The sequence below is a fragment of the Lissotriton vulgaris genome, chromosome 12, assembly GCF_964263255.1.
Source record: "Lissotriton vulgaris chromosome 12, aLisVul1.2, whole genome shotgun sequence".
In the NCBI taxonomy this organism is placed as follows: Eukaryota; Metazoa; Chordata; class Amphibia; order Caudata; family Salamandridae; genus Lissotriton; species Lissotriton vulgaris.
Genome location: NC_141700.1, coordinates 5,245,565 through 5,317,653, shown reverse-complemented (window position 1 = coordinate 5,317,653; position 72,089 = coordinate 5,245,565). Strand labels below are relative to the sequence as shown.

General features: G+C 47.5%; 2 protein-coding genes across 5 annotated transcripts; both read left to right on the top strand.

The window, feature by feature from the left end:
* The first annotated feature begins 24,273 nt into the window (after nucleotides 1-24,273).
* On the top strand, nucleotides 24,274-71,208 carry LOC147673016 (cold-inducible RNA-binding protein-like). Of its 4 annotated transcripts, none has more exons than XM_086946682.1 (7): nucleotides 24,274-24,408; nucleotides 27,999-28,109; nucleotides 28,388-28,494; nucleotides 29,108-29,222; nucleotides 30,009-30,111; nucleotides 67,906-67,965; nucleotides 70,695-71,208. In XM_086946682.1, the coding sequence occupies exons 2-6, from the start codon at nucleotides 28,007-28,009 to the stop codon at nucleotides 67,961-67,963; spliced, it is 486 nt and encodes a 161-aa protein (XP_086802808.1). In that variant the 5' UTR covers nucleotides 24,274-24,408; nucleotides 27,999-28,006; the 3' UTR covers nucleotides 67,964-67,965; nucleotides 70,695-71,208. The 4 variants fall into 4 exon arrangements, with proteins under 4 accessions (XP_086802808.1, XP_086802811.1, XP_086802809.1 ...); XM_086946685.1 differs by having other exon boundaries at nucleotides 24,283-24,354; XM_086946683.1 differs by having other exon boundaries at nucleotides 24,322-24,870.
* LOC147673017 (uncharacterized) lies at nucleotides 55,963-60,857 on the top strand. The gene is made up of 2 exons (XM_086946681.1): nucleotides 55,963-57,843; nucleotides 57,988-60,857. Exon 2 carries the CDS (start codon nucleotides 58,677-58,679, stop codon nucleotides 59,628-59,630), a length of 954 nt encoding a protein of 317 aa, XP_086802807.1. The 5' UTR covers nucleotides 55,963-57,843; nucleotides 57,988-58,676; the 3' UTR covers nucleotides 59,631-60,857.
* Nucleotides 71,209-72,089: the final 881 nt, after the last annotated feature.

The window sequence follows — 72,089 nt, the reverse complement described above, 5'->3', positions numbered from 1 at the left end:
GCTTCTTTCTGAATCTCTTTCACACTTTCCATAGTATCCTCACACATTCCAGACTCAGCAATCCATCTTGCAGACGTAGCAACATACATTCTACTCATCGTGTCTCTAGCTGTCTGTTTAGCAATTTCATCAGCAAAAGCATTCCCACGACCAACATCATCCGTGATTGCTTTATGAGCACTGCACTTCACAATCGCAACTTCAGTCGGCAAGGTTAGAGATTCCAACAAGTCGTTAACTAGCTGACCATGCTGGATCTTAGTCCCATGGGACGTAATGAAACCTCTTTCTCTCCACAACCGGCCAAAACTATGGGCCACGCCAAATGCGTACTGACTGTCTGTAAACTCTCTTTCCCTCAGCTAAAACACACGCTCTCGTTAGAGCTATTAATTCTGCAGCTTGGGCAGAATTCTGACTCACTCTTGCAGTCTCCACAATCGTCTTCAAAGTCGTTACTGCGTAGGCAGCAGTCACATCACCATTCTCCAATTTAAAACATGACCCGTCCACATACAGCGTACCATCCGGATCTGATAACGGAGTATCTTTCAAGTCGATACGTCCTTTTGTCTCTTCCTCCGTTTTGAAATAGCAGTCATGTGGCTCGGAATCACTCGACTCTTGATCAGTCGGCAACAGCGTTGCTGGATTCAATACATTACATCTTTTGATCTGAATATGACTCGCTAGTAATGTCAGCTCGTAACCAGATAATCTCGCACTAGTAAGGTGTTGTGTCTTCGTTCGGTTCATGAGTGTATCCACTGCATAAGGAACCATGACCACTAGCATATTGTTCATCACCAAACCAGCAGATTGTCGAATGGAAGCTGCAGCTGCCGCTGTAGCTCTCAAACAACTAGGCAACGCTCTGGCTACCGGATCTAATGTTGATGAGAAATACGCACAAGGGCGTTGTTTATCACCAAACTTCTGTGTCAGAACACTCAACGCAAACCTTCTCTTTCGTGAACGTAGAGCGTGAATGGCTTACTGTAATCAGGTGTACCCAATACAGGAGCTGAACACAATGCTTTTCGTAATTCAGTAAAACTCTCTTGACATTCATCAGACCATGGCACCGGACTCGGAACATTTTTCCCAGTCAAAGCTACCAATGGTTTCGCTAAAAGAGAAAAATTTGGAATCCACTGCCTACAGTAAGAGGTAATACCTAGAAAGGCACGTACTTCTCTCTGTGTGCGTGGAACACTCATCTGCGTAATTGCTTTTATTCTTTCTGGGGTCAACTTCCTTCCCTCCTTTGACAAGAGATGACCTAGGTAGGTCACTTCTTGGCAGCAGTATTGCATCTTGGAAGGAGACACCTTGTGATTCAGATTAGACAAATGATGCAATAAGGAAATTGTAGCTGCTTTGCAAGTTTCCTTGTCATCGGCAGCCACTAAAAGATCGTCTACGTACTGTACTAGGGCAGAACCTGGAGGAAGGACAAAAGAATCTAACTGGCTTTTTAATGCTTGACTGTAAATGGATGGACTTTCACAATAGCCTTGTGGAGCGCGTTTAAATCTAAAACTGCGACCTCCTAGACAGAAGCCGAAAATATCCCTACTTTCTTCAGCTATCGGAATGCTGAAAAAGGCATTCTTTAGGTCAATAACTGAGAACCATGTGGCTGTGGCAGGAATCAATGTTAACAAGGCAGTAATGTCTGGTACTACAGGAAACTGCGGGACTACAATCTTATTAACTTCTCTAAGGTCTATGACAAACCTATAAACTGGAGGTTTTGTAGGATCAGTTCGCTTCAGAATCGGTAATACAGGACTGTTACAGACATTTCCTCTAGTTTCTTCAACCACACCTTTCTTAATCAAATCTTGCACAATCAATAAAAGTGCACGCTCACCTTCACTCGATATTTTATATTGGGGAATTCTTGGAAATTTCACATTCGCTTTCAAAGTTACCACATACGGTGGAATTTCTAGGAGACCTACATCGTTAGGACCAGTCGCCCAAAGAGAATCAGGGAGTGAATGTAGCTCCGGCGGGAGTGCATCCATTGACAAGTACATCGGAGAGGTGATATTTTTACCCAATGTAAGCTGTACTCCTTCCGGAGAACAGTACAATGTTGCATATAGTCGTTTTAACAAATCTAAACCAAGCAGATTTTCATTACAACCTGTCGTCAAAATCAGGGGTGCTTTCAATTGGCACGGTCCAACAGAAATAGACAAAGGACCAGATATCGGGTTGTAAACAGGGGCGCCTGAAAAACCTACGGAAACATTTGTTGAGCCGGACAAAGGTGCGCCAGGGAGTTTCGCATGAATGATAGAACTTTTTGCGGCACCAGTATCCAACAGAAACGGTTCGACTACACCTGATGTTGCTACTGCGACATAAGGCCCACTCTGATCTACTGGAACTGATACTACTCCCTCTCTCTGTCCATGGCTGTCCTAGTACCCATTTTGCTGAAAACCCTCATCTATTTCATTATAGTCCTCAACAAGATACTGTTGAGATCTATTTTGCTGAGCAGATTGTCCATTTCGTTGATCAAAGTGATTGGAGGGACGATCATTCGTTTGTGGAGGCATAGCACCTCGTCCTCGTCCTCTAGAATTCTGCACAAAACCACCACGACCTCTCTGAGCTGCTGCTGCATTATTTTGCGCTAAGATCGGACATTCATTTTTATAGTGACCTTCTTTCTTACAGTACGCACACTGATTCCACTGGTATTGAGGTCTTGATGAACCATAATCTGTCCTTTGGTATGAACCTTGCTGCGTATTAGTCTGATTCGTGCGAGGCGGATACGCCTGCTGTAAAAGAACTTTAGTTTTTAAATCTTTCGTTTTCTTCTCTGATTTTTCCTTTTCCTCTTTATCCCTATTTTCGTAGTACTGTGCAGTCGCAAGTATTTGCGCTGTCGTGGATACAGCCCACGCACTTTCTGAATCCTTTAATTTATTGCATAATTCAGGTAACAAATTATGCACAAATTTATCGACAAACAGTCTCTGTCCTCCTTCTGTACTCATGTCCTGACCACTATGATCCACAAAAGTCTCTTCAAACCTCGTGAAGAAGTCGGAGACACTTTCGTCTTTCTTCTGCCTGCATGCTGACAGCTTGTCCCAATTAACACGCAATGCTGGCATCAGAGTCTTCATTAGATCAATTATTCTACCTGGCAGATTAGCAATTAGAGGTTCGGGTTTCGCACCACCTATTTGCTGACCATCTGCTGCAGTGATAGCTGCCCAATCACCACCTAAAGCAGCTTGATGATCCTCTCTACGAATTTTAGCCCACACTGGTTGCGGAACTACGTTACCAAACAACATATCGATGTCGGCTAAGTTCATTATACAAGCCTCAACTGTCTGTGTTAATTCCTTGTAATATCCGGCTGGATTCTTACGTGGATCTGGCAAGGCCTGTTTCACCGCTAACACTTCTGCTCGCTTCCATGGAATGTGTATCCACACTCGTTGGAACTGTGCTGGAGCAGCTGCAATTCCTGCATTATCATCACGTTGTATTGCTTCGCGCCAGATTGGAGGAACCTCCCTCATAGGATATTGGCGACTTAGCTTCATTTTACCTTTTTCTAAGTCTCTCGGTGAACGAAGAGATGGATCATTCCTAAAACTTAAAATAAGTTCCATCGCTTCCTTTATATTCTCACCCACTATCATTCCAGCAGCAAACTCTTTTTGAACCCTAATTAAATCTTCCAAATCTGATTCGACATCATCTTCTTCTATCTCCTCACGTAACAACGAGCACATCTCATCAAAGACGTACCGTTGCGTTGGTTCCCCCCACTGCATAAATGTGTCTAGCACATCTCTCGTACTATATCTTCTACCCTTCGAAATCCATCTGAGAGCCGTGGAATCTAAAACTCCCCGTTCCTCAGTACTTGGAAGCTGACTCCGTCTCTGAACAGAGTCAGGAGTAGGAGTCTTAATCAAAGTTTTATATATAGGAGACAGCATATTAGTAACAGAATCAGTGATTCTTCGACGAACAGAAAGTGGAGTTAGCACACTCGCAGACGTAGAGAATGCAGTAGAGGTAGGGATAGATAACGGAACAGTAGGAGTATCGAGAAAAATAGTTTGAGGAACAGTAGGTACAGAAGTAGGTATAGAGGCTGGCAGTGTAGGAAGAGGAGGAGCTGTAGGAACATTCACATTCATCACAGGAGGTACAGGAGCTTGATTCTGGGGGACAGGAGCAGGAACACCAGGTTGTCCAGCAACCAGCAATTGAACATTCGGGACAAGCGGAGCCGCAGCACCTTGTGCATACGGTGGAGGTGACCTTAACAGATAAGATAGCAGAGGATCGTTTTCGGAATCCTCCAGTATCTTAGCCATTTTCGATGGCAAGGCAGGATAGCACTTGTCAATCGCTAGATTATGCTCTCTAATGGCTACATCTATGGCCTTCTCACACTCGTTAGCCTGCAACTGTTTAGCCGCTTGCTCTAGAGTTAACTCTTCTTGTTCTTTCTGTTCTTTCTTCAACCTTTTCATTTCTCTCTGTTTGGATTCTTTTCGCCAATAACGGAAAGAATCAAACATTGCCGGCCGGGCTTTCTTCTTAAACAATTTCGCTTCTAAGTTGTCGAGAATCTCTGGTTCAAAACTACCATGCAGTGGCCAACTAAGGACACCATCCTTCTTACAATAACGGACCCATACCTCATTATAAGATATAGGACCCACACCATGTTTACAATATAAATCATATAGGGGAGTCCCAATCGGAGGAACCAGACATGAGTCCTCCAATCGTGAGTCACTGTTGCAACTAAAACAAGACAACATTTTCTGACTTACCATTTTCAGTCCGGAACACAAAACAAACAAAACACGGAACAAATATGTGCACTCGAACCAAGAACTTAGGCCTACCAAAACGAACTGATGTATCGATACCCAAACTAAACCAAATAGATTATCGTAACTAGAACAACCAGTGATAATCTGACAAAACCAAACCAAACCAAGAACCGATCAAGGATTTTTAACAATCCTCACAAAAGTAACCAGCTAGCTATCACTAAATACTTAACTGAGTCACTGAAGACGTCACCAAGGAGAAACCCGTCACGTTTCGCCGTACTAAGGACTGCACCACTTCGGGTCCAAGACAGGGCGACGGTCAAGGCAACGGCCCACTGCAGCCGTCCTGAACGGGAAACCCTCGTGGAAGAGAACTTCGGGCCACTTTTGCGATATGCCGGGATCGATGAAGTGGGGCGCCTCCCTCAGGAATCTTCACACGAAGCTTCTCGAACTCTTCAGGCTTTTGGACCGGTACCGAATGACGTCGCCCCACGTTGGGCGCCAATTGGAGTTCTGGACTTTTTGGTTCCGTCCAGAGGTGTCAGGGGACAACACCCAAAGACCCCGGAGTTCCCACCTGCCTTGGTGCACAAATGAACAGAAACACGGGCTTCTCGATGGTGGCGTCAAAGACCAAAGGTTTATTACTGCAGGGACACAGAAGTCACAGATACTACACACGGGCAGAATCTAGGAGCCTGTTCGATTTGTACAAAAAGGGCTGCTCCTTATATACTGTTTTTTATGCTAGGGGCAAATTCTTTACATGTAATACATTCCCAAAACCTTTGTGTCTAAAACAATAAATATTTGGCGTTACACAGGAACCGTCGATAATATCTGAGGCCAAACATTGCGAAGAGAGGGGTTCCCACTAGTTTGTCACAATTCCCTGTCAATATTGCATTCAGGACCCGGACCGCCTCATCGTAAAGTTCGTTACCTCCCCCTAATAAAGATTCAGAAAGAAAGAAACAGAGCCAGGTGTGGAAGATAGAAAAGTGGGATAAGGGATGTTTGTGGGTTGTAAATGGGCAAGGCTACCGGCTTCGGCCGCCTAATCATGATCAGGTACAATGGACACGAAGACCAGTTTGGCAGGACTGACCTCGGGCAGAGGAGGTAGCCTTTGTCGAGTCATGCAGCTACAGCGTGATCTGGTTTAAGGTGCACGTGTCATGAAAGAGGTGAATCTCCGGCTAAGGTTACGTGTCCTTAATCGAAATGAAGTGATCAGAGGCTATTGCATATGTGAGGGCAAGAATCACAAAATGGCGGCCATGATCTAAGATGGATGCCGTGGGTAGATCAGAAATATGTCAATAGAAGGAGTGCTCTTGCTTGTAGCATAGCGAAAACACCAGGATATACTAAATGGATCATTTGCGGTTCGCTGATACCAATATTATGTATTTCCGACAAACTTGAAAACACGGGTTCAAATTGTCACGGAACCGTCACGGAACCTCACTGTCAACCTCTAATGGTTTGAGTTCTTTTTCCAAATTAGTAATGTTTCTTATATACTTCTTAATTTCAACACTTTTATCAGGAATGTAAGTGCAACAATGTTGTGCCCTCAGCATCCTGCAGACTCCGCCCTCTTTTGCCAATAAGGTATCAAGAGCAAGGCGATTCTGTAAAACCATTGATCTGATTGCAACCATTTCGGTATTGATCATCAGAAATCCAGCAGCAGTGTCAGTGGATAACCGATCCACTACTGTAGATAATTTGCAGATTCTATGAGTATTCAGAGCTACCCCCATTCCAGGTATCAGTGCGCTAAAAATATCACCTATAATTTCTCCTACACTTTCACGTTTTCTACGCACTAAGCCATTAGTAATCTCATTGCTTCCAGCTGCATTGTTCACATGGTATATTTTCAGAAAGACAATGCCAAAGTAGCAGCTTCCATACCAGTGATCCGGCAATTTGAAATAAGCCTTGTTTCCACATATATAATAAATTCCTGGAAACACAGGTTCTGACCCATTTTTGAAACCCCAACCTCCAATTACCTTGTAATTATGTTCACACTCGCTGGAACCAATGAATACATTGTTATAATAACTAGTCTTTTCTCTATGAAGACAGAGTTTCCCTTTCCGTTCAAAATCCAGCAACAGAGCAGGAGTAACTTAGCTTTGTGAGGTGTTATCCATGTTTTCTGCCCATCTAGGGGTTCTGTTCTGTTCGTCATTTGCCTTTTTCTGAAACTTTTCCCTTCTCTTCTCTGCCATTTTCAAGAACATTTTCTCTTGAGCCTGTAAGGAACACGTCAAGTTGTCTCTACGAGCTTCATTCAGATCTATGTCACCTATAGTCAGGAAATATTCCCCCATGTAGCGAGTCACTCCACCAAGGGTATGTACAAGGTTCAGATTCCCTCTAATAGGAAGTTCTGAAAAGATAACGTCAGTGTTTGAGTAATAATACTGTAAAGTGCTTCTATAGAACAAACTAGCTAAAATACTACAGGAAATTCCATAGGTCAGGGGTAAATGGTGGTATGTCACACCTTCAGCTACTGAAGTAGGTAGCATCATGCAGACATAGCAATCTTCTATTTCCATAGCTTCTACATAGTGCACTAAAAGGTTTGCGAAAACATTTAAGTGTGTCCTGTTCTTCATTTGGGGATAATGTAGTTCTCCCTCATCTGATGCTTCTAAGTCAGGTCGTGTATGTCTCAGACTTATTGCATTGTCATGTCTTTCTACACTTCGTGGTGTTTCTTCAGTATGTACAACTTCTGCGTCTTGTGTCGTCAAGTCTGTAGGATACATGTTAGGGTCTTTGCTTATCATAAAAGGGATAAACACTGTTAATCCTATCCATATTATTACTAGTACCACTACACTACAGATGCATATTTTACAGCATGTCTTGCAACAGCTAAATCTGGACCTTCCAGTGACATTTGAATCAGACATTTTATCTTTCAGGTGGCTTTCTCAACCCCTCTTCGTTTCTTCTCAGCTGAGGTTTTTACTTCGCTTCACCTCAAGGAGGGTCTTCGTCAGAACTCCGATCAGCAATGGACCCTTCGTCGCTCTTGCCACAAGCTTCGGGCTCATCAATTTCTTCCAACACCAGATAGGTCCACTCAGGGCTCCGATACAGTTTGTTCTGTTTCTTTACTCTGCCGCCATTTCGGATGGACTTTCCTCGGGCTTCTTTCCTTTCACTTTCAGCCCATTGTTGGTCCTTTAGTTTTTCTTCGACTGTTTTTATTCTTATTCTTAGTCTTTTTACATATCGGGGTTCATCCTTCTTTTCGATCCTGTTTGTAGTTGAGGAAACTTGCTCTTCCTCGTGAACTCTTTTGCTTTTTCTTCTTTGTGGTGCTATTGCTTCAGCAGTGTCTTTTTCCCTTCCTGTCTGACTAGTTCCAGGTCTTTTATCTATTTCTTCTGCCTGGTCCTTAAGCTGACCTAGTTCAGGTTTAGACTGTATTTGATCTTCGTTGGTCAGTGATTCACTGGACTCTTCTTCCTGAACACGTTCATCTATTACTAACTGGCCTGGTTCATGCTCTTCGATCTCCTGATTTTCTTCCGCATGAACTTCTGCTTTGACTACTATCTGTCCCTTTCCAGTCTCCTCTGGCTCAGGAGGAGGAGTGTCGAGGACTTGTTCTGTCCCTACTTGGCCTATTCCCTGATCAGATGTTATGATGGTTTTGATGATCTGACCTTCTTCTTCTTGTTCTGACTCACCTGCACTGTCCCACTCACTACCTAGGTAAGAGTATTTTCTGGTTCTTATTGGATCAAGAACCTGATCATCCGCAGGAAACCATTCGACTTCTTGACTTGTGCCGGGTAGTTCGATGTCAGCGGGATCCGGACCCTCTTCTGGAGTCTCCTCAGCTGGACCACCCTCGGCTTCAGTCGCGTTTTCTCCAGTCACCTTCTTCGTGTGACTTGCATGGATCCACTTTGGTACACCAGCACACTTCACAGCAGTTGTGGTGACAAGGATCACTTGTCGAGGCTTGCCCCACTTCGGTTTAAGGCAACTCTTCCGGGTATGTTTCTTCAACACTACCCAATCACCTGGTCTCAGATTGTGTGCTGGAGTTGTAGGCCATTCGACAGCAGTCTCTCCAATCTGGTGAGAGATAGAACGCACTTGGTCACCCAACTGCCTGCAGTATTCTAGCACCATATCATCAGAAATACTTAGCAGTTTGTGTCCAGGTACCCATGCCTGTCGCATCATTCTTCCCATCAGCACTTCATGGGGGCTCAAGCCTGTCTTTCTGTTTGGAATACTTCTCAAGCTCATCAGCACCATGGGCAAAGCTTCTATCCAGTTCATTTTTGTGGTGTCACACAGTTTTGCCAACCTGGACTTGAGAGTGCCGTTTATCTGCTCGACTATTCCAGAAGCCTCTGGATGATAGGCACAGTGCAGCCTTTGCTCCATTTTGAATGCTTTGCAGAGTTCTTTTAGGACTTCGTTTGAAAAATGCCCACCTTGGTCTGTTTCAATTGTCTCAGGAATTCCAAAGCGGGGGATCAGTTCCCTAAGTAACAATTTAGCTACCGTCAGGGCATCATTCTTCTTTGTTGGATAAGCCTCCACCCACCGGGAAAACAAGCAAACTATGACCAGGACATATTGATATCCCTTGCACAGGGGCAGTTTTATGAAGTCTGCCTGCATCCTTATGAAGGGACCTTCTGCTCTCCCAATGGTACTTTGTTCCACTACTGTCTTCTTTCCTGCATTGAACTGTTGACACACTAAACACCTCTGACAAAGTTTGTCTGCTGTGCTCCTGAATTTTGGACTGTAGAACACCTTTTCAAACATTCGGCACATGGCATCCCTCCCAATATGTGTTGGTTCATGTATTATCCGTGCCATTGCGGTAACCAGTCGTTCCGGTAGTACAGGCTTACCAGTCACGTGGACCACAACACCATCTCCTTTCCTGGGTTGACATTCATCCTGCCTCCACATGTCCCTTTCTTTCTTGTCTGTTGTCTGTTGTAATTCTCTCAATTCATCCCATGTTCCCAATCTTTCAAACAACATCAGTTGGCAGCTGCTTTCACCTCCCCATAATTTAATTAGGAGGGACATTTTGTGTCGGGCGCAGTACTGGGCAATTTGGTCAGCATATCTGTTTCCGGCTGTCACCTCATCATTTCCAGATCGGTGAGCCGCACACTTGACCACAGCCAATTCTTTGGGCAATTGGATGGCTTCTAGTAAGTTTTGTACTGGTTTTCCATTTCGGATAGGAGAACCTGAGGAAGTCATGAATTCTCTTTGCAACCAGAGCTGGCCGAAGTCATGAACAACCCCGTAACAGTACTGGCTGTCAGTATAAACAGTTACTCTTTTGTTTTTCCCAATTTTACAAGCTCTTGTTAGAGCAATGAGCTCCGCTACTTGAGCAGATTTCCCTGCGTAAAGATAGGAAGCTTCCAGGGTCTTTTCCAAAGTGACTACAGCATAGGCAGCACTCAAACCTCCATTCTCATGTCTCAAGCATGAACCATCCACAAACATTTTTAGGTCTTCATCAACCAAGGCCACTTCTCTGATATCAGGTCGGGGTTTTGTGCTAAATTCAGTCAAGTCTATGCAGCTATGGTCAATTTCACCTCCTGCCTCTACATCAATGGGAAGGGGCAATAGAGTGGCAGGGTTCAGAACGTTACATCGGGAAATTATTACATTTTCTGCACCAATGAGAATCCTCTCATACTTAGTCAGCCGACTAGGGGTGAGATACTGTGTCTTGGTTCGGGTGAGCAAGATCACAACTGAATGTGGAACAAATACAGTGACAGGATGTCCCATCACAATGTTTTCACTCTGCTCTAGACTTGTACAGGTAGCAGCTACTGCTTTCAGGCACCCAGGTAATCCAGCAGCCACTGGATCTAGGGCGGCCGAAAAGTAGGCCACGGGACGTCTAATCAGACCATGTTCCTGGGTTAGGACCGAGAGCGCACAATTGTCTCTCGTGTCACAGAACAATTCAAAGTTCTTGGAATAGTCAGGCATTCCTAAGGCTGGAGCTGTGCACAGACAGTTCCGCAGTGTTACCCAAGCAGTCATGCATTCATCATTCCAACAAACTGGGTCTTCCGCTCCTTTCTTTGTCATGTTAATCAAGGGTTTAGCTATAGCCGCGAAACCTATGATCCACTGTCTGCAATACCAACAACTCCTAGGAACATTCTTACTTCCTTCTGGGTTACTGGTAGTGACATTTCTCGAATTATTTTAATTCTTTCTGTAGTGACTTTCCGGATCCCTTTCTCTATCTGGTGCCCCAGATATTTTACTGAGGTTTTGCAGAACTGTAGTTTGTCTGGTGAGACCTTATGTCCTCCTTTTCCTAGGTGATTCAGCAAGGCAATAGTATCAGTGACACAGTCGTCTTGACTTCTAGATGCCACCAACAGGTCATCTATGTACTGTACCAGGACAGACTCTTTAGGCAGTACTAAAGATTCAAGACATTTCTTTAGAATCTGGTTGAAAATCGATGGACTTTCGGTGTACCCCTGGGGGACACGATTCCAGACATAGACCTGGCTGTTGAATTCAAAACTGAAAAGGAATTTGCTTTCGGGATGCAATGGGATGGAAAAGAACGCATGGCACAAGTCTATGACAGTGAACCATTCCGCCTCCCAAGGAATTTGATACAGTATTACTGCGGGGTTTGGCACTATGGGACAGCAAGGTACTACAATCTGGTTTACCTTGCGCAGGTCCTGCACTACCCTATACCTTCCGCTAGGCTTCTTAATTCCAAGTATGGGTGAAATACAGGGACTACTCATCACTTCCTGAATGATGTTTGCTTTGAGTAATCTGTTTAATTCCTTTGCGACTCCTTCTTTCACTTCTGCACTCATTTTATACTGTTTGGTATTAGGGTATACAGCATTTGCTTTTATAGTTATTTTAACTGGGTCTACATTTGCCATTAAGCCTACATCTTTCCCAGTGAAATCCCAAACTTCAGGTATTACGCTTGACTGCAGTTCTTCAGGTAGACTTTCAATGGACATGGGCTTAATGTCGGTGTCGGGCCTTAATAACATCAATTTATATAGGCCATCTTCATCTGGGGTCTGAATTTCAACACCATTTGGTGAGCAAAAGATGGTGCAACGCATTTTGCACAGCAAATCTTGTCCTAGTAGATTTACGGGACTGGAATCACAGACCACAAATCTGTGCATTTCCTTGAAATTTCCTATGGAAATTTCCATAGGTTCTGTTACCGGAGTACTGATTATCTGATTTGAAACTCCCACTACTTGGATAGCTTCTCCCGAGAGGGGTAGGTTAGGAACATCTGCTGTTCTCACAGTGGAACGGGTAGCACCAGTGTCCAACAGAAAGGTGACATCTGTCCCTTCAACCTTTCCTTCAATGTATGGTCCAGTCTGGTCTACCGGTAAGGAGGCGCCAAGCACGCACTCCTTGTCCTCCCCTCTCAGGCCCCGTCAGTATTGATCATCACAGAGAAAAGTATCATTTAACAGGTACTGTGGAATGGGTGCATTTCTTTCATTCTCTCCTTCCCACACTTCGACCCTTTCATTCTGTTGACCCTGATTCCTATAATTCTGTCTAGGTGCGCGTGGCACCGGGGGTTGATTTACCTGTTGTTGGGTCTTTCGGATCCCCTCTTTCTGCACCTGTGGATTTAAACCATTTACGGGGGCATTACCAGCCTGCAATTGCGGACATTTATCTCTCCAATGTCCCATGTGACCACATCCGTGACAGGGGAATTTTTCCATAGCCTCTTCCCTACTCATTTTTACCCGGGGCCTGCCTCCACCCCCAGCATTCGGATTTGGAGCATTATTACTGTTAGTCATTTTACTTAACTGTTTTTCTTGTTGTTCAGCTAGTTTCACCTGAGCCCACATAACTTTCTCCTTTAGGGCTTTCTTTTTGTTCTCGATCTCATCTTCGCAGTATTTGGCATATTTGAGAACATCATCAATGGGTTTCCCTTGCCAACTGATTTTGTTATCCCTAATCCACTGGGATATTTCAGGTCTCAATCCTAACACGAATCGATAACAGAAATGTGTCATATCCTTCAGGTCCACATTATCGATTCCACTGTACGTTTTGAAGACCTGCAGTAACCTTTCATAATAGGAGTGGACTGATTCATCACGCTCTTGGGTAGTTCTATCTATACGGGTCCAATCAGTTTCTTTTGCAGGTACCTTTTTCTTCAGGTACTGTATGACTTGTTCATACTTTCTCATTACTTCAGGTGCGGGAGCTCCAGTTATCTCGTCTCTCGCATATTCTTCGCTAGGCCAATCAATTTCAATTTTGCAGTCGGTCCACAAATCTACAGGGACCACAATGTCGAAAAAACCATCCAGGTCTTTCAGAAGACATTTCTGAACTTTTATGAAGCGTTCGACCTGTCGGTACCAATCGACTGGTTTCTCCCGTAATTTTGGAAAGTCATTGGTAAATGATACTATATCTTGTCTGGACCAAGGGACATGGACATATTTTCCCCCTGGGACTTCTCTCATGGGACACAATTTTTCTGGTTTGTCAGCCTCTTGTAGGACGTACTCAGCAGTCCGTGGTCTCTCCTTGCTATCCTCCTTTTTCTTTGCCCATCTGGCTTTCCACTTGTCTAGATCTCCCCATTTCTGTGCTAAGTTTATCAGTTCTTTAATCTGCGTCTTCTTCCCTGCGGTATTCAGGTTTTCTAGATCTTTGTCTGAAAATTCTACTCTGTAGGATTTTTGTAGTACTTTGGATCTGCTGATATCTATTCCCATACATACTGCCGTGTCCATTAATTTGTCATAGTATATTTTTGCGTTCCGAGTAAGGTGTTTGCACATGAACAACAACTCATCTTCCTCCCGGACATTCAACCGTTCTAAACCCACATTCCCTGCGCTCAGTTCCTCTAGCTCTATTCTTAGCTTATAAATATCTAGTGGTTTCGGATGAGGGGTTCCTTTTTCTAATTCTCGGGTCCATCTTTCTATTTCCTCGGGAGTTACCACTGTTGCCCTCTGAATTCCTGATGAAGACTCTATTAGTACGTCTTTGTTCCCAGTCTGAGTTCCCATTCGAGACATACTAGGTCCCTGCTCCCTATTAGGCAGATCCATCAAGGAAGCCATGGACTCACATTCACTTGCTTGGTCATCAATAATGAGTGGTTCCTTTCTGGGCGGGGGCATCATCGGGGTTATGACTGGAGTTTTAGGAGTATTCATTCTGTCCCCATATAGAGGAAAAACTGGACCAATGGTTACTGGAATCGTCAGGGCTTCAGGATTTGGATTTATCTGAGCTATGGCATGTATGAGATCATTCCGCTGTCCTCTCAGGGCATCCCTCTCCTGCTCGTGTAATACTCGATTCATGGGGGGATCCTGTATCATTTGGGGTACTAGAGAAGGATATAGATTCGGAGCTGATGGAGTGGACAAAACTAGTCCTTCTCCAAAAGGGTTGTAATTCGGGACCACGGGGTCGGGTCTACCAAATCCCTCTCCTCCCGCTCTTCTCTGTTCTATCCCTGTGGAATCGGCTTCACTAGTACTTCTTCTTCCTGAAGGTCTCAATGGAGTAGTTGAGCTCTGAGATCTGGCTTCTTCATTATAAGGCGGGGGACCTTTCATAAATAAGTCCTCTAAAAACTCATCTTCCGATTCACCCAGGGGCATCATGTGCCGGGTTTTCTCAGTACATTTCTTCCCTCCCGCCATCTCATTAGCTCCGAACATGGGGAATAACCCTTCTACCATCATATTTTGTCTCCACTGTTTTAATTTCTGCTCCTTGGTTTCCTTTACCATTTTTGGATACCATCGGGTCACCCCTTTGTCCATCCGGGGTCTGTCTCGTTCTAGAGCCTCAATTTCCCATTCCTCTAAAGCTTCATACTGAGTTAATCTAGGTCTGGGATGTAATTCATTCATTCGGGTCCTCAGGTTAAATAGGATTCTCCCGTTAAAAGTACCATCAATGAGAAAGGCTAAAACTCCATCCTCCGCAGTGTACTTTACCCAGTTCTCTAACCATACACAGGTATGATACCCTTTCTCTAACATCATGAAAGAGGCTGGAGTATTTGGCGGAGGAATGATCACACCTTCCCTAGTCCGTACGGGTTTGTCAGTTTTGAAGAAATTCTTTATTTTGCTGACAAATGACATTTTTCTCTTTCCTCCGTACATGTTGTGAGGTCTGCCTTTTCTCATCAACTCTTTATGACACCCTAGATTTCGTGGATCAGGCAGAAAATCAGGGTACCACATACACCGCTCGTAACAACCTATAAGCTCGGTGCGGAAAATGTTTACTTCGTTTGTGCTTCCAATGCTAGCGCGACTCCAATTTCTCAACAACCAATCAGTGTAGAGGTTGCAAAAGTTCTCGACCAATGGGTGTGCGGCCTTTTCGCGAGACGCGTTCTCACGCTCAGGCACTCACCCCTCCCTTACAATTTCGGCTTCACTACACACCCGCTGGTTTAACCAATACCAGCGCGGCACGAAGTGACGTCAGAGCAGCCCTTCGACTGTCTCCCTCCTTTACAAGGTAACGGAAACTTTGTATTTTCTCTAAGGTGCTATGATTAATTTTAGTCAACAACGTATAACATTCGCCATTGTGTAGGAGTGTTCTAAAGAGATAGAAAATTCTTCTTTTACTACAAGTAAACCACTTCTGTCTACTTTTCAAACACTTCGGATAGACTTCTCTTGCCCACCCTCACGCAAGCATTAGAAAACCTGCTATTACCCAGTCTCATCCACTTCTTCCCGGGATATATACTAAGCCTGGGGTTCGTCAGCGTTTCCCTTTGCTATCATACAAGCTCCGATGACTCTATTACTCCCTTAGTGTGACCCTTACTAGGTGATATCAGACCAAGGTTTCTATCAGCAGTCCCGTCACTGTCATTCATACAGTTTTCCGAAAAGACCTAATTAGTGCTTCCAGTTCCACTTGAACCATGCACTAATCTTTCCTCCCTACAAATGACCTCTGAACGCGATGGATTCTACTCACCATCCGTTATACAATTCCCCGGGGATTTCAGACAACATTCAACAATCACACACAATTGGTTAACAAAACATATAATATTTACCAGCAATACATATATAAATCATTTAAAAACAATTAGAACATTTTTAGGAAAAAGAAAACAGTTGCGCAATAAAATTTTAAGTAACACAGTCAATATAAAACATTTTAGCAGCACATTTATTTTTCACGGTTTATTTTTCTAACTATCTTATCTACCTATCTTACTAGTCCTAACCATTCCTCTGCTAACCAGAAATTACTGATAGAGCGCGCGGGTCACCCGGCTCACCAAACTTTTCCACGCACTGAGCCCTTTGCGTGATTATTTCCAATGTTAACGTTTTACTGGGGTGAACCAGGTGATTTCACGCACGCTCTTATGAGTAATCGGTTGGGTGACTCTTACACCACATACTATTCATGTACCTGACTTACCACAGGCACATTACTCCTGACAGATCAGGAGCTAGCAGTGGACAGGTGATAAGGGTTTTCCTAAAAGGGAGAAGATTCTATTTTACACATTTGATACCTTTAATATTACTTTAATGTATAATGACCACAGACACCTTGTTGGTTTTAAGGGTTTTATATAGTATAAGTTTAGGACGAAAATGCCATTACAAGCAGGCAAATGCACAGTAATACATCAATGATAAGTATTAGAACCAGAATATAACTTTGGAGTAGAGTGAGTATCATGGAATAAAAGGGAACACTATAGGGCATGAATCATAATGAATATTTATCTAATATAGTTTAATCTAGGGCAAGGACGTGAGGAAAACCTAAATGTGTGACCTAATAAATTTATACTACTTCCTAAACCTGATGCTATCTTTCTAACTTCACGGCGACCATACTAAGGGAAAGGGAATAAGTGGGACAATCTAGATAAACAGTCGGGTTTAGCAATTTCCTATAGGAAGGGTAAAAGTGGAACATTTACTAATAATTAATTGCATGAAATTACATTCAAAGGAGATATGGAGAATATCACAGGCAAGAAGAATGCTTTAATCAGAGGAGGAAAAGTTGAGAGTAAGTACAGACAGACACCTATGTCAATAGTTACCTAGGTGAGAATGAGGACTAACCCTGGCCACGGGTCAGTTGGGAAAGAACGGGACAAGGACCCTCAAGGATTCAGGGAAATACCAGAAGACGAGCAGGTACAGCTCATGGACATGTCAGGACAGGATACCCCTCAGGTCTGGGTCAGGACTGGGTTCACCAAGGCACGACCAACCCCTCACAGCATCGGATGCAACGCCAGCGTTACCCCCTCTTCTGCACGGAATCCGCCAATAACCCCGATTGGGTTTTCGAATCTCCCAGCAAAGTGCTTCGCTTAGCACTTAGGACTAGTTTCCACCCCTTGGAGTTTGTGGAAAGTTTCAGGCAGAATGCTCCGCAGCACTCTGTATCAGGCACCTATAGAGTTCGTAGGGTCAGTGACAGGTCTGCTAGTCGGACAAGTCGGACAATTTCTCTAAGCTAAGCTAGGCTATATATACAGTTTTAAGTCCCTAAGACCACCCATAAATGTTGCAAAATGACAAAGTCCCATCTTCTGATTGGTCAAGGGAGGTGGTTTGGTCATAGGTACCACCTATACTGCACGTGACATTACCCCTCCCCCTAACACCTGGTTCCCAGGCCTACGTGTGGGAAAGTACAATAGTGAAGAAAAGGTTTGCAACATTGTTGCGCATTTCAGAATAGAAATAGCATCATCTTCAAGGGCAAAGGTGCGCCTGGAAAGGACAGTGCCCTTTTCAATGGCCAATCTGGTCAGGTTCCATTGCTGCACGTCCCAGATCTTTGATCACGTGATGAGGGATACGTCAGCTGCAAAATGGATTCCTATCCCCGTTTCAAGGCCCTCATTTACGCGGTACATGAAAAGTAAGCGAAAACAAATTAATAACACAGAATAAAATGAATACACTGTACACCATGACCAACTACTCTTAATCCCTTATTTTATAATACTTATAGCATTAAGAGTTAGCGCAGAAAAGATGCATAGACAAAAGCGGCTTAAGATAGCATGAAGCATGATTAGTGACAAGCGGCCATTTTAACACCACTGCGCATGAGCGAACTTTTTCCCTCCAGATTGCGAGTGCGTCACGTCACATGGGTATGACCGACGCATGCGCAGACTGGATTTCTGCAAAGCGGCCATTTTATTAATGTGCAAGCTTGATTACGATGAAAAACACATAGGCAAGCCTCCTAGGGACACCCGTGTGTTGGGGAAATACAAATAGATGACAAACAATCGGAGTTAGTACAGTTATGATTTAAGGCGAGGTTCATGAAAGAGAGCAAGTCGCGTTACGTGCGAATCCTTGCTCCATCACACACACCACCAGCCGTCAGTGCACGCTTCCACCAGGCGCACACACCACCAGCCGCACACACCACCAGCCGTCAGTGCACGCTTCCACCAGGCGCACACACCACCAGCCGCACACACCACCAGCCGGCAGTGCACGCTTCCACCAGGCACACTGTAATGACCTGCTTTTCTGTATATTTTGGTGCTTCTGTCAGTCACCAGGCCATTACTTACCACAACCTTTCTCAGGATCCAGAAAGGCACCACATTTCACAATACTTACCCAAGAAAGGAATAAACACTAACAACATATAAGACCAATGCAGAGGAGCTTGCAAATAATAACAAGTCACAACACCTCCCCATCTGAGAGGGTACGCAGCAAATCACAACACCTCCCCATCCGAGAAGGTACACAGCGGATGCTCCTCCTAGCAATGTATTGGATAGAATAATTAGAATTTAGACATCCCTGCTGGGAGCCGATTTCCCTCCCGTATCAACAACTACCCATTAGAGGGGAATCACCCATCCCTCCGTAAGTACTTGGTAAAAAAGGGTCCCGACCTTCCCTCACAAGGAATACAAACAAATGATATGCTCTGGGGTTTCTTTATTACATGATAATAGGATGACAAGAAAGAAGAAATAACTAAATATCACAGTAAACATGTATAGCAATCACCAACACATACATATATATAAAACCTGAAAATAAAAGGCATAGTTAGATAAAGTTAGATATACATGGAACACCTCACCATAATCTTAGGCATCTTTGCATCTGAAGAAGGGTCTGTCTCTCTTTCCCTCTCTGGTTAGGTCAGGACTCTCTGTTCCACAGTCACGACTGCATGTCTGCACCGTGATGTATCACCAGACCGCCAAACCACCAGACCAACATCTCATCTCTCTCTCGGACCGCCTTTCTCTAATATAGAATGCAGCTCTCCATCGAAGTTTCTAGCAAACTCCGCCTACCGTTCTCACTGGATTCCTGTACCACCTCATACCAAGAGAGCACAACAAGCAGCTGGCCAAGCGTTTTGCTATGACTCCGGCATCAAGTGAGCACATTCCTCTGATAAGAACCGGTCATCTCTAGTTTAGCAAGAGCGAATAACAACTAGGAATTAAAACATAACCTCTCACCTATAGAGGATCAGAAGATGGCTGCAGTTTAGAATATGGAGTTGCTCAAGCATATGCCTCTACTCCTGCAAAGAGCCAAAATTAGTATGCAAGAAGGCATAAGATCATGCCAAAGCCAATAGGCAAGCCCTGCCATTGAGCAAGATTAAGTCAGAAACATAAAGAGACATACTCAAACCCTTCTTTGCAGCTTCAGGTCTACACATCTCTATGTCTATGTGATGATATGAATTGCAAAGCAAGATAACATGAAAGCATGTCAAAGGCAATAGTCAGCCATGCCAAACAACAAGGTAAAGTCAGAAAAAGGCCTAAATATCACTATATTAGGCTAAAATATGCTGAGATGGTAGTGGGCAATGATCATAACCGACCCAATCATTTGAAAATACCTTGGTCACTACACACACATATCACCAGCCGTCAGTGCACGCTTTTCCTCCAGGCACACACACCACCAGCCGTCAGTACACGCTGCCACCAGGCACACACACCAACAGCCGTCAGAGCACGTTTTTCCCCCAGGCACGCCTCCACCAGGCACACACACCACCAGCCGTCAGTGCACGTTTTTCCACCAGGCACACACACCACCAGCCGTCAGTGCACGCTTTCCCACCAGGCACACACACCACCAGCCGTCAGTGCACGCTTTTCCTCCAGGCACACACACCACCAGCCGCCAGTGCACGCTGCCACCAGGCACACACACCACAAGCCGTCAGTGCACTCTTCCACCAGGCACACGCACCACCAGCCGTCAGTGCATGTTTTTCCACCAGGCACGCCTCCACCAGGCGCACACACCACCAGCCGTCAGTGCACGTTTTTCCACCAGGCACACACACCACCAGCCGTCAGTGCACACTTTCCCACCAGGCACACACACCACCAGCTGTCTATGCACGCTTTTCCACTAGGCACACACACCACCAGCCGTCGGTGCACGCTTTTCCACCAGACACACACACCACCAGCCGACAGTGCATGCTTCCACCAGGTGCACACACCACCGGCCGCCAGTGCACGCTTCCACCAGACGCACACACCACCAGCCGCCAGTGCACGCTTCCACCAGGTGCACACACCACCAGTCGTCAGTGCATGCTTTTCCACCAGACACACACACCACCAGCCGTCAGTGCACGCTTTCCCACTAGGCACACACACCACGAGCTGTCAGTGCACGCTTTCAGCAGGCACACACACCACCAGCCGTCAGTGCAGGTTTTTCCACCAGGCACACACACCACCAGCCGTAAGTGCACACTTTTCCAACAGGCACACACACCACCAGCCGTCAGTGCACACTTTTCCCTCAGGCACACACACCACCAGTCGTCAGTGCACTCTTCCACCAGGCACACACACCACCAGTCGTCAGTGCATGTTTTTCCACCAGGCACGCTTCCACCAGGCTCACACACCACCAGCCATCAGTGCACGCTTTACCACCAGGCACACATACCACCAGCTGTCAGTGCACGCTTTTCCACCAGGCACCCACACCACCAGCTGTCAGTGCACGCTTCCACCAGGGACACACACCACCAGCCGTCAGAGCACGTTTTTCCCCCAGGCACGCCTCCACCAGGCACACACACCACCAGCCGTCAGTGCACGTTTTTCCACCAGGCACACACACCACCAGCCGTCAGTGCACGCTTTCCCACCAGGCACACACACCACCAGCTGTCAGTGCACGCTTTTCCTCCAGGCACACACACCACCAGCCGCCAGTGCACGCTGCCACCAGGCACACACACCACAAGCCGTCAGTGCACTCTTCCACCAGGCACACACACCACCAGCCGTCAGTGCATGTTTTTCCACCAGGCACGCCTCCACCAGGCGCACACACCACCAGCCGTCAGTGCACGTTTTTCCACCAGGCACACACACCACCAGCCGTCAGTGCACACTTTCCCACCAGGCACACACACCACCAGCTGTCTATGCACGCTTTTCCACTAGGCACACACACCACCAGCCGTCGGTGCACGCTTTTCCACCAGACACACACACCACCAGCCGACAGTGCATGCTTCCACCAGGTGCACACACCACCGGCCGCCAGTGCACGCTTCCACCAGACGCACACACCACCAGCCGCCAGTGCACGCTTCCACCAGGTGCACACACCACCAGTCGTCAGTGCATGCTTTTCCACCAGACACACACACCACCAGCCGTCAGTGCACGCTTTCCCACTAGGCACACACACCACGAGCTGTCAGTGCACGCTTTCAGCAGGCACACACACCACCAGCCGTCAGTGCAGGTTTTTCCACCAGGCACACACACCACCAGCCGTAAGTGCACACTTTTCCAACAGGCACACACACCACCAGCCGTCAGTGCACACTTTTCCCTCAGGCACACACACCACCAGTCGTCAGTGCACTCTTCCACCAGGCACACACACCACCAGTCGTCAGTGCACGTTTTTCCACCAGGCACGCTTCCACCAGGCTCACACACCACCAGCCATCAGTGCACGCTTTACCACCAGGCACACATACCACCAGCTGTCAGTGCACGCTTTTCCACCAGGCACCCACACCACCAGCTGTCAGTGCACGCTTCCACCAGGGACACACACCACCAGCCGTCAGTGCACGCTTCCACCATGCACACACACCACCAGCCCTCAGTGCACGCTTTCACCAGGAACACACACCACCAGCTGTCTGTGCACGCTTGTCCACTAGGCACACACACCACCAGCCGTCGGTGCACACTTTTCCACCAGGCACACACACCACCAACCGCCAGTGCACGCTTCCACCAGACGCACACACCACCAGCCGCCAGTGCACACTTTCACCAGGTGCACACACCACCAGTCGTCAGTGCACGCTTTTCCACCAGGCACACACACCACCAGCCGTCAGTGCACGCTTTCCCACTAGGCACACACACCACCAGCTGTCAGTGCACGCTTTCAGCAAGCACACACACCACCTGCCGTCAGTGCCCGTTTTTCCACCAGGCACGCTTCCACCAGGCACACACACCACCAGCCGTCAGTGCACACTTTTCAAACAGGCACACACACCACCAGCCGTCAGTACACACTTTTCCCTCAGGCACACACACCACCAGCCGTCAGTGTACTCTTCCACCAGGCACACACACCACCAGCCGTCAGTGCACGTTTTTTCCACCAGGCACGCTTCCACCAGGCTCACACACCACCAGCCATCAGTGCACGCTTTACCACCAGGCACACACACCACCAGCCGTCAGTGCACGCTTTTCCACCAGGCACACACACCACCAGCTGTCAGTGCATGCTTCCACCAGGGACACACGCCACCAGCCGTCGGTGCACGCTTCCACCATGCACACACACCACCAGCCATCAGTGCACGCTTTCACCAGGCACACACACCACCAGCCCTCAGTGCACGCTTTCACCAGGCACACACACCACCAGATGTCAGTGCACACTTTTCAAACAGGCACACACACCACCAGCCGTCAGTGCACACTTTTCCCTCAGGCACACACACCACCAGCCTTCAGTGTACTCTTCCACCAGGCACACACACCACCAGCCGTCAGTGCACGTTTTTCCACCAGGCACGCTTCCACCAGGCTCACACACCACCAGCCATCAGTGCACGCTTTACCACCAGGCACACACACCACCAGCTGTCAGTGCACGCTTTTCCACCAGGCACACACACCACCAGCTGTCAGTGCACGCTTCCACCAGGGACACACGCCACCAGCCGTCGGTGCACGCTTCCACCACGCACACACACCACCAGCCATCAGTGCACGCTTTCACCAGGCACACACACCACCAGCCCTCAGTGCACGCTTTTACCAGGCACACACACTACCAGATGTCAGTGCAGCAGGCAGGCTCTTCTCAGAGTTTCTTGGTAAATATGTGTTTGATGCCTGGGAGGGAGTGGGTTGAGTCTCCTTAAACCATGCTGCGTATGCAGGTGCAGTGCATGAACTCCTGTGTGAGTGAGTCATGCTGCCTGGGGCTCACTCACTCCACACTTGTAAATTGCACCTGCACCAGGCAGCCCCCACGCCCCCGGAAATGACTGCTTCCTACAACCTGAATGGAAACAACATTCAGAGCAATGAAAACAAGTTCATTTGATGCAAAGAACTGTAAACAAAAACCGTGTCCAGTTATTGTATATCTGGCAACCTAACAAAACAGCAACAAAAAATAAACAAGGATTGGCATAGCCAATAGGTCTCGCTTTGCTGACCCTATAAGTATTTAGTTATGCAGCAAAATATCCTTGGTGCAACAACACCAACTGTTGCATGGATAAACACTTATAAGGTCCCAAATGCGAGACCTATTGGCTATGCCAATGCTTGTTCTATATTGCATACAAAAACTGGGTTTAGAACTCTGTTTTTGCTTGCAATATGTTATAAACAGCAAAAAATACAAACCTGGTTGTCACCGTACATGCTTATAGATACAGCTCAGGCAGATTGCCTCTGCTTCTATCTAAGTGAAAGGGGAAAATATATTCACCTATTTATTTTTATTAAATCTTCCACTTGCCTCCTCTAAAATGTTGGCATGTATTTTTATTACACTTCTGGGTTACTTCGGGCCCCCTGCTGATACCACACAAGAACCCAGTGAGTTGCATATGTCGTGGCCTCCTATAATGCTGGGGAGCAGCGCCCCCTCCTGCTACATCCTAGGAGCTCACTTGCTCACGTGCAGCCATCTTAGGATCAGGCATCGTCACCACGCCTGCACGGACTTTGGGAGCATAGCTGCTTGCCTGACTCTGACACGGACGTCGTGAACACGTGCGTACTGTCTCATTGTGAGGTCACGCTATTAATATTTATGAGAGGAGGCGAGGTATAAACTAGAGCGCGCGCTGGGTGTCCGGGAGTCGCCGAGGCTGTGCCGTCTGTTGCCAGGTGAGGGACGTCGAGACAGAGGAAGCAGCGTCGTCGTCGCCGCCGCTCTTGAAGATTAGGCGAGTGGGCCGCTGTCCGCGGTGGGCGAGCTTTTATGACATCAGAGGGAGCGCGGTGGGCTCGCAGGCCTAGTGACGTCATATTGCTGTTACCCCCTCCGAGACGGGGGTCTTCCTTGCGGCGCGCGCTGCTCCTAAAATGGCTGCGGCCGGCGGCCATTTTAGGGGCGCTGGAGCGGGGAAGCGCTGCGTTTAGCGTGACCTCGCCCCCTCTCACCCCTGCCCGAGACCCTCCATGCGTGACAGGTGTTTTAGAGCGCGGGAGCGGCGCCGCGGGAAGCGTGACGTCGCCCCCTCTCACCCCTGCTTCCAGGCCCGCCATGCGTGAGGATTCCAGAGGCGTCCAGGCCGAAACGTTCGGTGACTGGCGCGAGGCACGATTTAAACCGTTTAATAACGACGAATACGACTCCTGGTTGTAACACCCCCTGCTCCAGTGGAAACGTGACATTCCCAGGTTCGTCTCCTAAGGCACCTCGGGCTGTAAGTACATGGGTGAGGGAGGGGTGTTACTGCACCGGTGGGTCCATTATTATGTAGGGCAACCCTTACCCAAAGGTGCTGTAGCACTTTGCTTTCAGGATGGGTACATAAGCATACATGCCAACATTTCAGAATAGCAAAGTGGGAGATAAAACATAAAAAAATCGGGAGAATGGGGCCTTGAATCGGGTTACTGACATGTATGGGCGTTGGAAGTGTGCTGCTGCAGGATCGGACATTTGAAACGCGAATGCACGTTTGTTTCTTACCTTTCAGAAGCATGAAGTGCAATGGCAGGCAGAGAGGGTGATGCAAGGGTTGTGCACTGGCCTGGCCGGTTGCTGGCATTGCATGCACCCCCCGCCCCCTGTGTGGCAGCCCGGGCTGAAACAAATTCCTGGGCACACACACAGCCGCCCCCCCCCCCCCCCCCCCCCTAGTACTTCACAGGTCTTTAAGAGACAATTCCCTTGTTAATGGCGCTTTGTTGGTTTTTCACCCCTTCTAGAGCTCCTGCACGTTACGCAATAAATACCAAGCCCTGTCAGCTGAAACCAATCGGGTTTTTGCTTGCAGGAATCGGGAGGCGGGAGAATAGCCTTGAAATCGGTAGTCTCACGCCTGAATCAGGAGGGTTGGCATGTCTGCATAAGGTCTGATACACATGTTAGCTTCACAGCTGTTCGGTTAAGAGTAAACAGATCACAAGGGCCAGAGTTAGAACACAACAGATACAAACATGCCAACATACTAGGCCAGTGAAGTGGGATATTTTAAAATAGAAATAGGGAGAATGTCATTTCCCCATTGACTTCTACTGCAGAAAAGTCTATTTCAGGCGGGAGATAGCTAAAAAGAAAGCCATTTTTTAATTTGTGTGATTCTCCCGCCTGAATCGGGTCTATTGACGTATGTAATTCCACGAAACAGAATCACAACAGTGTGTTGAAGGGGTAGCAAAGGACACAAAGGTGAGCAGGTTGTCACCTGGTACCAAGTCCGAGAGGCGGGCGCGCAACACCCATTGGAATCAAAGGGCTTCAGTCCCCCCCCCCCCCCCCCCCCCCCCCCACCGTCGTGAGTGGCATTCAGGCTCAGACAGCTTCCGGGCACGCACACAGCTGCTCCTGTGCACTTCACAGGTCTTTAAAAGACCATGTGAATGAGGCTTTGTTGTTTTACCCCTTTCAAGAGCCCCTGCCGCTCCACTCAGCCTATTGCTTAACCCCTTCCCTGTTCATGACGAGCTCAGCTCGTCATGAGGCAAAGTGGAGCTGTGCTTATCAAGAGCTGAACTCGTCATGAACAATGGTAAATCTTGGTTTGCAGCACAGGAGGGGAAAAGTCAAAGCAGCCAAGGTGTTAAAGTTTCAGCCCCCCCACAAAATGTTGTTCTACTTGCGCCTCTGCCCAGAGGCGGTATAGGTGAGAGGAGAGCATGGTCCCCGCGAAAGACCTGAGGGATGCCAGACTTTAATTTTTTGGATCATCTGCTATTTAGCCATTTGTTTGCCCCCTTTGTTTCTTGGCCCTTTGTTGTAAATCTCTTGTTCTTCCTACCATCTCTGTGCTTCTCACGCTTCTTAATCCGCTTTCCATTCTGCTTATTGATCCACATATTTTGCCACTTGTTTCGTCCTTTTCTAGCCCGCTGCTTTAACCCCCTCTTTGGTTGTTGCCTAATTTAAATTACTTTCTGTAAACATATCTTCCCTATTTAACAACAGTTCTTTGTAAATTGCTCAAATACTTTATGGTGCTATAGAAGAATATGCAACTAAATAAATAAGTGAGATGTTTCAAAAGCTCTCCCCCCCCCAGAAATTTGGCTCTAGTTGCGTGTCTGGCATTATGAACCCCTACTTAAGACCAAGACTGTACTGTTCGCCAGAAGAGGCGAACAGCAGCTCAAGAAAGGCTCTTGTGAGATGAACGTTATCCCATTACTGACTAATGGCAGCAATTGGGCTTCTAGATTGACAGCTCTAGCTCAAGGACGAAGATCGCAGAAAACAGACTGTGAGTGACACTCGCTGACTGTGGAGTGAATTCCTTACTGCCAAAAATGGATTGCGGGATAGCCATCCAGGCTCTGGCCCCGCCTCCTCTTGATGGTGGTAAAGGTCTGCTGGCTGACAACAGAAGGCCTGCTTGACACATATGAAGTGTGCCCTACATGTGACAGGCCATTTCATCATTAAACCATTACGTTTGACAACTTGGTCTCCTGATGAACAATATAAAGAACAGGTTGAGGAGGATCCAGTCACTATCCCGGGTGATCTTAGAAAGCAACCATTTGTCACAGAACCCTGGGGGAGATAGGCCTACTACTAATTTATTGGGTGAAGGAAGGCATTTATGAAACTTATTTGTGTAGAGCGGACGTAGCCAAATGTATAATAGAGAGTTTCACAAAGAGCAGAAATCGAACATTAGCACAGTAACAGCATAGACCAGATTTTAGAGAGGAATACCAGTTTTTTTCTTTTCTTTTTATGGAGTGGTCTTATTGGGTTGCCGGTGAGCGGAATCCAAAGTCATGTTTGGTTATTCACGGCTTGGGGTTTGTCCGTTGACTGATGGCAGATGTGAGGTTAAGGACCGAAAATTAACTGCCATCGCACCCGTGTTCCTTTTCTGGCTGACGTGTGAGTTTTGCCAGCAGCAGATTCAGAAATATATATGGTGCCCTGTGGTTTTTGCATGTGTTGCCAGGAGCACCCAAAGCCTTCTGATTCCCCCACTAATAGGAGTCTGTCATTTCCTTTGTGGCACCTCAACGAGTAGGCGCTATAATGGTATTTAGACCTTAATTCAGGTCCCGACGGTGCTAGGACTTAGTGGTTTTTAGTGGGGGTCATCATTTTAAGTGCCTGCTATATCTGTTCTTATTTTATGTAATACATTTTAGAGCCCACCTCATATATAGCTGTGTAACTTAATTGATCCAAGACTCGTAGAAAAAGCTTTGAATGGGTTCACCGTGCTCTGCAACCATGGCTGATCGCTGTGGCTGCGAGTTGTTTGTTGCCGTTTTGTGGTTGTCTCTGCATGGACATGATGGATCCTGAGCTAACTGAGATTTGGCCTTTTTTTCAGTGTTCACCATGGCTTCCGATGAAGGGAAACTTTTTATTGGCGGCCTCAGTTTCAACACAGATGAGCAGTGCTTGGAAGAGGAATTTGGCCCGTTTGGGCCGATGAGCTCAGGTGAGTGTTACAGGCATGCATAATGTTCTGCCTAATGTCATACATGACTAGAACAAAGTATGTGTGCAAGAGGTGTGTAGGACTCAGTGTAGGACTTTGATGCTGGAACAAAATGGGTGCTGTATGTAAAAGTGTCACAAGTATGAATCCTGAAGGGTGGGTGATTCATCCTTTTTATCCTCCTTGAAAATGAACACCATTTCTTTAGACAATGGAGGTTCTGTCAGTGACTGAGAGTAGCAAGAGTTCCATTAACGCCCTTGTTTTCCACCATGTAGTTGTGATCGTGAAGGATCGAGAAACCGATAGGTCCAGAGGGTTTGGTTTTGTCACCTTTGAGAGTGAAGAAGATGCCAAGGATGCCTTAAAGGCCATGAATGGGAAGGTGAGTGCTTCTTTTACTCTTTTGAATAAAGCGAAAGGTTGTAATGTTCTGATAGTGCTTGCAAATAATAAGCTGCCAGCAGTGGAACTGGCTGCCACTCACTGGTGTTTAGAAACAGTGGATCAGCCAAGTCTAGTTGTATAATGAAAGTCCTAAAGGTTTGAGGAACAGATGAGCTGAAACCTAGCAGCTGACAGCTAAGACGGTCTTGTGTCTTGAGACCAGGTATAGTTTAGACTAGATTACCATAGCTGCGCACCTACTCTCTTTCATGTAAATTGGGGTATATTGTGCCTCGCACAGTTGTGTAGATTAACACTAAGGAATCTCTCAGAGTAAGATTTTTACTTCAAGGATGCTGATTTACCTTTTTTTTTTTTTTACAAATCTGCCCAGTTGAATCTGCATGAGTATTCCTTTGCGCTTCATGGGTGTGGGGTGTTTAAGAACAGCTTCACTCTCAGTGAAGCTTGACCAAATTATGGACCAAGCTAAGGCTTCTTTGTAATGTTTCTTCTACATACTGCTTAATCTTTGCTTTGTGCAGAGGCCTTGTTGGATGGTAATGAAGTCTGCTGCTTTTCTCATGTGCACTGCGTTTGATCTTCCACAGACTATTGATGGGCGCCAGGTCCGAGTTGACCACGCAGGCAAATCTTCAGACAGAAGCCGAGGAGGAGGATCTGGCGGCGGCAGAGGGTACTCACGTGGGGGCAGAGGAGGACGAGGCAAGTTTTTTACATTTGGGATACCCGTGTACTGCGACAGGAAGATGTGTGGATGGCCTTCTACAGCGGCTGAATAGTGTTTCTTATTGGTTGGAAGCAGGGCCAGCGCTAGGCATGTGCAGTAGGGACAGCTGCCCGTGGCCTCGCACTCAGCCCACCAGCATGGTGCCCGCAGCAGTTCGACACACCACTAGCCCTCTTGTACTCCTGCCAGTCAATTGAAAGAAAGCTGTCTGTTTGCAATTGGGCCCATGAGAGGGAAGGGAGGGGAGCGCCCCCTCCTTGGGCCTCTTAGGGATGGTGTCCCAGTTGCAAGGAGACGCGATTTGTTGGTTTGCCCTGTAGTGAGGCCTCCTGCCTGTCTCCCCATTCAGAGACACTGCGTTACGGCCATTGTCAGCAGTTTAGCTCCCCACACGTTTAACTTTCAGCCCCCAAGCATTTTTCACACCTTCAGCCCGATAGGAGCTGTAAAAGAGGTGCTTGTAGGTGGCTGAGAGGAGGAGCTGCGGCCCAGGAGGAGCCTGAAAAAAGCAGCTTCTGTAGCTGTGAATATATAATGTAGGCAAATTAGAGGAGCCTCGCACATTCCCTTTTGGCTGAGGGCCCCATAAATCCTAGAACCGGCCCTTGTTGGAAGCATGAGTGCAGGACTTGTGGTAACTGCTGTTAGCATCTTAGGTTTTAACATGCATGGATTACTTCTAAGTGTGGAAATTGTACTAGTTGAGTCTCTGCACATGCTTGCTCAATCACTGACCTGCATGTGCTATACTTTTCTTTCAGGTGGTGATAGCTATGGCAGCAATCGATTTGAGTCCAGGACTGGAGGATATGGTGGCGGTGGATATGGTGGCGGTGGATATGGATCCAGGGACTCTTACGGCAGGTAAGCAGGGTGGGAAATTAATTGGTAGTGGAATTGCAGCCAAATTAGGTTACATTTTTGTGAGGATTTGGGTATATTATATGGAATATCTCTAAGGCGTTGCAGTGGAATGCAGTCGCACAAACTGTCTTGTGTTAAGTCAGGCTCATTTGAACAACGTTAAGCTGAACTCTGGGTAGCTATGACTTTTGAGCTGCAAGGCCTGAACAAATATCCCTTAACTCAATGCTCCAAAAGACACAGATTTGGCTGGCAAACAACCATCTAAAACTTAACACACTAAAAACAGAATTCCTCCTCATCGCTCCCCCCAAACAAACAGACACGATCTGCGATTGGATGCAGCACCTAACTGCACTCGATGGTCAACCTCGTATTATTGACTCCGCAAAGTCCCTAGGAATATTTCTGGACAATAATATAAACATGCAGAAACACATCAGCGCTGCAACTAAAAGAGCCAATTTTCAGATGAACACCCTGAGAAAACTAAAACCATTCATACCCGCGAATAAATTTAAACAGGCAGTCCAAGCCCAAGTAATTCCCAGAGTGGATTATGGAAGTGTCGCTCTCTGCGGCCTTCCTAGATCAACAACCGCTCCGCTAAGAGCAGTAATCAATACAGCCGCTAGACTCATCACAGGCACTAGAAGAAACTGCCACATTTCCCCCGACCTTCGTGCCCTCAACTGGTTACCGTTTGAGGCCAGAATCCATCTGAAATTCGCCTGTATAACTCCTAAGGCATTGCACCAAAAAACGCCGAGATACCTTGCGGAGAAACTAGTACTATCGGGTGGTAGCAGAACAACTAAGAGTTCTGATAATCTTCTACTTAAACCACAATGTTTCTCTAAGATAAAAACCTACAACCGTACCTTCTCAGGAATTGCCCCCAGGATTTGGAATGTCTTACCCACAGAAAGAAGACTGATTCCGTCCGCTGCTTTCTTAAAAAAAGAAGTGAAATCGATCCTCTTATTTATTTATTTGTGGATTTATTGAGCGCTTACGAATCATCCCCAAGGGGATCTCTCAGTGCTATCCAAGGAGAAGGATGGTGAGGATATATATTTAAAAGAGCCATGTCTTCAACTGTCTCTTAAAGTTGGTTAAGTCGCCACAGGACCTGAGATTTTGTGGAAGCATATTCCAATGGCTGGCTGAAAAATAGGAAAATACTCTACAGCCATTACGTGCCTTCCGTATTTTCTGGATGCACAGAAAATTGGAATTACTGGATCTCAGTTGTCGGGCCGGCTGATACCACCTGAGTTTATTCCTAAGGTAGGTCGGGCCATTTCCCTGTAGTGATCTGAAAACTACACAGAGCATCTTAAAGATAGCTCTTTTCCTCACCGGGAGCCACTGTAACTGATACAGCAACGGGGCTGATGGTGTCCTTGCCGGTTTGTTAAGGGCAAGGCGGGCCGCCGTATTCTGCACCACCTGGAGTCGAGACAAAAATCTTCCCTTGCTCCCACCAGCAGCGCGTTTCCACAGTCCAGCCGACTCACCAGGAGTGACTGCATAAGGGTCTTCCCCGCTGAAAGAGGGATCCACGGAAAGACCTTCCTAAGCATCCTCATGGTGCCGAAACAGGCACCTGAGACTGTCGTGACCTGTTCCTCCATGGATAGCTTATTGTCTATCTTGATGCCCAAGTTCTTCGCACTGTTCCTGGGTGCAGGGTCATCGCCCGACTCAGTGGGCTACCACTCTGGGGACCAAATGGTCTCAGCCTTCCCAAACAGCAAGATTTAAGTTTTTGAGGAGTTAAGCTGTAAAAAATTCCTCCTCATCCAAGAGGCAATGCTATCCATGCAGCTTCTGAACCTCAATTGGGTGGATATAATATCCTCCCCAATGGGGACGATTAGCTGCGTGTCGTCCGCATATGAGATGGTTTGAAAGCCATGGCCCCTGATGATATCGGCCAATGGGGTTACGTACACATTAAACAGGGTCAGACTAAGCACAGATCCCTGTGGTACGCCTTTATCTACGCTGGCGGTTTGTGATACAAACATATCTAGCTGAATGCTCTGGGTACGGCCGGAGAGAAAGCTTTGAATCCATTTAAGGGCCCTTCCCTACACCCCAATCCCCCTCAGTCTGCCTAGCAGCGTCTTGTGTGAGATGGTATCAAAAGCTGCTGACAAGTCGAGGAGGACTAGGATTACTGGGGTCCCGCTATCTAGAGTCATCCTTATGGTATCCGTCACCTCCAACAGTACAGCCTCCGTGCTATGGGAGGCACAAAATCCAGACAGAGAGGGGTCCAATAGGTTGTACTGTTCCAAATAATTAGATAGCTGTTGGTTCACCAGATTTTCCAAGACCTTCAAGCAGCAGGGGAGAAGAGAAATTGGCCTATAATTCTGTAAGGTGTTTGAGTCTGCCTCCACCTTTTTTAAGGAGTGGCTTTACCCGCGCACTCTTCCAATCATTTGGAAAAATCGCCTTCTCCAGTGAGATATTCTATATCTTAACAAGAGCATCTGCCAAGACCGTACTAAGAGTTGCCATAACAGCTGGGGGCGCCGGGTCCAGTGGTGAGCCAGATTTTACACGGCTTAATAGCTAGATTCACCTGAACTTTCTTATATATATACTTTTTGATATGTGCTAGTTGTTACCTTGTACCAGGAATGTATTTGCTTAAGTAATTTTACTCGTATTTATTTGTTAAATCACCTTTATGTTCCTTGAAAAGTGCTCCGATACCCGCAAGGGTCTTGTTCGCGCTATACAAAACTGTCAAAATAAATAAAAATAAACTTAGTGTAAAGCATTTATTAGTACCAAACAATGAAATAAGAAAGCTGCACTACATGAATGAAACACGACCCCAAGTTATAAAATAGATGATATTTTTATAAATTTTTAGAGTCCTTGATGAGCCAAATTCATTGCAGCATTCCGGTGATGCAGATTTTTATAGGCTTTATCACTTTTAATTTCGACCGCAAACAAGCATTTGTCAACAAATATTTTGGAAACTTTTGAAAAGTTTGTAAAAGTTAGTTCGGCTACTCCGGCTACGGCTTGGGTGACCAAATCCGACCGGATGAAGGTCGGTTAGGCCAATGGGGTAGATTTGGACAACCACCAGAGCGTTTTCCAGTCCGGTTCCAAACTTTTCAGCACAAACGCTATCTACTTTAATTTAGTGCTCCTGATGCTAGGGGTACTAGATGAAAAGATGCTCTATTTGCTATGCTGTCGATGATTTTTCTGTGTACAGGTGATGTGGGGCAACTTTGTCCACAGAGGTCTGGGGTTCCACAAACTCCTCTTCAAGACAGTGGAAGGCCAGCTGTGGCTGGGCTACTGGTCACCAAGCACAGAAGTTAAAGAAGAATCAGAGGCTAGTGTCCCTTTTGGGTGACCAATCCAGACTTTGTCAACTATCCCAGGCCTGGCCGACTCAGGTGCAACTTTTGCCCTTCAAGGATCGGTCTCTTGGAGCGGCCAGCGGCAATTATCGGTGAGTTTGTGGATTTGGCAACCAACTTATCGGTTTGGGTTTCTTCGTTCTTTTGTCTCTAGAACTGGTTCTAGGGGATCAGCCAACTGATCCTTGGAGCTACTTGTTTGGTCTGGGGCTGGGCATGACTTTACCCCATGCCAGTAGCCACAGACACAGTCCCAATTTCGCTAGTCCTAAAGTGCAGTAGGTGCAGTCCAACAGACTGTGCAGCCTCTTTCTGCAGTCCAGGGGCAGCACAGCAGTCCTTCAGTCCTGGTTACAATGCCAATGTGATCTGAGGGTCAGGGGTGCCATATTTATCCCAGGAAAGTGCCCCAAGGGGCTACTAATTCACTAGCAAACGGGCTACCAGATCCCCTCCCTTCTGGTGACAACTTTCCAGAAATTTGTGGCACCTAACAATCCCAGAGTACACTATTCTGCCCACTCCCTCTGCTGTTAGGAGCTTGGTAGCCCACCCTAGAGGCTTGGCTATCTGTGGGCTACACTCCCACTGGAAAACCTGTTTTGGCACTGGTCTTCCCTCTCTGGTCCTGTTCCCAGCTTGTCTGCCTAAACAAAGGGCAGCCACTCAGGAGTGTTAAAGCCATTTGTCCACTAAAGGAAATTCGCCTTTCAAGCTCGCCTTTTGGGCTAACACCCAAAGGAACATCCCTCAAAGGGGAGGAGACACCTCATCTTGCAGCTTGCTTCTGTTGTTTTGAGGACTGGGAGTTGTTTACACCACTCCCCAGGCGAGCAGAATGCTGTCTGTAAGGCTACTGGACCAACTAGGTCAGAGTGGCAAGTTTCTAAAAGTTGATTTACTTTAATAATGACATTATGTAAATCCAGTATTTGTAAAGCGCGCAGCTAGCCGTAGGCATCTCGGCGCTGGGGGCCGTCAGGAAGATTAAGCGAGCAATTGCCCAGAGTCACATGGTGCTGGGCTGACCCCTGCCGCCGGTGCGGGGGATCGAACCGTGATCCCCAGCGTCCGGCATCAGTCGCCCTGGCCGCTGCGCCACACCTCTTCCTATTAACCCCTTCGATGCTATTGACGGAACGGTTCCGTCATGAGCGTCAGTTGGCCTGTGCTCATGACGGAACCGTTTCGTCATGAGCCCGTTAGCTTATTAGAACGTTCAGCACAGCGCAGGAATCTGCGCCGCGCTGATGAGGTTAAATTCAACCTGAGCAACAGGACGGGTCTAATGGTGCAAATAATTTGCTAACTTAAGTTAGGTATTCCAATTCAGATGTAGCCAGGCTGGGGTGCCAGCCTGTAACCCTGTATTGGCCGATTCAATCCCTGTTCATAGTCGCAACAACTGCCCTCGGCCCCCTCGTCGTCCCTGCAACCTTTCACACAACTTCACCTCCCAGCCCAACTTGTCCTCCGCCCTCCCGATTAACTCTCTCACTCAACTCTCCCCCAACCGGACCTCAATCCCAGCTCACAATCGCAACAACCGCCCTCGTCGTACCCACAACCCTACTTCTGACCTCGACACACTCACCCTTCTCCGCTCCTATGACCCAGCACCCCAAAATGACACAACCACCCCACACCTCACCATTCCCACGATACACTCAAATCCCCTTAGACCCCCCACACTAAACAGCAGATCCTCCATCCCCAATAACCTTAGAAGAGTCCCCCTCGCTCTAGAACCACCCACCACCCCCAACACACCCCGTTTCAAATGCACCCTCCTCAATTGCAGATCGGCCTCGAAACATTCCAGTGCCATTGCTGATCTCATCTTATCGCTGGACCTTGACATAATCATCCTGACTGAAACCTGGCTAACTGAATCTTCGACACCTATAATGGACATTCTAGTTCCTCCCAACTACCACATTATCAGGCTCGACAGATCAGGCAAATTAGGTGGTGGAATCGCATGCATTTACAGGAACAACATCTCTGTTCTGATAGCCAACTCCACCTCACTACCATCCCCAACATCCTGTGAATACATCTGCCTCGACATTATCAGTGAGGGCAAACCGATATGTTCTCTTCACAGCATTTAACACCCTCCCAGGGACAACTTCACCTTTTCCCAACAAATCATGGATATGATCTCAACCAATTCTGGGCGGCAGCTCACCCAAATATACCTTGGGGACTTTAACCTCCACTGGAACGATCGCAATGACGCGGTGGTAAATAGTCTTAAAAATTTCCTCGACGCCCTTAACCTCACCCAAATATGCAACAGCCCGACCCATGAGAAAGGCTCTATCCTTCACCTGATCATCTCCAAAGAGGACTCTATCCTACTCGAGTCCATCCAACCCTGTGATTGGTCAGATCACCATATTATCACATTCTTCATCAATGAAAAAGTTAGTTAACCCGGCTCAACTCTCCAAGCCGGAAGTCTGGAAAAGAGACATGAAAAAACTCAACCCAGGCTCTTTGCCCCCTAACAGGTGCAATCTCCTACTTCCACCGACAGGCGATACGGACGTTCAAACCCTGACTGACCACTATCTCAACGCTATGACCTCAATAATTAATGAGGCTGCACCTATGCAACTAAAAAGAGTCTCTACTAAAATCTCCAACCCATGGTACGACGGGAGTCTCAATGAGGATAGACGAGACATGCGAATGGCAGAGCGTATCTGGAGATCAGCTCCCTCTGCAATGCACCTAAAAGACCTGAAGAAAAAGAGAAACGCCTACTTCAGGAAAATAAAACGTACAAAATCAGACTTCTTCAGCCTCCAGCTCGACCAAGCAAAAAACCGCCCGAGAAAACTGTTTGAGCTAATCAGATCACAATTCAAGGAACAACCCCAACCACTCAACACTGTGAGTAAAGCACCCTCCTGTGAAGACTTCGCTGCTTTCTTTATCCAAAAAACTGACAACATAAAAAGCGATCTCCTTATTGACGCAAGCCTCCACTCCAAACCCCAGTGCCTAGCACCCGCTGAACCAAAAAACAATGCTACATGGTCAACCTTTGGCACATACTCGGAAGAAGAAATTGGCAAACTGCTCAGCACCCTGAAACCATCCAATCACCTCACGGACCCCCTTCCTGCTTCTGCAGTAAAAGACTTTACCCCTTTGCTTCTCCCTCTCTGGACTAAAATTGTCAACAGCTCTCTCCAACAAGGAAGCATACCTGACTCCCTCAAAGTTGGTCAAGTCACACCTCTACTAAAGAAACCCACAGCCGACCCCTCTGATCTCAAGAACTACCGACCCATTACCAATATTCCCACTCTCGCCAAACTCCTGGAAAAATGCGCACAACTACAATTGACTAAACACATTGAACAATTTGATCTCTTCAACCCTCACCAGTCAGGCTTCCGAGCAGGACACAGTACAGAAACGGCCATGACGCACATAATTGACGACTCACTTCAAATGCTAGACCAAAACAACACTTGCCTCCTCATCCTTCTTGATCTCTCTTCAGCATTTGACACCGTTAAACATGAGAATCTTCTAGAACTACTAAATACAAGAATGGGTTTATCTGGAACTGTTCTCAAGTGGTTCACTTCCTTTCTTCACAACAGGTCGCAGAAATTCAAGAGCAACAACCTGATGTCCTCGCCAATACCTGTAACGCTAGGCGTCCCCCAGGGCTCCTCTTTATCCCTAACTCTGTTCAACCTAGTCATGGAACCACTCATCACCTTGCTACAAGCATCCAATGTACACTTTCACATGTACGCCGATGACACCCAACTTTATCTCAAATTACAATCCCCCAATGACATCCTGCTCCTGAACTCAACAATCAGATGCACCCAATCCTGGCTTGCCGATAATCACCTCAAACTCAATGCCCTGAAAACAGAGTTCCTTCTGATCTCACCTCCAGCTAAGATCTCCACCACTCAAACCTGGCTTAAACACCTAACTGCACTCAATGTCCAACCCACCATCGGGGACTCAGCAAAATCTTTAGGCATAACACTCAACACCAATCTCAACATGCAGCAACATATCAGCAAGGCAACTAAGGGAGCGAACTTCCAGATCAATACTCTGAGGAAACTTAAACCCTTCCTCCCAGCCAAAGACTTCCAAACCGCAGTACAAGCAATAGTCATCCCCCGAATTGAATACGGTAGCACCGCCCTATGCGGACTCCCCCTAACCCCAACCGCACCACTAAGAGCTTCCCTAAACGCTGCAGCGAGACTCATCACTGGGTCAAAAAAGCACTCCCACATTACCCCTGACTTGAAATCCCTGAATTGGCTGCCATTTGAAGCCAGAATACACCTGAAAATCGCCTGCATGACACACAAGGCGGTTCACCTAAAATCATCCGGCTACCTCGCCCAGAAACTGACAATCTCTGGCTGAACCAGAAACACTAGAGGCACACACAATCTTCTGCTGAAACCGCGAAGATTCCGGAAGGAAAAAACATATAAGCGATCCTTCTCGGGAATGGCACCTAGGATCTGGAACTCACTCCCTTCAGAAACCAGGCTTATCTCTTCCACTACACTCTTTAAAAAAGAAGTAAAAGCTATCCTCGTGGCTAAATACACTTGAACCAGTATCTAGAACTCTGTTAACATTCGACACCGATCTGTACTACATGCTTGACCCCTTTGCCTACTTGTATGAGTTGTCTCATTGCTCACATGATTGGCTTTGCAGTCACCCATTTGTACTGTTTGATTTACTGACTTATCTATCTGACTATGATCCCTCATATACCCCTTTATGTAACCTATTTGTACTGTTTGATTTATTGAATTATCTATCTGACTATGCCCCCTCATATACCCCTCTATGTAACCTATTTGTACTGTTTTGATCTATTGATTTATTTGTATGATTACGCCCCCTCATGTACCCCTCTATGTAAAGCGCTCTGATATCTGCAAAGATCTTGTCCGCGCTATATAAAACTTTTTTTAAATAAAAAATAAAAAAAAAGATTAGGCTACTAACTTTTCCACAAGAAAACGACAGCTTGAAAGGGTTTGCTGCAAGGCCATAAATAGACATACATGTCCCACTTAACATACAGCTCGCTGCCTTGGGGGTCTGTAGGCCGTCTTTAGGGGAGACCTACATATATTGTTAAGGGAAGTGGTGTCATTGCCATTGGTTTGTATGGCAAAGTCGAACTGGCAGTGTAAACACTTCCCTTCCAGTCTACCGGGGCAGGCTGGAAGCCATTGTTTACTTTTTCACACAAAGGGTTGCACAATCAGTGTTGCAGCCTTGGGTGGACTCTCTGCCTTACATGCCCTTGGTACTCTGGGTACCATATACTAGGGCACAGCTTTCCAAACTGTTCATATTGGTGACACACCCTTTTATGAAAACATTTTCAGGGACAAGGTAACGCGAGGAAGCGCAGCGAGTGAGCCCGAACCACCTATGGTGGGTTCGGGCCCCACACACACACATCCAACCCCACACACACACCACCCCACAGACACACCACCCCACACACACACACACACACGACCCCTCCACACATCCCCACACACACCCCCCACACACTCCACCCCACCACACACACACAGAGACTTGAGGGGCACTGTTAAAGGGTAATAGTGAGGGAATCAGTGGCGGAGGTGGCCTTTCCCTCCAACTGTCTCCCTCCATCTGACTCCCTCCGACTGTCTCCCTCCTACTGTCTCCCTCCCTCCCTCCCTCTGTCTCACTCTTCTGTCTCCCTCCCTCTCTGTCTCCCTCCCTCTGTCTCACTCCCTCTCCCTCCGACTGTCTCCCTCCCTCTGTCTCCCTCCCTCTGTCTCCCTCCCTCTGTCTCCCTCCCTCTGTCTCCCTCCCTCTGTCTCCCTCCCTCTGTCTCCCTCCCTCTGTCTCCCTCCCTCTGTCACCCTCCCTCTGTCACCCTCCCTCTGTCACCCTCCCTCTGTCACCCTCCCTCTGTCACCCTCCCTCTGTCACCCTCCCTCTGTCACCCTCCCTCTGTCACCCTCCCTCTGTCACCCTCCCTCTGTCACCCTCCCTCTGTCACCCTCCCTCTGTGTCTCCCTCCCTCTGTATTCCACCCTCCCTCTGTATTCCTCCCTCCCTCTGTGTCTCCCTCCCTCTGTGTCTCCCTCCCTCTGTGTCTCCCTCCCTCTGTGTCTCCCTCCCTCTGTGTCTCCCTCCCTCTGTGTCTCCCTCCCTCTGTGTCTCCCTCCCTCTGTGTCTCCCTCCCTCTGTGTCTCCCTCCCTCTGTGTCTCCCTCCCTCTGTGTCTCCCTCCCTCTCTGTCTTCCTCCCTCTCTGTCTTCCTCCCTCTCTGTCTTCCTCCCTCTCTGTCTTCCTCCCTCTCTGTCTTCCTCCCTCTCTGTCTCCCTCCCTCTCTGTCTCCCTCCCTCTCTGTCTCCCTCCCTCTCTGTCTCCCTCCCTCTCTGTCTCCCTCCCTCTCTGTCTCCCTCCCTCTCTGTCTCCCTCCCTCTCTGTCTCCCTCCCTCTCTGTCTCCCTCCCTCTGTCTGACTCCCTCTCCGTCTCCCTCTGTCTCACTCCCTCTGTGTCTCCCTCCCTCTGTGTCTCCCTCCCTCTGTGTCTCCCTCCCTCTGTGTCTCCCTCCCTCTGTGTCTCCCTCCCTCTGTGTCTCCCTCCCTCTGTGTCTCCCTCCCTCTGTGTCTCCCTCCCTCTGTGTCTCCCTCCCTCTGTGTCTCCCTCCCTCTGTGTCTCCCTCCCTCTGTGTCTCACTCCCTCTGTGTCTCACTCCCTCTCCGTCTGTCTCACTCCCTCTGTCTCACTCCCTCTGTCTCACTCCCTCTGTCTCACTCCCTCTGTCTCACTCCCTCTGTCTCACTCCCTCTGTCTCACTCCCTCTGTCTCACTCCCTCTCTGTCTCACTCCCTCTCTGTCTCACTCCCTCTCTGTCTCACTCCCTCTCTGTCTCACTCCCTCTCTGTCTCACTCCCTCTCTGTCTCACTCCCTCTCTGTCTCACTCCCTCTCTGTCTCACTCCCTCTCTGTCTCACTCCCTCTCTGTCTCACTCCCTCTCTGTCTCACTCCCTCTCTGTCTCACTCCCTCTCTGTCTCACTCCCTCTCTGTCTCACTCCCTCTCTGTCTCACTCCCTCTCTGTCTCACTCCCTCTCTGTCTCACTCCCTCTCTGTCTCACTCCCTCTCTGTCTCACTCCCTCTCTGTCTCACTCCCTCTCTGTCTCACTCCCTCTCTGTCTCACTCCCTCTCTGTCTCACTCCCTCTCCCTCCGACTGTCTCCCTCCCTCTCTGTCTCCCTCCCTCTGTCTGACTCCCTCTGTCTGACTCCCTCTCTGTCTCCCTCCCTCTGTCTGACTCCCTCTCCGTCTCCCTCTGTCTCACTCCCTCTCCGTCTCCCTCTGTCTCACTCCCTCTCCGTCTCCCTCCCTCTCCGTCTCCCTCCCTCTCCGTCTCCCTCCCTCTCCGTCTCCCTCCCTCTCCGTCTCCCTCCGTCTCCCTCCCTCTCCCTCTGTCTCACTCCCTCTCCGTCTCACTCCCTCTCCGTCTCCCTCCCTCTCCGTCTCCCTCCCTCTCTGTCTCACTCCCTCTCTGTCTCACTCCCTCTCTGTCTCACTCCCTCTCTGTCTCACTCCCTCTCTGTCTCACTCCCTCTCTGTCTCACTCCCTCTCTGTCTCACTCCCTCTCTGTCTCACTCCCTCTCTGTCTCACTCCCTCTCTGTCTCACTCCCTCTGTCACCCTCCCTCTGTCACCCTCCCTCTGTCACCCTCCCTCTGTCACCCTCCCTCTGTCACCCTCCCTCTGTCACCCTCCCTCTGTCACCCTCCCTCTGTCACCCTCCCTCTGTCACCCTCCCTCTGTCACCCTCCCTCTGTCACCCTCCCTCTGTCACCCTCCCTCTGTCACCCTCCCTCTGTGTCTCCCTCCCTCTGTCACCCTCCCTCCCTCTGTGTCTCCCTCCCTCTGTGTCTCCCTCCCTCTGTGTCTCCCTCCCTCTGTGTCTCCCTCCCTCTGTGTCTCCCTCCCTCTGTGTCTCCCTCCCTCTGTGTCTCCCTCCCTCTGTGTCTCCCTCCCTCTGTGTCTCCCTCCCTCTGTGTCTCCCTCCCTCTCTGTCTTCCTCCCTCTCTGTCTTCCTCCCTCTCTGTCTTCCTCCCTCTCTGTCTTCCTCCCTCTCTGTCTCCCTCCCTCTCTGTCTCCCTCCCTCTCTGTCTCCCTCCCTCTCTGTCTCCCTCCCTCTCTGTCTCCCTCCCTCTCTGTCTCACTCCCTCTGTCTCACTCCCTCTCCCTCCGACTGTCTCACTCCCTCTCCCTCCGACTGTCTCACTCCCTCTCCCTCCGACTGTCTCACTCCCTCTCCCTCTTGACTGTCTCACTCCGTCTCACTCTCCCTCCGTCTCCCTCTGTTTCACTCTCTGTCTCCCTCCCTGTCTGTCCCCCTCTGTCTCACTCCCTCTCCCTCCGACTGTCTCCCTCTGACTGTCTCCCTCCCTCTCCCTCTCCCTCACTCTCTCAGTTTCACTCTGTCTCCCTCCCTGTCTGTCTCCCTCCCTCTCTATCTCACTCCCTCCCTCTGTCTCACTCCCTCCCTCTCCCCGACCAACATATTCTGTGGGTTCCATACGGGTCTGTGATAAAGAGGAAAAAATGTTGCTTTCATTCTTAAATCGTTTTCACATTTTCCATTATTGGTGGTGCCCAGGTGCGCAGCGCCCCTCACCACTCCCTCCCCCACACTCCCCCATGCCCATGGCTCACACAGGCATTCTCCATTGAACTTAATTGTTTGTTTTTGTTTTCGTAAGGTTACGAGCCGCAGCGTGCAGAATGATGTAAATGTGAAAGCTTCTATAGGGCTTCTTGGCAGCTTTTCTTTCCAATGCACCGCGATCCCAGGGCTGCCCCAGGCCAACCCTCTGGACCCAATAACCCACCATATTCACCCATTGAAGGGCCCTTTGCCAAATGGACTATCCACAAATGAATTCCTCCCCCCGCCCCCCTCCGTCTTGTGTGTCGTCCCGGGCTGAGACAGCTTCTGGGGGCACACACACACAGCCGCACCCGAGCACTTCACAGGTCTTTAAAAGACCATTTAATGTGCTAATAAGGCTTTGTTGTTATTCATATTAGAGTCCCTGTAGCGCCACTCTGCCTGTTGCTGGGAGGCCCGTGGGGGTGATCTAAACAGCATACTAAAACCGGGACATTTGGATGTTTTACCCGGACGCTGTTGTAAAATCCGGACATTTCTCTACTTTAGACCCCATCCCCCTCCCACCCCCCACCCCCCTGTCGTGTGTGGCAGCCCAGGACCGCTCACAGCCGCACCCGAGCACTTCACAGGTCTTTAACCGCATCGCTGCTGCAGCGATTTTTGCGCTGTGCGGCATTTTTTAAATTACCGCGATACATGACGAGCTCAGCTCGTCATCAGCACACGCCACCCGTGGGTGATGACGAGCTGAGCTCGTCATCAGCATCGAAGGGGTTAAAGACCATGTGTATGTTAATAGGGCTTTGTTGTTGCTTCGCCCCTTCTAAGAGCCCCTGCAGCTCGACTCCGCCGATGCGACACACCTACATATGGGTCGCGACACACTTATGTGTCCGCCACATAGTTTGGAAAGCTGTGTACTAGGGCTTATAAGTAAGTTAACTTATGCCAATTTTACTCAGTTTTTTTAACTCAGTTTATGCCAATTGGGGATAGCCAATTTGACATACACTCTGTAAGGGGTTAGAACACTGGCACTGAGCTCTGGTTAGCAGGCCTCCGTCCACTCTTGAGTTGAAAAACCACCAGCATCAGTCCAACAAGGGGAATAGCTGTTTTTATTATTACTGCTGATAAGTTATCTGTGCCGCCTGCTCTTGTAAGTTTTAGCATCTCATCCTACTCAAATTGTAAGAGTCACACGTTCTGCTGTTTTGCTTAAAAATTGTGGATGTTGAATAAAAGGAGCGGTTGTGAGTACCAAACCATTCAGAAGGAGTTAACAGAGAAAAAGACGCTTGTTTATGATAGTGAGAGAAGTAGTTGTATTACATGGGATGTAGGTGTAGAGGTAAAAGACTTTACTTCTGGCAGTGTTACCACACATTCCATGTATCAGCCTGATATTCAAATTCCTGAATGTGTCACTGTAAATTATATGAATTCATCTCAAACTCACACAGAGTCAAGTTACCAGGAAGCGAGTGATGAGGTTGAAGAATCAGTGATCTTAACACTAATGTTTCTAATTCTTCTACTTCTGATTCCACTGGCAATGGTACTAGAAGGATAACTGTGTTGCCTGTAAAATACAATTATTATTTGTATTAGGTGATACTGTGTATTCTCCTTTTTCACTGTATCGCTTTTGTTTTTACAGCTTGGTTTGAACATTTCTTATCTTATGGTGTATGTATTCTCACTCTCTTGTTTTGTTAAGAAAGGGAGATATATTGGGGCTTTGTATTATTCATATGCAGGTGTTCCTTATGTGCACGTGTCTTCTTACATGTTTACTTTTGGATGTGGATTCTGTTGCCCTGGTTGCTGCTGTTGGTCCATCTGACATCCCAACTTGATGATAGGCCAGGACAGCAGCGTTTCGAGAGGCTCCTGTCTGCTCTTCGTGGGCGTTATTATTGGACAACTCTCGACCACACAAATAAACCTGTTGAGTTAGTTGTTCCAGTTCTGTTGCGTGCGATTATACTTTTTTACTACACTACACACACCGTCCACTTTCATTTTCTCTGTTCTTTACTGGGATTAACGGCAAGATGCTTTCTGAGGGCATGCTGCAGTATCATATCACACAAGTTAAAAGGGCTTGTTTAATGTAAACAAAGGGAAAAAATACAGCAAATGACACTACACCACCCTTTTGGACCCAAAAGTAAATATTTCGAATAAAGGGGCTCGGTGATCTTTTCATTCACGGTGTGCGCTTTATAAAGTCTCTGGACCCAAAAGAGAATATAAAGGAGAAGCTGTATGCAGTGCAAAACGAAACCAATAAAGACGTGCACATAGATCAAACGCACGCGGTGTGTAATTGGAGCTCTCCGTCCAGAATAAACTTTGGCAGTCAGATCCCAGGGATTGGCCCACTGACACTAAACACACAGAAGGGAGGAGAGGAGGTACACTGGCGCGGATTGGATGAGTCAAGAGGTTGGTAATCTTAGACGGTTCTGATAGTGAACACTCCACTTTTGGGTTGTAATACAGCATATACAATAAACAGGGTCGAATGGCCTCACATAGACATAAAAATACGTTCAAGTACAAGCAGTTCTGTATATGCAAATGACCAGTGAATAATAAGGATTGTTGTGCGCACACAAATATATGTATGGCCTATACTCTGGAAAATAAGGTGTGCCTGGAGAGAGCAGTCGGGAACAGTTGTAGAAGGGGAAGTGAACTAGCCCGGAGGGGGAAGTGAACTGTCCAAAGCAGGAGGGGGCAGGGGGTTCTGACGTGTGCACCGAACAGGGTGACCTTATCCTGCCAGACGTGAGAGGCACGCTGATGGCAGGGGAGACACAGGTGCCGGTAAAAAGGGCTACTACCCTACTATGATGATGGCGGGGGGGGGGGATACGAGATACGATGATGCTTGTTCAGTGAAAGATGCTGTGAATGAGACTTCATTGTTGGTAAAACACTGTACCGATGATAGCGGCGGTATTTTAATCTCAGGTAATAGTATGCGGATACCAGCATGGTGTACAATGATGCTGGCGTAGTAAATACACTGCTGCTTGCAAGGGTGCACCAGAAATGACACCGATGGTAATATGACACTATCATGATTCAAGTACATGGGCGTGTTGGTAGGAGGCATGCTAGTGTCAGTAAGGGTGGCACAGTGATGCTGGCCGCGGGAAACACGGATGCTGTCAGATAATGTAGTGGTAACTCCATGCTGGGAGGGAAGGTTGTAAAACTGCTGCAGGGAGGAGTATGCAGAACCTGGATGGGTGACAGCGATTGGGAATGTCCTGAAAAATAATGGTTACCTGTTGTCCTTCATGCGGCCCTGGGTCCTAGTGCCTCCCACAGGGCTCGTGGCTCATGCTGGGCGAGTCGGGCTTCCCTCCTCCGCTCTCGGCTGGCAGCAACTCAAGCACGCACCCCGAGCCGCCGCCAATGCTGCTGGAGGAGCCCGGGAGGAGGCGCGGCTTCTCCCCCTCCCATGGAGTCCCGATGGCTGAGCCTGGCCGCCATACTTCTTGTGGGCCGCCGTCTTCCTTCTTCCCCCGGGCGGCGGGGGGGCGGGCACTTCCGGCCGGCCGCGCTAGGATTGGCCGGCCGGCTGAAGAAACCCCCGGGCGGGGATCGAGCAGTAAGGGAGGGAGGGAGGGAGGGGGAGAAAGGGAGGGAGGGGGAGAAAGGGAGGGAGGGGGAAGGTCACTCACCTGCAGACCTGGGCATAATAAGGAGACCCGTCCCGAGCAGCAAGGGAGGTGCCGGCAATGCCGGAACAGATTCGGGGGCGTTCCCGGCTTTCGCCTGACGTCGCGTGACGTCGGCAAAAGCCAAAGAATCTCGGGAACGCCCCCGAGTCTCCTCCGGCCATGACGGACTCCTCTCTGTTCCAATGGCTAGCCTCCATTTATGGAGCTAGCCAATGAAGCAGAGGGGCGTGTTCAAGTCACCCATACTAGAAACTACAGATTTCTCTGGAGGCGGAGCCTAAAGGCTCCGTCCCCCAGCGAAACCTAAAAATGTAGGGGTGAATTTATAAAAAGAAGTATTTCCTTACAGTTTTCTTACATGTTTTATCGTAAATATAATTTTATTATCATGCATGTTTGTTACATACAGATGTTTTTCCCTTGACCAACCACCTCATAAAGATGTGTTAACTAAGACACTCCACTAGCTTATGCATACTTTCTTTGAAATGTAACTAATCATGTATATTTTGCAACAATTTGTCTGACAGATATAATGCAACATCTTAACATTCCGATCATGAACACTAAATCCATACAACCCCTCGGCTGCCCTTAGGTCACTTATAAAAGTGATGAAAATGTGTCTCCCAAGATGTCCTTACGGCATGTGCCATATGTCATGGGTTAATTTACCTTCATCCCCATCCCAGTCCCAAAACCCAGTGGGAAACAATCCCCTTTTGTTGCCAGGGGTTTGCTGGTGCATCTTCTCTTTTAGGCCAAGACAAACTTCTAAGGAATTAGCCCAGTGCTAACTTCTGCGCTGCCTTACTAGGTGACTTTTTTAGGTCGAGCTGGAGAAAAGCAATGCGGTCGAGCTGGAGAAAAGCAATGCGAAGCATTGCGTCCAGCTCGACAACTAATGTCGCCCGTCTCCTGGGAATCTGAGACAGGGGTCGGGCACGCGCGGCGATTGGTTTCTGTGGACGCGCACGTCCAGGCCGGCGCCGTGTCCATCTCCTGCCTCAGAATCCCTGAGGTGCGCAAACACTCACACATGCATGCAGACTCACACTGACACGCGCACACATCCCACCCCTCCCCCCGCCCCCCCCCCCCCCTCTCTGTCTCGTTTCTCCTTTATTTCGTCAGCTTCTGCTCCACGGCTCCAAGAAGGGATCCCCGGGGCCGGACCACGGGACGCAGCTCCTTCTTCCTTGAATTCAGCGCCGAGCTATTTCCTAGGAAAACTTCTGTTCCTTGCTCTAATCAGCGATCAGTGCCTACTAAGAGCCCATCCTGTGCTGACGTCGCTCTGAGCGTGCGCTTGTGAGTAGCGTCTCGGGCAGGCGTGCTCTTGGTTATGTTTACGGACGTCATGCTCCAAGCCTGCGCAATAGAATGACAGAGGGAACATTGCTTACACTTGTTTTTTAGTAGTTTGTTGAAATTTTAGTGGCGTTTAATATTGCACGATACAGTGTTTCCCTGTGATTTCTTTTATGTTAGGGGTTCTTTGGGTGTAGTTAATTGTCCCCTTTGCAGCATCTTGTTTCTTATTTGTATTCCGGAAAGAATGTTAAGCATCTGTCTAAGAATTTTGCATTTGCTTCTTGTCTCACTGGCTTTTGCTCGAGAGCTAAATAATATTGGTTTACTTTTGACCTGAGGCTGAATGCTTTCTTGTTTCCCAAACCTTTTTTAAACAAATGTTAGTGACTGCGCAGAAGTCTCTTAAAGGCCGAAATATTCCATAGGTCGTTTGTGCAGGCAGGCCCCTCCTCCGCCCGAGAAAGAATTGAAAGTATGCCGACCTGACACGTCATGGGGATTGTGGGTAAAAGCAGGCCGGTTAGTTCTCTTTTTGTCTGGAAAAGCAGGTTTTTTGTGATTGTGTGATCTTCGGCAGCGCAGTGATGTTCCTTTGCCTGTGAAGCTGCAGCAGGTCAGGGGGAAGCTGCGTCCGAGGTAGGAGTTAGGCATCGCCGCAGAAGAGTATTCAGGCCGGCTGCTGGGCACTGAGCAGTGAAACACCCAGGAGCAGCAACCCCCCCCCCCCCCCCCCCCTCCCCTTCACACCTCCGGAGTCCGGTTCGTTTCATTCTTGTCTCATTTCTGTGCCTCTCCCCTTGCTCAGCGCTCAGTCTTTTTCTGCTCATCCTCCCTCTCTGTTTATTCAGTAGCGCTTCACTGGCGTGACTTGTTGTTACTAACCTATTGATTTGCACGTTTTGCCAAAGCGTTGCAGGTCCCCAGGTATTGAATGCTGTATGGTGTCGCATGCGAGTCTCTGAGGTTGGCCCAGGTCTTTCCTGGATTTCTCTTCCGCCTCTCAGTGTAGACTGCAGGCTTGCTGTTCATCCTTCGGCCGGGTGAGGTTGGTGATTGCCTGGGAGAACGCCCCGTAATATTAGTTTGCTGTCTTGTGTCCGTTCCAGGGGCTGCCTGTGTCTCCCTTTTCAGCCTCAGGCTTGTGATCGCTACTGTTGTGTTTGGTCACTAGATGTCTCTTCGCTATTGTTAAATTTTGCAGGACGAGATTTCTGTTTCAGCGGGTCACATATCTCTTTTTGTCAGATTCAGATTCTTTGCTTCAGAGCTATCCCTGTTTGTTTTGTAAGTATGTATTCTTTTCATCTTTCTCCATCTTGAGTCCTCCTACTCTCTTCATCTCTCGCTTCCTCATGCGAGCCTCTCTTGCTGTATTTCTATCTGTATGTGTTTTTCTCTCCTCTGTCTGATTCCTCTATCTATCGATCTGTCGGTCTGTCTGTCGGTCTGTCTGCCTGTCTGTCTCACAAAACTGGCATCAATGTGATATGCGCCTGTGTATCACCATAATCGGTCGCAGTGGCCCCTCAAACGTCACCAGACACCCCCCCCCCCTCCCAATGGCAGTACAGAAACATATTGCGCAAGTTACTCATCATGTGTTTTTTGTATTGCATGCTTACTTTGGTGCAATGAGCATGACACCATTGCATACTTTTCAATCATGTAAATGTTTATTTAAAGCAGTAAATAAAATACAGGCTTTAATTCTTTAGTTGTGCTAATAGTAAGAGAAAAGTATTTAATTATTTATTTACAAAACAAGGCCTCACTCTATCGCCCTCCCTCTATCTATTTATCGCCCTCACTCTATCTATCGCATCACCACAGCATCACTCAGGGGCACCCAAACTCCACTATGCGCTACCACACCATCACTGAATGCCACAGCATCACTCGTCGCCACCACAACATCACTCAGCGCCACCACAGCATCAAACTGCAACCTTTCAAATATGTTCTCTCCTTGTTTCAAGCTTTATTACAAATGTCACAAAAAGATGTTAATATTTCACTTCTGTTCTTGGATTTTCCTCACAATAAAATACAATGAACATAATCTTCACGAAAGTTATTTACAAAAGTTTAAGCTATTGCCATTATAAATTAAAATAACTTTTATTTAAGTATTGATTATTAAAAAAAAATTAAAAACCATTGTTATTTGTAATATCAATACATCTAAGTCACCTAAATACAACACATATTGCATTACAAATGCTATAGGTGTCACATTTGCGAAAGTTAAAACTATTGGCATTGTAAATAACAAAGCTATTAATTTCGCTATTTTCAAAACCAACACATAAATAAAAAATGTGTCATTTACAATACCAATAGCTCAAACCTTCCTAATGCGAGACGTATTGCATTGCAAATGTTGTTTTGAAGGGTGACTTCACAAGCATATTGGAACAACCAAGATCGATTCCTTAGCCTGCTCAAGGTCCTTTCCTAGGGCCGGCCCAGTGAGTAGGACTAAGCAGTAGACTGGGCAGATATTGTTTCCTCAAGTTCCTCTGAAGCAATGACCATCCGCACAGGCCAGTTTTCCTGGAGGTGGCTGAGGTGGAGGAGCAGCATAGCTCTTCCTGCCTTCCCTCTCACTCCACCAATCCGTCATTATCCTGGGGGTGCTGATTGCAAAGAGAGGGAGTGGGCCTATTCTTGGTACTTCCCCTTTCAGTACTCGCTCGCTAGTTATTTTTTTAGGTCGAAGGCCTAAAAGGCTGCGCTTGCGCAGTCTTAGGCCGGAGATTTAATGAGTTTGAGTAGCGGCGAAGGTCCCGCCTCCGTGCCCCCTCTGTCCTTCATTGGCTGGCTTCCTAAACGGAGGCCAGCCATTGGAGGAGAGATGCGTCACTCCAAACAAGCTCCGTCCTTTTCGGATTTGGGGGCGTAATTTTTGATGTTCTTTAGACAGTGACGTTGTCCGTCACTCAGAACATCAAAACCACGCCCCCAAATCGGAAAAAATCTCGGAGCTTGTGTCCGCCATTTTCGATCCTTCGCAGTGAAGGTAAGATCGTGGCTGTTTCCCTCCGTGCCTTCTTCCCCCTGTCTGTTTCCCGCCCCCCTCCCGCTCTCCGTGTATTTTCGCTGTCCGTGTGTGTGTTTCCCGCCCCCTGTTTGTTTTCCCGCCCCCTCCCGCTCTCCGTGTATTTTTGCTGTCCGTGTGTGTGTTTCCCGCCCCCTCCCGCTCGTGTGTGCATTTCAGAGCGTCTGTTTCCCGCCCCCCTCCCGCTTATTTTGTAGTAAGCAGGATTTCCAGTTGATGAGGTAAAGGGTATTCTGCATTAGAAAAAGTAATTGCCTGTAGAAAAAAGACACGGTGTCATTTGTTGTGTACCTGCAGAAGTCTGCTACATGTACGTATGCACGCCAATTACCCGCCTGGCTCGGAATCGAACCCTAAAAAGTGTGACGTACTAGTTTTTAGATGGTGTTACGAATCACTTTCATGTTGCTCAGATGTTCTTTTGATGGCCATTTGGGAAATGCGAGTATGTATTTTATCAATTACTGCCGATTCTCGCGTTGCATCAAGGCCTTGGGTGGGATGACGCCCGTTCCTTCAGACGCCCGCGTCTCTGCGCGTCCCTCCGGAGCGCCGAGGCGCGCGTCCTCTCTGGCCCGGTTCCGGGGGCGAGCAGTAACCGGGCTCTGATCCCGCTCCCGGCGTTCATTAGTCGGCCGTCCGCCGGGCGCGGATTTACACTTCAAGGGGATGAAAGACCAGCTGGGAAAGATAAGACGGTTTCCCGCGCGGAAGGCGAGGCGGTGCCACCGCGGTCAGCAGGGTAGCTGCCTCCGCAGAAAGGAAACGCGCCGGTATTTGCAGCGCTTCGCCATCGCCCCAACTGAGTCCAGAGCAGCCCCTCCCCGTTGATTAAAAAAGTACATCCGGCATTTGTCGGCCCAGAACATCCCTCTGGCACTTATGTGCGCAAGATGCTTACCGGTAATCGGTTCTAGATATGGGCAAAGAAAGCATTCCGGCCTCTTTCTAATAATAAATCACACGTTATTCTCCCTCTCTATTCCTCGGGTTTCAAAATGTCGTTTTATTTCAACTCTTTAAGCCACAGTAGTGATTTTCATCAACTCTATTGAGAGCATAGCCCTTTAAACTTCGATATAATTTCCTATAAATGTCATTAAACTGCCCTAGTGTAATCAGAAACTGCTCGGCAATATTAGAATGCAGCTTTGGAAAACTCACGTAGAAACAGGCTTAGTTTTAGAATAGGATTTACCGCGCTCTCATCACCCTTGCAGACATTAGAATTTCTGCAGGGTTGTGACCTGACTTCCCAGAAGTTACGGGGCATAAACCGTGTCTATTACAGACAGTGTCCGACAGACCTATCGGGCAGGCAGGCAGTGCCTGATAGGCTGGTCTAAGAGTAAGAGTGTGGGCAGGTTTTATATTTTGGATGTTCGTGGGCCTGTTTTATGTCTGCTGGGCTGGTTTTACTGTTGATCTCTCCCTGGAAACAATCATTTCCTGCAGCAAGCTTAAATCCATACATTGCAAAAATAATGCCTTCACAAGTTTAAAATTGCACCAGTTTGTAAACATGGGCACTTTTTTGGGCTTTCTAGTTCACTAATGTGGGCCACTTTTATTTTGGTGCGCAGGACTGATTTCTTTCCTAAATTTAGACACACATATTGTGGAGTGATTGAATGTGTGTGGGTCACCTATTAGACAATAGACTGACCAGTCTAAATTCAGCAAACTCAAGGGAACTCCCTTTACTTTGTTTGAGCTTTACTTTACCCTGTTCCCTTGACGTATAAGGGTTACTCTCCTCATATTGATACTGATTTTTTTCCTAGCTGGGTGCTGCTTATATTGCAGTGCTCTCCTGTCACTGATGTGCTGGTGCTGTGAACTGGTAACGGAGGTTGTCTCTTATGCAGTGCACTCCTGTCACTAGGGTTTTCTTACTGCTTCTGACGCTCTGCACGCACATCACTGACATGCTGTTGTTGGTGCCTGCACGACGGGTATGTGTGTATGGTTGGGGGGGGGGGGGGGGGGGAGAGGGGTCAGGGCTCACCTGACAGAAGAAAGCTTGTGCGGAATAGTGAACACTTGTGACTATGGGTTCGTCTCTAGTGCAGTGCACGCTATTCATTGGGGACAGTGTTCTGAATTCTACAGCAGGGGGCACTGGTGGAGCATACAGTAGCCAGATGATGGCTGGAATGTGTATGTTTTAGTACTCAACATGGACGATACGTTAGTACTGTACAGTACAATGCTTTGCTGCACTTGAAATTCCCCAGTTGCATTCTGCGTGCCTGCATGTTGAATGGAAAGGTGCTCCAGATGCGGCATGTATCATTGATCTACTGCAGGATGAGACAGTTTGTGGCTGTGCACTGTCCGTGCAAATGTATGCTAAGTGGAAAGGCTTTGTGTTAGCTAGAGGTGTTTAAGTGTGTGTGTGTGGCTCTGTGTATGTGTGGGTGGCTGTGTGTGTGTGTGTGGGTGGCTGTGTGTGTGTGTGTGGGTGGCTGTGTGTGTGTGTGGGTGGCTGTGTGTGTGTGGGTGGCTCTGTGTGTGGGTGGGTGGCTCTGTGTGTGGGTGGGTGGCTCTGTGTGTGGGTGGGTGGCTCTGTGTGTGGGTGGGTGGATCTGTGTGTGGGTGGGTGGATCTGTTTGTGGGTGGGTGGGTGGCTCTGTGTGTGGGTGGGTGGCTCTGTGTGGGTGGGTGGCTCTGTGTGGGTGGATGTGTGTGGGTGGCTGTGTGTGTGGGTGGGTGGGTGTGTGTGTGGCTGTGTGTGGGTGGCTGTGTCTGGGCGGCTCTCTGTGTGGGTGGCTCTATGTGTGTGGGTGGCTCTCTGTGTGGGTGGTTGTGTGTGTGTGTGGGTGGCTGCGTGTGTGTGGGTGGCTCTGTGTGTGTGGGTGGCTCTCTGGGTGTGGGTGGGTGGCTCTGTGTGTGTGTGTGTGTGTGTGTAGCTCTGTGAGTGTGGGTGGCTCTGTGAATACTCTCTACTACTCTCTAATGCTCACCTATTGCCATTGTAAAAGACAATACCATTTATTTATGTTTAAAAAAAAAAAAGAAAAAAAATGTCATGAGCAATGCCAATAGCTCTACCTTTAATAATGCCGAGACCATTGCATTGTAAATGCTTGTTTTCTTTGCGTGGACTGTTCCATCTTCTCACAGTGCTTCTCTGGAGGGTGCTGCTTCTGATTTTAAGAAGAAACCACCTATCAAAGCACAAGGGTAACTCTGAAATCAAAATGGGCCTTGGAGAAAATATGTATAGTCAAAACAAGAGTGGTTCAAAAACATAAGAAATATCAGTATAATAAAGTTTTAATAACATAATAGAAAAACCAAAAACATGAGTGCAAACAAATAGATTTAAAACCATGTAAGTTCCCAGAAATCTATACTGAGAAGTAGACCAAATTTAAATTCTAAATTCACAAGTGGGTCATTTGTCTAGATTGTTCAAGAATGTCCCAATAAGAATAAACATTGAATTACAAAAATAATGAATACAAGTGAGGAGGGTGTGGGGGGACAGGGGATGGGTAACCAGGTTTTCGTCTGTAACCTTTTGTGTTGGAGGCGAACCCACAAAAAGAATCTACCATTAATTACATCGATCGAACACTTCTGGTCGCAGGGATGCATGTTTTTTGTTTGTTCAACAACCCAAGATATCCAGAACCAACATTCGAGCTTTGGTCTACAGAGTTCTTCCATTGTGTACTGACTCACAAGATACTAAAACATTGAATGAATAAAAATTGAGAGGGGGTGAAAGCTATGTATTCTTTTTATGTATCCAAGAACGCAGCAGTAAGCGTTGAGACTTCACCGCTTAGAAATGCATCCTTTTCTGTCAGTAGTTGGGCTGTGGCCCTGCCTTCCGTAACCTTGTTCAGACCTTAAGATTCAGCGGCTTAATTCTGATATTCTGAATATTTTAAGCTCCTTTTGTCAGCTTCTGTTGTGAGATTTATTTTGGGCCCTGCCTCAGGGCATGAATAGACTGTTTCATCCTTATGTTACCCTGCCACCCACAAGGCACCTGGAACCTCGCACACAAATATTCCTTATATCCGCATTGGGCTCATCATGTAGCCTGTTTTGCTCGCGTGAAACACCGGAAGTGCTTAAGATGTCCAAAGACAATAGTGTGGAAGAACACAAAGCCATTTTTAAATTGGAACGAGCACCCATCAAGAAGAGACATTGCTGCAGAAGATATTCTGGAGTTTTTCTTGAAAGGCCTGTAATGTTGGGAGGTAACATATTATCCCCTTGTGAGAAGCATGCTTTCCTTGGAAAGACCAGCTGTGACTCTGCAACCCATGTATATCCAAGGTGAAAAGCTGTAACATGATTGAGTTGCGAAGATGGATGCAGTTGGGCTTACTATGCCATGTTGCTTAGGTTTGGAGGGTTTTACAGAAAACCCCCGAGGAACCTTTGAAGGTGACAGTCAAAATCAACACCCAGGGATGAGGAAACTCAGGCTGACCTCTAACTTCTAGCTAAGGACTAACTAGATAGCATCCAAATAAACCCCAACACGAGCCGTACTACCACCATTCCTTTTTTTGAAACCTAGAATATAGGAACCTGTGCCTGCTAAGACTCCAGTGCTAGTGGTTAAGGGCCTACTTTTAAACAGGTCCCATGGGGTCAAGAGTCCCACCTAAGTAGGCCTGCACTGGCGTCTCCTGTCGCCAGTCCCCTGGCAGGTAAGCAACATGATCTGCCATGCAGGTTTCTTGCAGCATACTCTGTTGAAGACCGGATTACCCAAAGTGACCTACCATCCCAAAATACAGACTGTGGCCTGTTTAATTACTTTGTGGAAACTGATTGATAGCAATTGAGGTACAGACCTTTATGCCTGAAGCCCAGGCTGTGCAGGCTCCTTATTCGGTGTAGTCTACAGTCCGGGAGAACGCTCACTTTCCCCCGATTGCCACACAAGTGTGTGCCAATCGTTTTGACCACAAACAGATGGCCTCCCGCCTGTCTGTGTAGCATGAAGACGGTAGGTTTGAATGTTAGCATAGGCCTGAAGCTAGCTGTCTCCATCACTCCCACTGCATGTCCCAGTGCGGTTTCATCCTCCTCCCCCGTTCTTCACAGACAGTTGTTGCTAGATTGCTGATTGCTGGATTTAGATCCACAAAAACCCAATGGAACAGAGATGGCCTCTTTGTTTTCAGATACCGATCCAGCCAGTTAATACAGGCCAGCCAAGGCCCGAGAGAAGAAACAACACAAAAAGCGTGGCCAGAAGTGTGGTTGCTGCCACTAACGTACAAATGGATGTGCTGCCTGCTCATCTCCTCCATCCTGCGTTGAGCTCTGTCAAAAGGATGAAGGCGCCGGAAAACAATCCTCTCATTGGCTGTGGCAAAGTCTCGAAGTGGTGCACATTCCCTGGTAGAAATATGGTACGACTGCTGGCTGCCTAAGGCCCACCCCCCCACCTCCCCCAAAAAGAAAACATCACATCTTGACAAATACTTTGCATCAAAGAGCTTGCAGGAGCATCTGGATCATAACGATCAGGGAACAATGCTACATATTGTTGCACCGATTCCTTGTTACCCCTCAGTTTACACAACCACTGAACTGCAGTGCGGGAGGCACCATACACAGCATTCAGCATTTCATTTGCTTTTCCTCCATGCTGTTGATTCCTAATTTACCAATCAGTGATCAGAAGTGTTTAATACTGAAGAGCATTTTGATTCTTATCCAATCAGCCCATGTTCTCTAAGTGAGACCTCAACATAGAATGCCATGCTCCACCCCGCTGCCCGACATCATAGAACTTTCCTGCAGATATAAGAAGAGAACAACAATTTGCACATTGAGACTTCGTCTTGGACTGATGGAAGCAGCCAGCTCCAGTATTTAAGGGTGGTCTTGAAACAAGCCATAGAAAATGTCAAACTCTCTGCAGACTCATGCTGGTGTGTGGTAGATAGAATGCAAGTACAAGACCGCTTCACAAGATCTCAAACAGTAGGGGTAATGTAGAGCCATAAAATGGTGCGATGGTTCTGAAAGCTGGGAAGTGATCCGTCATTCCAAACACAGCTCATGGTCTGCCCCAGCTGAGAGGAATGCAAGACCGGAAGGAAGGTAGCCGCAGGGCCGCATGTACTCTTATTTTATCTAACTCGCAAGTCCTGCTCAGCAAGTTGGATGGCTTTCAGTGGGGAAAATTAAAACTTATTTCCCTCTCTGTCGCTTACCCATGTTAATAAGATAGATTCAGTAGTTCAGGAATGGAAAGTCAGTGTAATCTTGATCAGCCTCTTGCATACCATGGTTCATTATTGAGCGTTTCTGCATTCATTTTGAATTCCAGTTGCTAAACCTTCCCACTGATATCCAACATTCATTGCCCCATAGGTCGTATGAATAAATAAACCTCAAGAGATCACCAAGGTCTTTCTTGGTGATGCTCAACACAAGCTTTTTTTCCTTTAAACCCCAGAAGACCCCTGCATCCCTGGGTCAAAGGCAGTCTTTGCAGAACCAGAAAACAATAGGTGGATAAAAGTCTCTATGGAGTCTGTCCATATTCATTGTGGGCTTGAGAGTGGTGCAGGGATGAGTCCTTCAAGTCCCACCTGGAGACAATCTGCGAAAAATGAAAAGCAATTGTACAGCACTTGAATGTACTAATGAAAACTGAAAACAGAGGGTTACAGTTAAGTAATGTTTTACGCCGAAGGAAAAGTTTATCGAAAGTCTTCATCTTGTCTTTGTTATGAGTGAGCCCAATTTTCACTTGGCAGGCCAAAGACTCACTAGTTAAATCCTGCAATTTCTAGTCTACAGCTGCAGGTTTCTTATCCTTTCACCCCATCAACCGTGGTGCACCTCAGCGTACACCTGGAATGGGATTCATGCCATTAGAAATCTGCAAGCTACATCCTGGTAATAGTGGTGCGCCTCATTGTATTTCTCAAATACTATCCAGTCCATTGCCAACGATTTGCTGCCAAACTAGTAAGGTTGGTGCACCTCGATGTGCGTGCAGAATCCAATCTTCATGTACATCTCGGTGCACCACACAGTTACAGGCTTAGGACCTCTAGCGATGAACCGGAAAGGATACAAATCTAATGGTGCAGCAAGGAGCACCACAGTTACTTGGAGAAAACCTGCAGGTGTGTACTGGAATGGATTAAATTCTACACGTACATCAAAGTGCTTCACCGTTACTGGGAGAAAATCTGCAGGTGTGTACTGGAACGGATTCAATTCTACACGTACATCGAAGTGCATCACAGTGAGTTGGATGAAACCCTCAGCTGCGCCCTGGATTGATTCAATTCTACACGTACATCAAGGTGCATCATTGTTACTGAGATAAAACCCTCATGTGTGCACTGGAATTGATTTGAATCTACACGTACATCAAAGTGCACCACCGTTACTCAGAGAAAACCTTCAGCTGTGTACTGGATTGGATTCTACACGTACATTGAAGTGCTTCATCGTTACTTGAATAAAACATTTAGGTGTGTACTAGAGTGGATTAAATTCTACATTTACATCAAAGTGCAACACTGTTACTGGGATAAAACCTTCAGGTGTGCACTGGAATGGATTTAATTCTACAGTAACATTGAGGTTTACCACTGTTACTGGGATAAAACCTTAAGGTGTGCACTGGAACGGATTCAGTTCTACACGTATATCGAAGTGCTTCACCGTTACTGGGAGAAAATCTTCAGGTGTGTACTGGAACAGATTCAATTCTACACATACATCAAAGTGCTACACCGTTACTGGGAGAAAGCCTGCAGGTGTTTACTGGAACGGATTCAGTTCTACACGTACATCGAAGTGCACCACCATTTTCATATGTGCTAGTTGTTAACTTGTACCAGGAATGTATTTGCTTAAGTCTTTTAACTCATATGTATTTGTCAAATCACCTTTATGTGCCTTGGAAAGCGCTCTACAAAACTGTCGAAATAAAATAAATTACTGGGAGAAAACCTGAAGGTTTGTACTGGAATGGATTCAATTCTACACACACATCGAGGTGCATCATCGTTACTTGCATAAAACCTTCAGGTGTGTACTGAAATGGATTTAATTCTACATGTACATCACGGTGCATCATCGTTTCTGATAGATACATCTGCCGTGTGGATTCCTCACCTTGTGAATATCCCCCTTGCGTCAGCAACATTCGGAAATTATTTTTGTAGCTTCGCGCCGACGTGGATGCGGACGTCACAGAGACACGACTCCGCTGACGTCACCGACGCCTACAATAGGCCCACGCCGGCGTGATGACATCAGTTCCCTTTTTTCCGCGTCGTCGACGCTAACGGTTTTCAGGGATCGTGCTGTAGCTTTTCAGTAACTTTGTTACTATTTACCTTTTATTCTGTATAACTTCATATTCTTCGAGATGTCGTCGAAGAAGACTGGTTTCAAGGCTTGCGGCGAATGTGGCAAGACTATGTCCATCACCGATCCACATGACTGCTGTGTCTGGTGTTTAAGCTCCGACCATGACGTCGAGGACTGTGCTTGCTGCAAGAAGATGACTTCGAAGGCGCTGAGAGAGAGAGAGGCGAAACTCCTTGTGGCTAAGCTTAAGAGTAAGAAGGAAAAGAAATCTTCGAAGTCTCGAACTCGTCGGTCGAGGTCTCGATCGAGGTCTCGCTCTGAGTCGTCTTCAGCTCACGCTTCGAAGTCTTCGAGGAAGAAGCACAAGAAGAGGAGCCACGAGTCACGTCATCGCTCCGGAAAAGACTCTGGTTCGAGACCGAAGTCCCAGGTTAAGCTCCTGAGTAAAGAGGTGGTGGTTTCGGAGTCGGAGCATGTCTCTGTTGGTGAGGCTTCACAACCAGGTTCGCCCGATTCACAGGAGCAGGTCCATTCTCCAGTTCCATCCAATCCTTCTGGTCAGGAGGATGAAGGTGAGGAGCAGGGGGCTGGTGAAGTCGAGGTTCCGGTGCCTGCGGGTTCGTCGACCCCGGTTCCAGGACTCGTTGAAGAGGTCGACGTCGTCTCGACTCCGCCTCCTCAGGAACGACCCAGAGATTCTTATCCTGAGTTTCCAGCTCCAGGTCAGGATCCATCTCAGTTTCTGAACGCCATGTTTGGTGTCTATTCTAGGGCAATGTTCCCGTCTGGTGCACCTGTTGGTCCCACGGGTCCTATGGCTTTCAACTTGGGTGTTCCCCAAGCTTACGCCCCTGCGCCCTTCATGCCTTTTATGCCGGCTATACCACCGCATTGGCATTTTCCGACACTTCCGGTGTCGTCGACGCCGAAGCGCTCGACGCCGACTCCGTCGACGCCAGTCACATCGACGCCGATGCCTACGACTCCGAGGCAAGATTCTGTCCGACCTTGAGCTGAGAAGCCTCGTCCGACGTCGGGTTCGACGCCGGCTCCGGCGCCGTCGGAGTCGATTCCGAACCCGTTGGCTTCGGTTGTGAAGGAAAGGTCTCGGAGAAGGGCTCAGAGACTCCTGGAAGAGGATAGGTATCAGTATTCAGATACTGAAGAAGGAGAGTTACGGGATTCTGAGGATCCTTTTGAGGATTTGTGTGAGGCCAGTGGGCTTGAACTGTCACCTGAATGGGAGTTGGCTTCAGTTTCTAATGTGCCATCAAAGGATGTGGTGCCTTATCACACTGTTATTAAAAAAGCAGCGAGCCTTTTGAACATTACTCTTCCTACTGCTGACTATAAGCCTAACATCTTGACTGAGGTTCTTCATTCTCCCTCGTCAGTAGTTGAGCCTGTGTTACCATTCAACGAGGCCTTGACTGAGCCCATCTATGAGGTTTGGAAGAAGCCTTTGTCTGCTCCTGCAGTTTCAAGAACAGTTGCGAGGAGGTACAGAGTGGCACCTGAGGACCCTGCGTTTTTATCTATTCATCCCTTGCCTGAGAGTTTGGTGGTGCAGGCTGCTTGCTCTAAGAAGTCTGCTGGAGCTTTCCCACAGGTTCCTGGGGACAAGGAATCCAGGAAGCAAGATCAGGGTGCCAGGAAGGTCTTCTCATCAGCCAGTATGGCTTTAAAGTCAACCAATGCAACGTGCCTGATGGGGAGGTATATCCATGCCTTGATGGATTCTGTCAAGCAGCTAGTTCCGAAAATTCCTGAAGATGACCGGAAGGATTTTCAGGAGGTGATTTCAGACACTCAAGCAGCTGCGAGACAGGTGATTCAGAGTGGCCTGGACACTGCTGATTCGGTGGCAAGGGTCATGGGTTCATCTGTGGCCACCAGGAGGGCTGCCTGGCTTAAGTCATCAGAGTTCTCTGCGGACGTCCTGTCTGCATTGTTGGACTTGCCTTTTGATGGCTCAGGATTGTTTGGCAAGAAGGCTGATGTTGCCTTGGAACGTTTTATGGACAGTAGGGCCACTGCAAATTCCTTGGGTCTTCAGTCCAGAGGAACTACTGGTAAACGCTTCAGGGGGTTCGGAAGATCTTCATTTCGCTCTTACAGACCTTCCCAGCAGCAGCCTCAGCAGCAACAAAATACGCTGTACAAGTCGTACAGGGGCAGACAAAGATCCCGCCCTAGAGGTCGTCAATCCTCCTCCTCCTCCTCCTCTCCTTCCCAACCCCCAGCCAATGCAGCAAAGCAGCCCTAGATCCGCCATTCCGGATCATGTGGGCCCAGTGGGGGGTCGGCTTACTCATTTCCTACAAGATTGGGAATTAACTATATCGGATCTTTGGGTTCTCAATCTTGTAGGGAATGGGTATGCACTTCCTTTCCGGGAATTCCCTCCAAATTACCCTCCTTGCCAGGGTTATTGTTCGGAGGACCACCTGCTTCGCCTGTAGGAAGAAGTCCTGGCTCTTTTCAAAAAAGGTGTGATAGAGGTGGTTCCAGAGCAGGAAAGGGGTCAGGGGTGCTACTCCCGGTATTTCCTGATCCCCAAGAAAGATGGCAGGCTTCGGCCTATCCTGGATCTCAGGATCTTGAACCTTTACCTGAAACAGGAAAAGTTCAAGATGCTCACTCTTGCACAGGTTCTTCAAGCGCTGCTGGAAGAAGACTGGATGGTGTCAATCGACTTGCAGGATGCGTATTTTCATATTCCCATCCTGAAATCGCACAGGAAGTATCTCCGTTTTACGGTGGGGTCACAACACTACCAGTTTGTGGTTCTTCCGTTTGGTCTTACTACTGCGCCTCGAGTCTTCACCAAGGTGATGGCGGTGGTGGCAGCTCATCTCAGAAGATCGGGGATACATGTGTTTCCGTATCTAGACGACTGGCTGATCAAAGCGGAGTCGCCGGAGAAGGTGCTCCATCATCTGCAGGAGACAACTCAGTTGTTGCACAGGTTGGGTTTTTTGATAAATGTACCCAAATCTCACCTGGTGCCCTCACAGCGCAACCTGTTCATAGGTGCGGTACTGGACACTACTGTATGTCGCGCATTCCCTCCCCCTGAAAGGATTCGCGACATTCAGGAAATGATTCCTTTGTTTTTCCCTGGAGCGGTTGTTCCAGTCCTGAAGGTCCTTCGCCTGCTCGGTCTGATGGCTTCATGCATCCTGTTGGTCAACCATGCACGCTGGCACATGAGGGCACTCCAGTGGTGCCTCCGCAAGCAGTGGTATCAGCACAACGGAGATCTCAGGGAGTCAGTGAAGATCTCCAGAGAAACTGCAGCGGATCTGTCTTGGTGGAGTGTGGAAGGCAATCTGTCTCAAGGAAAGCCTTTTCAACTACCTCCTTCGGTTGCCACAGTAATATCGGACGCGTCCACCCTCGGGTGGGGTGCTCATCTGGGGGACCTGGAGGTCAAAGGTCTTTGGTCTTCAGAGGAAAGGTTGCTTCACATCAGCCTTCTAGAATTGCGGGCAATACGTCTGGCACTCAAGGCCTTCCTCCCTTCCCTTCGCGGTCAGTCGGTCCAAGTCCTAACGGAAAACACGACCGCGATGTGGTACATCAACAAACAGGGAGGAGTAGGGTCACAGTGTCTCTGCAGAGAGGCTCTGCGTCTCTGGTCCTGGGTTCAGGACCATCAGATTTGTCTGATGGCAAATCATTTGGCTGGAGTTCAGAACGTTCGTGCAGACAGTCTCAGTCGGCAGTTCTCTGCCGATCACGAGTGGAGGCTCCATCCAGAGGTAGTTCACGACATCTTTCGGATGTGGGGGACTCCTCGGGTGGACCTGTTCGCCACTCACGAGAATGCTCACTGCCTGTCATTCTGCAGCCTCCAGTTTCCGATGCAGGGAGCCTTGGGGGATGCGTTTCAGTTGAGTTGGAGCTCGCAACTCCTTTACGCGTTTCCTCCCATACCCTTGATTCCTCGGGTTCTGAGGAAAATTCGCCAAGACCGGGCCCGAGTCATATTGATTGCCCCGGATTGGCCAAGAAGGGTGTGGTACTCGGACCTTCTCCACCTCTCCTCTCACCCGCCGCTCCGTCTCCCTCACAGGGCAGATCTCCTCTCTCAGTGGGAGGGGCAGGTTCTACACCCCCACCTCCAGACCTTACACCTTCATGCCTGGAGATTGAACGGGGCAACCTGATTTCTTTTTCTCTCCCTCACGATGTGGTGGATGTCATTTTGTCAGCCAGGCGTGACTCCACTAAGTCCATCTATTCTTAAAGGTGGTCTAAGTTTGTTATTTGGTGCAGGGAGAAGTCCATAGACCCTTTGAGGGCCCATTTATCTGATGTTCTCCAGTTTGCCCTTTCTCTGGCACAGCAGGGGCTTGCTGTTGCCACAGTGAAGGGTTATCTGTCAGCGCTGTCGGCGTTTATTTGTTTGCCTGACCAGCCTTCTCTGTTTAAATCTCCTATAGTTTTGTGGTTTTTGAAGGGCCTCATTAATAAGTTCCCTCCTGTCCCTTTTATTGTGCCTCAGTGGGATTTGAATCTAGTTCTGACATTTTTAATGGGTGCTCCTTTCGAGCCTCTTCATAAATGTACCATGAGGCTCCTGACTTTCAAAACTGTTTTCCTCGTTGCGATAACTTCGGCAAGGAGGGTAAGTGAGCTTCAAGCTCTTAGTTCCAAGCCCCCATTCCTGTCCATTCATGCTGATCGAATGGTTCTAAGGACCAGGGCTGCTTTTCTGCCGAAGGTGGTGTCTTCTTTCCACCTTGGTCCATCTGTCTCCTCCCTTCCTTTTATCCTCCACCTCACCCTTCCAAGGAGGAGAGGTTGCACCGTCTGGACCCCAAGAGGGCGGTGTCTTTTTATTTGGACAGAACTAGAGACTGTTGCATGGACGACCAGCTCTTTATTGGCTTTGCTGGCTGCAAGAAGGGAAGAGCGGTCCATAAGAGGACTTTGTCGAGATGGATCGTCCTCTGCATTAAGATCTGCTACTCTTTGGCCGGTAAGGAACCACCAGAGGGCATAAGAGCTCATTCGACTAGGGCTAAGTCTTCGACCTCTGCATTGGCTAGAGGTGTGCCTGTAGAGGATATTTGTAGGGCCGCAACTTGGTCTTCCCTCCACACTTTCACGAAGCACTACTGCTTGGATACCGAAGTGAGGAGGGATGGTCATTTTGCGTGCTCTGTTCTTCAGGATTTCCTGGTCTAGAAGAGTGGACACCCTCCTCCGGGAGTGGGGACTGCTGTGGGACTCTATTCACAAGGTGAGGAATCCACACGGCAGATGTATCTATCAGAAGAACAAGTTACTTACCTTCGGTAACGCTTTTTCTGGTAGATACAATATCTGCCTGTGGATTCCTCACTGACCCACCCGCCTCCCCGTTGTCCACTCTTCTTTGCCAGAGTATCTCTAATGGATTGTTTTATTGTAATATGTTTATTTGCATTTGCTTCACACTGTGTGTGTTGCTTTTATTTCTATACTGTGTATATTGGGTACATTTCTACTGTCATCGGTCCGTCCGTGTGCCTCGAAGGCACGGAAAAAAGGGCGGAACTGATGTCATCACGCCGGCGTGGGCCTATTGTAGGCGTCGGTGACGTCAGCGGAGTCGCGAGCGGAGCCGTGTCTCTGTGACGTCCACGTCGGCGCGAAGCTACAAAAAGAATTTCCGAATGTTGCTGACGCAAGGGGGATATTCACAAGGTGAGGAATCCACAGGCAGATTTTGTATCTACCAGAAAAAGCGTTACCGAAGGTAAGTAACTTGTTCTACTGGGATAAAACCTTCAGCTGTGTACTGGACTTGATTTAATTCTACACGTACATCAAGGTGCATCATCGTTACTTGGATATACCCTTCCGGTGTGTACTGGAATTGATTTAATTCTACACATACATCGATGTGTACCCTCGTTACTTAGATATAACCTTTAGATGTGTACGGGAATGGATTTGATTCTACACATACATCGAGTTGCACCATTGTTACTTGGATATAACCTTCGTCTGTGCATCTAGTAACTGTGGTACACCTCTGTATAACTGTAGAATCTCTTGACACGTTTCAACCTGCCTCCTTCTCACTTTCTACCGGTCATCATCAGGACTATAGTAGGACCCGTTGTCATTGGGACCAACATTAAGTGTACAATAGCATCATCGTCAGTTGGAATGATCATTTGACTTGTACCCCATTTTAAAGAAGCACTCGGTGGGACCAGGCTTTGAGAATGACTCTTACTATCTTTAGTGCAGTATATACATTATGAAGTGTTGCTGCACCTTTCGACCTGTAATTTCGACACTGTATGATTAGTTCAACTGGTGAGGGTCTACAGCTTCTGTACAAAGTAGCACAGAGCAGCTCTTACATTCATGTGGGATATATGCGACATGTTAAGAGGCGCCTTGCTGGAAAAAACTTTTGAAACGGAACTGAATGTGCTTATTTATTAGAAGTGAGCAAGACAAATTAACAGGTTAAGCAAAGCTAAAGCCAAGCCAAGTCTGGCTTGGCTGTAAGAGCCCTTGCATGAGCGGAGCCCTGGAATGTTAGCCATTTTAATCTAGCAACAAGCATTATTTAAAATATGATTTAAAAAATTCAGAATAAAACAAGGGGCATATTCCTTTCACATGAGGCAGATTTGACACTAACCGGTTATTTTATACGTTCACTTAGAGGTCATTATTCAAAGCAATTGTTTTGAAATATAAAGTTGGAACCATTCCTACCCCTGTCTTGGCAACAATGCCTTTAGTGAACTAGCAGGCAATTCAGTTGTCATGTGCACCGTGTATTTTAACCACAGGCTTATAGATGGAGCAACGTCATAGTATATTACACCAAACCTAATTTGATTGATTGATTGATTATGTTTGTTCAGCCCAAATTCTGGATGCACAAATTTGAAGGTGAAAATGATGAAAGGGGTGGATTGGTTAAACAAAATATTTTCCTAAGATCAAACAGTTTGGTTAAGCTGGGTAGCCCGGATTAATCACAGGTTTTGTGGTTTCACTTTGTACAAATCAACCACTAACTAGGTTTTTATTTGACTCTTGTATTTGCGTAAAATTTTAGGTGCACTTGCATCAAATTAGGCAAATGTGATTCCTAAATTGCAATTATTAAGGAATCGTAATTATGGAATCGCAATTGCCTATGCATGTAGGAATTGCGAGTCCTAATTAACCCCTTCCATGCTCATGACGAGCTCAGCTCGTCATAAGGCACACTGGAGCTGTGCTTATGACAAGGTGAGCTTGTCATGAAATAATGCCTTTCAAGCTTTTCCAGCACAGGACGGGAAAAGCCATAGCATGGAAGGTGTTAAGGAATGTCTTCCTATTTATTCTTATTATATTAAACAGGTACTCGCAAATTGCGTATGCAATTTTAAGGCTGCCTAAAGGACACCCTGATGCACCCCTGAAATTGCATAGTTATCACATGTTGCACACACACATGCCCCAAGGGCATATATGTGTGCAACATGCAATTGCAATTTAAGCAATCGCATATTTAGCGATTACTTAATCCCAAATGCAAAAATACCGATCACAAGGGGCATCTGCCCCACTGCGACTGGTATTTCCGTTAATGCATATGGCCCCTAATGCTTTGTTTTTATGTTTGTGCACAAGAGTAGAGCAAGGGTGGCAGGAAAAATCGCATGAAACCTTAACTCGTTTTGAGCTTGAGGTTCCAAGAGGAACTCGATTTGAGCCAGAGCCCTTCGTCTGGCTCAAGTGCCGGTCTCGAACATTAAGTGGCTCATCCACCTCTATTATTTATTGATACAGTGCACTTTCACAAGCCACTTTGTAGAAACTGGACAGGCACTGGTGAAAAATGTACGAGTGTGAAAAGAATTGACTATTTTAATGTAACTTTTATTTGTTCTTCTGTTAAAATGGCTTGTGTGGAAACAAGAGTCTAACGTGTGTGCTTTAACTTGACTGGCACACACACAAATGGCACTGTGTTTGTGATTTCCCTCCCAAACAAATTTAAAAAATAGCCCTGCAAGAAATGGGGGATTTCCACTGCGTTATCGGGGTCAGTTCCGGTCATATCAGCGATGTTTTCCAGTTTACATTTCACGTTTCACGTTTTATTTCATCTTGTATTCCCTAGGAGAACTTGGTATTCCAGATGTGTTTCTGTACCTTTTTTTATGCCACATACCTACAGCGCTTGTATAGGGCCTACTCTGCACGGAGTGCATTCTACGTGTTTGGGTGTGCGCAACCTGTAGTAAAGGCTGAATACAATACAAGTGTCTCACTGTGCATGGGAGTAGATTGTGGTGCCCACAAGACTTGATCATCCAATCCTATTCCTCTTTGTAGAGCACACAGGGCAGTGGTCAAATTCTTGGCTCTTATAATTTCCATCTAATGTGAAAGACTAACAGACTATGAGGATCTGCAGGATTGACAGCTAAACACCGGAACCCTGTCCGAGGCTTTCAGGCGTGTCTCCTTCAGCTACTTCTGAGTGGTGGAAGAAAGGGACGGACCTCTGTTAACAGGGCAAGAACCTGCATCATCGGCCCACTTTGATTAGAGCTCTTTGGCTGGTGAAAACCAGTCCACTGAAGGGATGTGATGCACCACCTGAGACTCTATTGCCTTCAGTTGACTGGAGAAGTATGTCCCTCTCCTGAAATATGAATTTAACCTACAAACATTAGGGTTAAATACTGCCCAGGCCCCCTCAACCCTTCATCCACTCAAGGTTAATAGAATGAGCACCATTGCGTTGGGTAATTTTAAGAGGTGCTATTAACAGATCAATGAAAGTCTAAAGTTGATCTGAATGGAGAGCTACTTGGCCACAAATTTTCTAATTGTTCATCTTGAACTATTTAAAAATCATCAGAGTACTTGCTTAAGTGTCTTTGTCGCTCTTTAATATACATCTTAATGGATTCGCCACTCAGTTGACAGCACACTGAAACAAGGTGCCTTACTCCCTACAGTTGTACTCTCTGGGGGCTCCTTGCCTCTTTTGAATATCATGCATTTGAGGAAAGGACTCGCTTGCATGGTGATCTGGGCACAAAGCCATGGCTGCAGAGCACAGAGGGTCTTCCTTGCTGCACACAGAGGAAACAATTAGAGGGAACATTGTCTGGGACCCTAAGTGTTGATGCACATGGTAGACCGTCCTTGTTGAAGCTGGTCTTGGGTGTTGGTGGTGGTGGTGGTGGTGGGGTTGAGAGGGGGTCTGGCTGATATTGCTCTGCTTGTTTTCATCACAAGACTTGTGTGTTTCTTTTTTTCAGTGGCCGTAGTGGGGGCTACGGGCAGTCAGGAGGATCCTACAGAGACAGTTACAACTAATGGTAAATTAAATCTTTGTCTGCTTATTGCGAATGTAAGATAAGATGAGACCTATTAACATGAAGTCCATATATTTGTCCAAATGTGTGTGCAGGGCCCCCCTCATGTGCATTTCATGTACAAAGCTCCATCTTTGTTGTCCCGAGACGCAGGCCCGTGTACATAGGGTGCTCCCCATGGATGAACTGAGATTAAGTGATCTCCTTCATAGTATGTATGTCCTCCCTGGAGCGAACTGAGAGAGCCCCCATGCTGGACATAAACCTGTTCAGTGTAGGCAGGGCCCTTCTGGTGGGGGCTGAGGGGGCCCTATTTGTGGATGCAATGCCTTCCAGTGGTGTCTTGTGTTCTCTTCCGACACTGTTGTCACTCCTGTTCTGGTGTCCAATAATCCCCATTCATCCCTTTGTTTCCTAGTTAGAGCTCTAAAAGCGTATTGAAGCTTTTTTAATCTGAAATTCTGATCATCCTTCAAGTAACTGGATGACTCCCTTAATCAAAAGGTTGTTTTCCTTTTTTCCAAAGCCACTTAAGTAATAACACTTGGACCACAAACGGGAGGGGGATGGACCTGTCTTGATGATTATTGGAGTAAAGCAAAGGCCCTTCCACCAGCAAAACTTGTTGTCCCACTGACCTGTTCCATTGGAAGTTAGTGCCTGATACCAAGCGCATATTGTTGGTATTCTGCTCTAAACCTCCCCAGGGATTAATGCTATTCACGCGCTGTACAGAGGACACATCGCAGCCTTTCTGCTCTATACCTCATTAGAAGGGTACTGGTGCTCTGTGCAGTGAACACTAAAACTTTATAAATAAAATAAATAAAGTAAATGGATGTTAGTGCTGCAAACAAACTCGTACAGTGGGCCTCCAGCTCCAACCTTGCTCCTCACTTGAACCAAAAACGTTTTTGGTTTTGGGGCTCTTCACAACCGGAGTACTGTAGGTCTTGCCTGCACCGTACTCGGGGTGAATCGTTTTGGTGCTATGCAACACATATACTGTGTGCATTCCACCTTCCTCTAACTAGAAAAGAAACCTTCCGACCCTTAGTGCACCCTAAAATATGCATGCTAAAGCCATACCATAGATAAATGCTATTGGTGGGCCCGAAAACCTGCACACTCTTGGCTTTCTGCCCTACAGTTTACAAGCATTGAACGCTAATGGGGTATTGCTTCAGGGTACAACCTGCATGCTGTAGTTATTGCCCTACACCGTACTGGAAGTGAGTGCTATGTACTGGTGCACTGTGCAGTGCACAGTAGGCCTTTTGCCTTTTGCTTTACACTTTACCACGATTGAATGCTAATAGATGGTGGTTCACTTGGCCTGGCTCATAGAGGGCCTTGTGCATTACCAAGAGTGAATGCTGGTGAACAGACGGTGCACTGTGGGCCTTTTGTCCTATGTTTTACGTGAAGCCGTTGATACTCATGCACTGTAAATGAGTATCACTATGAGTCTTCTGCCGTACGCCTTACTAGGGGTGAATGCCATTGGATATTGGTGCACCATACAGCCAGCGCACTGAGCTTTATGACCTACGCCTTACTAGGAGTGAATGATATTGGTGCACCATACTGCCAGCGCACTGAGCTTTATGACCTACGCCTTACTAGGAGTGAATGATATTGGTGCACCATACAGCCAGCGCACTGAGCTTTATGACCTACGCCTTACAAGGAGTGAATGATATTGGTGCACCATACAGCCAGCGCACTGAGCTTTATGACCTACGCCTTACAAGGAGTGAATGATATTGGTGCACCATACAGCCAGCGCACTGAGCTTTATGACCTACGCCTTACTAGGAGTGAATGATATTGGTGCACCATACTGCCAGCGCACTGAGCTTTATGACCTACGCCTTACAAGGAGTGAATGATATTGGTGCACCATACTGCCAGCGCACTGAGCTTTATGACCTACGCCTTACAAGGAGTGAATGATATTGGTGCACCATACAGCCAGCGCATTGAGCTTTATGACCTACGCCTTACAAGGAGTGAATGATATTGGTGCACCATACAGCCAGCGCACTGAGCTTTATGTCCTACGCCTTACTAGGAGTGAATGATATTGGTGCACCATACTGCCAGCGCACTGAGCTTTATGACCTACGCCTTACTAGGAGTGAATGATATTGGTGCACCATACTGCCAGCGCACTGAGCTTTATGACCTACGCCTTACTAGGAGTGAATGATATTGGTGCACCATACTGCCAGCGCACTGAGCTTCATGACCTACGCCTTACTAGGTGTGAATGATATTGGTGCACCATACAGCCAGCGCATTGAGCTTTATGACCTACGCCTTACTCGAAGCGAATGATATCGGAGAATGGTGCGCTGTACAACCAGAGTACTGGTGGCCTATTGCCCCTCCCCTTACTAGGAGTGAATGATACTGGTGCACCTCTCTGCCAGTGCACTGAGGGCCTTCTACTCTTGCCTCACAAGGAGTGAATGCGATTGGTGCAGCCAACACCTAATGTCCTGTGGGCCTTCTGCCCAACACCCTAATAGGAGTGAATGCTATTGGACAATGATACACCGTACAGCCCTCTGTTTTACACCTTACTAAGAGTGAATGCTGTTAAATAGTGCTGCGCTGCAAAGCTTTCCCACAGGGGTATTCTACCCGACGACATATTAGGACTGAATGCTTTACCGATCTGTTTTCTCAAGTGCCTTTACAATATGTTGCCTGCTTCTTGTCCTCAGCTCACCTCACGTGTTACAGTCCTTCTCGACTCAAGATCATCCTTCCACTGGCCGAATTTAGAAAGATTCTTGGAGCAGCGCCGAGTAGTCCACCCGAATACTTTTAACATGGTTGTGTGAATCCTTGTAGAACAGGCTGGTCTCTAGTGTCAATGTGGCCTGTTCGCAGTAGGTAGCGTTCAACTTTGTTTATTGCTGAACACTTAATCGTTTCCCAGAATCATTGTGCCTCATTACTTTTCAGTGGAACATATTTTTAAAGCATTTTATAATCTTCCTTTAGTGTACCAAGGCAGGAGGTAGTCCTGGGTGCTTGTACATAAAAAGGACAACCTCCTTGGTATATCTAAATAGATTTTTATTTTTCAGTGCTCATTTCCTTTTAAATCGGTGTATATTATCAAATTGTACTGGAAGTGATAAAAGGAACCTGTACTTTTTTTCCCTTTTTTGTTTTTTACAAAAAGAAATTGCTTAATTTTCTGAAGCCTCATTAAAATAAGTTTCAAATGAACTCTGTTCGACGCCTTTGTTGCACATCACCTACAAGGTATTTGGATGAAGATGAGGGGAGCTCTGGAGCGCACCTTGTTACTGCCATACGGTAATATATTTCAACAAGACGCTGACTGATAGGCTTAAGGGCAGCAACATTGGTGTCATTTGTTGCTCTGCCTCACCAGCTTTTGGGACTTCAGCATGTGATTTCTTTGGGGATGGTGACACAGTGTGCAATCTTTTATGCCTTCTTTTTTTTCTTAACTTAGAAACTGTGCTGTTTGGATAATGTACCCATCTTCATGGGGATTCTTAATCAGCCCTTCCTCTGGCGGGGAATTGACTGCTAGTAACATGCCTGGAAGCACTAGTAAGTACTTGACTGGGAAGTTTTGGCAGATGCCTTAATGTCTTTGACTCAGTCAAGCTGCTTACAACACCAAGTTTAGCATTCGTCCTTCTTAGAGGCCAATCCTGGAAGTTTGCTTTACCCTTTATTTTCCATTGGCTTAAATTCTCCTCGCAACCTTGATCCCAACAGGGGTTTATCGAACTTGGTGCACTAGCTGAAAGTGCTAGCACTAGCTTCTTTACCCGGCTGGTAAGGGCTCGTAAGCAGTCCCTACTACGCCTGTTTGGAGTGACAGGTTTGGGGTGGGTGGGTCGAGGATTGCGTATAGCACAATGTGTTATGCTACCTTTAGAGCCCAGTGATCTCTGCACCAGTGCTTTAATGCCAAAGCCACCGATCCAAATACACAACATGCAGGCAGCTACGAGCAGTAAAGGACCCTGCCATAAAGGTGATGTTGTGACTGAACGCATTAAACACTCTAAATGGATGGGCTCGTTCTGCTTTGTGGTGTGTTTTTGTGTTTTTTAATATTCTGTGTTCTG

Coding starts and splice junctions, on each gene's coding strand:
- LOC147673017 (XM_086946681.1), top strand. CDS start 58,677: ATGTCGTCGAAGAAGACTGGTTTCAAGGCTTGCGGCGAATGTGGCAAG.
- LOC147673016 (XM_086946682.1), top strand. CDS start 28,007: ATGGCTTCCGATGAAGGGAAACTTTTTATTGGCGGCCTCAGTTTCAAC. Junction 29,223..30,008: donor TGGGGGCAGAGGAGGACGAG/GCAAGTTTTTTA, acceptor CTTTTCTTTCAG/GTGGTGATAGCTATGGCAGC. Junction 30,112..67,905: donor TCCAGGGACTCTTACGGCAG/GTAAGCAGGGTG, acceptor TCTTTTTTTCAG/TGGCCGTAGTGGGGGCTACG.